The sequence below is a fragment of the Protomyctophum bolini genome (genome assembly GCF_963924005.1).
Source record: "Protomyctophum bolini genome assembly, chromosome: 6".
Taxonomy (NCBI): domain Eukaryota; kingdom Metazoa; phylum Chordata; class Actinopteri; order Myctophiformes; family Myctophidae; genus Protomyctophum; species Protomyctophum bolini.
Genome location: NC_137867.1, coordinates 48,632,175 through 48,690,777, shown reverse-complemented (window position 1 = coordinate 48,690,777; position 58,603 = coordinate 48,632,175). Strand labels below are relative to the sequence as shown.

At 43.4% G+C, this 58,603-nt stretch overlaps 2 protein-coding genes across 4 annotated transcripts; one reads left to right on the top strand and one right to left on the bottom strand.

Annotated features, from left to right (window-relative positions):
• Nucleotides 1-11,552: 11,552 nt before the first annotated feature.
• LOC308317074 (protein disulfide-isomerase A6-like) lies at nucleotides 11,553-12,584 on the bottom strand (the record flags this gene model as incomplete). Its single annotated transcript, XM_080765866.1, has 1 exon — nucleotides 11,553-12,584. The coding sequence occupies one exon, from the start codon at nucleotides 12,582-12,584 to the stop codon at nucleotides 11,553-11,555; it is 1,032 nt and encodes a 343-aa protein (XP_080621992.1).
• A 1,154-nt stretch (nucleotides 12,585-13,738) lies between these two features.
• Nucleotides 13,739-44,068, top strand: cUnh2orf42 (chromosome Un C2orf42 homolog). 3 transcript variants are annotated; one of them, XM_080766389.1, is made up of 14 exons: nucleotides 13,739-13,863; nucleotides 15,751-15,960; nucleotides 16,962-17,167; nucleotides 20,648-20,783; nucleotides 21,166-21,436; nucleotides 22,581-22,862; nucleotides 29,882-30,095; nucleotides 30,952-31,077; nucleotides 34,306-34,491; nucleotides 35,547-35,654; nucleotides 36,428-36,535; nucleotides 38,550-38,650; nucleotides 41,102-41,261; nucleotides 43,733-44,068. In XM_080766389.1, exons 2-14 carry the CDS (start codon nucleotides 15,752-15,754, stop codon nucleotides 44,044-44,046), a joined length of 2,421 nt encoding a protein of 806 aa, XP_080622515.1. In that variant the 5' UTR covers nucleotides 13,739-13,863; nucleotide 15,751; the 3' UTR covers nucleotides 44,047-44,068. The 3 variants fall into 3 exon arrangements, with proteins under 3 accessions (XP_080622515.1, XP_080622514.1, XP_080622516.1); XM_080766388.1 differs by having other exon boundaries at nucleotides 35,544-35,654; XM_080766390.1 differs by having other exon boundaries at nucleotides 35,544-35,654; nucleotides 41,102-41,257; nucleotides 43,733-43,928.
• Nucleotides 44,069-58,603: the final 14,535 nt, after the last annotated feature.

The following is a 58,603-nucleotide window of genomic DNA, read 5'->3' as shown; positions in this document are numbered from 1 at the left end:
ACCTAAACACTGTTTGACGCCACAAAGCCGCCGGCTTTCCGTTTATATAAATTAAACCGGTGAAATGAAAGCGGTTCTTACGGAATAAATGGTTCCGTTTAGAAGTTATACCCTTCTGTGTCGAACTGGAGAAAAAAAAAAGTAAATTTATTATAGGGAGCAGTTCAACCAAATCGACTTGTTTTGTATCGATTACACACACACACACACACACACACACCGCACGACGCCTTGAATTCATGGTGGATTTTTTTATAAATGTTTTCTGTCGCGTTCCTCAGCCAATGATTTGCCTCTGGGGGGGGCGGGGCCGCTGCGCAATATAATGTGGTTTGCAGGTTGTTATTGGCCCGTGTGGCTCCGACCGCCCTCAGCCCCTCCTCTTGTGTTTTCATTCCACCAATCCCCAATGATCGGCCCCGCATGCATGCTGACAGATTCAGTAGCACAGCTACTTGACGACGGGCGAGTCTCCAGTAGGTATAGAGCAGCGAACCATCCAACGATTCGATTGGCTCAGGAATGTGACAAAAAAAAAACGGGAACAAAACATAAGAAAAGTAATGTCCATGAATCCAAGGCTTCATATTAGAGTTACACATAGGCTATAGTTATGGCTTCATAATAGTTGTCTTGTTGGGGGTGAACCCGCACTCCTTTGAGCAAAAGTATCACCTTCTTATATCTGCTGTTTTTCCACAACTTGAGCAGAAACGTTTTAGATAGTTAGAATAGAGTTAAAGATTCATGCGTTCCTGAAGCTAACGGACATTGCTTAAAATACTAGAATTAATAGAGGTGTGGCTTTGACGCAGCAGCATATATTTGCTTTTTTCCCTCTCTCTCTCTCTCTCTCTCTCTCTCTCTCTCTCTCTCTCTCTCTCTCTCGCTGATTTGATCGTGGATATTGTGAAGCTTATCGGTGCCATTGTTGAGTACATTTGCATAGACAAACGTGGAGTTATGTTACCAATAAGATTACAGGCATTTGTTTGCCTTTTTTTTGCGCAAAGTGCATGCAGCTACGTATATAGAGTCACTTGGTCTTTTTTAGTTTTGTTTTGTTTTTTCGTGTCGTGGTGAAAGTCGAGTCCTGGCTTATATTTCCCCATCGCATGGAGCTTTCTGATGAAAGGGTTCCTCGCGTTAGTCGTTGAAGTCGTTGGTGAATTGATTGACCATCCGTGATGATGGTGGACATTGACCTGACCTGCATGTCGTTGGATTCGGCCATTTTGTTGTTGTGTAACATTAGTGTTGCGCTGTGCGTAGTTTGTGGCTCTTTTCCATTACGAAGCGTTCGCACCCAGAACATTCCATAGACTGTTTTTCTTTTGTTCGAGACCCAAAGTAACATTTGATATCTCCCCCGGGCGTAACCAAACTATTGCAGAAAAAAAGTGTAATAGCCCAAAAATGTGTCCCGATCCAAGTCCCCCGCGTAAGTTCTGTGATGTTATTTTTCTTTAAGTTTCCATTAGAAACAAAACCACCTCTGAAGGGGAAGGTATGTCCAAAAAAAAGCACCGTCTACATTATTCGGTTCTGAGATCCGAATCCTGAATAAAGGCCTATTCCAGTTTTAGGTGATAACATGGTGACTTATGTCTGACCACTGAAACGATGGTTGGTAAAAACAGAGAGATGTGTTTGGGGTGAGCGCAGTGAGTCTCTCACCACCGCGGCTCAATGACGTCATGTTGTAGTTTTAGTAAAAACAGAGAGATGTGTTTGGGGTGAGCGCAGTGAGTCTCTCACCACCGCGGCTCAGTGACGTCATGTTGTAGTTTTAGTAAAAACAGAGAGATGTGTTTGGGGTGAGCGCAGTGAGTCTCTCACCACCGCGGCTCAGTGACGTCATGTTGTAGTTTTAGTAAAAACAGAGAGATGTGTTTGGGGTGAGCGCAGTGAGTCTCTTACCACCGCGGCTCAGTGACGTCATGTTGTAGTTTTAGTAAAAAACAGAGAGATGTGTTTGGGGTGAGCGCGGTGAGTCTCTCACCACCGCGGCTCAGTGACGTCATGTTGTAGTTTTAGTAAAAACAGAGAGATGTGTTTGGGGCTGAGCGCGGTGAGTCTCTCACCACCGCGGCTCAGTGACGTCATGTTGTAGTTTTAGTAAAAACAGAGAGGTGTGTTTGGGGTGAGCGCGGTGAGTCTCTCACCACCGCGGCTCAGTGACGTCATGTTGTAGTTTTAGTAAAAACAGAGAGATGTGTTTGGGGTGAGCGCGGTGAGTCTCTTACCACCGTGGCTCAGTGACGTCATGTTGTAGTTTTAGTAAAAACAGAGAGATGTGTTTGGGGTGAGCGCAGTGAGTCTCTCACCACCGCGGCTCAGTGACGTCATGTTGTAGTTTTAGTAAAAACAGAGAGATGTGTTTGGGGTGAGCGCGGTGAGTCTCTTACCACCGTGGCTCAGTGACGTCATGTTGTAGTTTTAGTAAAAACAGAGAGATGTGTTTGGGGTGAGCGCGGTGAGTCTCTCACCACCGCGGCTCAGTGACGTCATGTTGTAGTTTTAGTAAAAACAGAGAGAGGTGTTTGGGGTGAGCGCGGTGAGTCTCTCACCACCGCGGCTCAGTGACGTCATGTTGTAGTTTTAGTAAAAACAGAGAGATGTGTTTGGGGCTGAGCGCGGTGAGTCTCTCACCACCGCGGCTCAGTGACGTCATGTTGTAGTTTTAGTAAAAACAGAGAGGTGTGTTTGAGGTGAGCGCGGTGAGTCTCTCACCACCGCGGCTCAGTGACGTCATGTTGTAGTTTTAGTAAAAACAGAGAGATGTGTTTGGGGTGAGCGCGGTGAGTCTCTTACCACCGTGGCTCAGTGACGTCATGTTGTAGTTTTAGTAAAAACAGAGAGATGTGTTTGGGGTGAGCGCAGTGAGTCTCTCACCACCGCGGCTCAGTGACGTCATGTTGTAGTTTTAGTAAAAACAGAGAGATGTGTTTGGGGTGAGCGCGGTGAGTCTCTTACCACCGTGGCTCAGTGACGTCATGTTGTAGTTTTAGTAAAAACAGAGAGATGTGTTTGGGGTGAGCGCGGTGAGTCTCTCACCACCGCGGCTCAGTGACGTCATGTTGTAGTTTTAGTAAAAACAGAGAGAGGTGTTTGGGGTGAGCGCGGTGAGTCTCTCACCACCGCGGCTCAGTGACGTCATGTTGTAGTTTTAGTAAAAACAGAGAGATGTGTTTGGGGTGAGCGCGGTGAGTCTCTCACCACCGCGGCTCAGTGACGTCATGTTGTAGTTTTAGTAAAAAACAGAGAGATGTGTTTGGGGTGAGCGCGGTGAGTCTCTCACCACCGCGGCTCAGTGACGTCATGTTGTAGTTTTAGTAAAAACAGAGAGATGTGTTTGGGGTGAGCGCGGTGAGTCTCTTACCACCGCGGCTCAGTGACGTCATGTTGTAGTTTTAGTAAAAACAGAGAGATGTGTTTGGGGTGAGCGCGGTGAGTCTCTTACCACCGCGGCTCAGTGACGTCATGTTGTAGTTTTAGTAAAAACAGAGAGATGTGTTTGGGGTGAGCGCGGTGAGTCTCTCACCACCGCGGCTCAGTGACGTCATGTTGTAGTTTTAGTAAAAACAGAGAGATGTGTTTGGGGTGAGCGCGGTGAGTCTCTCACCACCGCGGCTCAGTGACGTCACGTTGTAGTTTCCGGTGGTCACCTTATCACCTGAAACTGAAGTATGAATAGGCCTTTAGTGTGCAGAACCAAAACCAGAGCCTGTGAAATGTTTTGTTGTTTGTTTAGTTCTTGTAGTGGAAAAGAGCCATGGTGTTGCGTACGCGCCGGTTGGTTGGGGTTGTTTTTTAACGGTGGTTCAGTACATCTGTGGAAGATACGGTGGCGTTATCAGGGAGTCAGGGCAGCTCGCCAGTCAAAACCTGAGGCCTGGTTTAAAGCCTGCTCAATCAAGGCCGACTTCTGCCACAAAATGTTGTGTTTTGCGCGTCGCTCAACACAAAGGGACGTATTGGCAACCGGTGTTCATTTCTTCAACTAAAACTGACAAAAAAACTAAGACTTAACATATTGACAATTTGGTCATCAAATAAAAACTATACTAAAATGTTAGCGAGGGACTAGTGGAGAAGAGATCCAGTAGAACTAAATGTTAGCGAGGGACTAGTGGACAAGAGATCCAGTAGAACTAAATGTTAGGGAGGGACTAGTGGAGAAGAGATCCAGTAGAACTAAATGTTAGCGAGGGACTAGTGGACAAGAGATCCAGTAGAACTAAATGTTAGGGAGGGACTAGCGGAGAAGAGATCCAGTAGAACCATATATGTTAGGAAGGGACTAGTGGAGAAGAGATCCAGTATAGAACTTAGTTTAGTTCTACTGAAAATGATCGGGACATCCCTAGTTCCAAGAATCTAGAACAGAACCAGCTCTAGAACCAAAGTTATTTTGGTGGAAAACGGGGCCATTGTGAGCTTATAGATCGCTAGCTATTTCCGGTCCAAAACGCCATGGTATGACCCGGGACATTAATGGACGAGGCCTTGGTAGATGCAGCATGTAAGAATACCGATGTGAGTCCAAATCTGTCTCTTCACTATATGGCAGGTAAATACATTTTTGGGGCATGTGGAGTTTGCTTTCGAGTTGCCCCAAACTGCAAGTGCACATTTGAGTGAGGAGTCTGCTATAAACACAACACCAGATATATAGCTAGATAGCTATAAACACAACAGTAGATATATAGCTAGATAGCTATAAACACAACACGAGATCACAACACTGTATCGGTATTCGTTATCAGCTAACACAGACATTGTGGTTTTGGGATCGAATCGGGAATGAAAAAAGTATATCGGGACACCCCTAGTCCAAATATATATATATATATATATATATATATATATATATACATGCAGATATATACGCAGGAAACACGAGGAAGCTCAAAGCGTGCGTATACGTTGAATACAGATTGAATGGTTTTTTTGTTAATTGCAGAGCGATGCTTATCGCTGCCCTAGATGTGTCTTCTCAGTGGTTGTTGGGGTATTTGCCGAGTACTTTTTGCATTTATCGTGAATTATTTGTCCTTGCATTTGTCCCCGCCCTAACTACTATAGGAGCAGTGGGTGATATTAATAGATTTACATGTCCTAACTATTTGGAAGTTGTACCAATCCGGTGTTAGTGGAGGGGAGGGGGGTATTATATATTCTTTTGTCAAACTGACGTGATGTTTTTTGACCGAAAGGATAGCGGCTTTGCAATCAACTTGCAAAACACGAGTGCAGCACCCAGATTGAGTCGGAGTTTTCTTGCGTTGTTCCCGTGTACCACGTCCACCAGATGTCGCTGTTTCTACTTATACCTAGCATGTTGTGCTAATATTTATCCCGTTTCGGGCGGAGAACCCCTCTTGGTGTTTTAAAGCATTATGTTATACTTTTAGCTATTGAAAAAAATAGCAGATCTACAAGCTCATAGCGCGGCACCGAGTGCCGTGCTACGAGCTTGTAGATCTGCTATTTTTTTGAAAAATCGTAAAAAAAGGGAAATTTTGGAATATATATTCTTTCAGAGTGAACGTTTTAACTCAAATCTTTGCTTCTGGGGGGGGGGGGGGGGGACATATTTTGAGATGGGGGTCGGAGGCCAAATACAGATGACTCTAGGGGTCCTTGGCATGAAATAGAAGAACCACTGACATAGAAAACATAGGGGTTTTTTTTCCCCCCAGAAAACTGTCAGGATTTATAGAAGGCATTTGTATAGAACGGGTTCTAAATGGGGTTATATAATAGGCTGTGTGGTTGAAGTCTCCCTGGCCTGTTCTGAAACCAGTATCTGGGTGACTGTATAATTGAAGCCTCTCTGTGCATGGGAGCCTCCAATTCACACTTTCTGCTTTATGGAAAGATATAATATTATAATGCGTTGGTCTTATATATATATATTCTGTAGGCCTCTGCAGTGGTTCCCAACATTGAGGGTCGTCCGGGCCCCCCGTGGGGGGGGGGGCGCCGGTAGATCCCAGAGAGGGGGTTATATGCGACTGTGGCCCCGGAGGTATAGAGAGCAGGTCGTCCAATGATCCGCGGGCCGGCGGTTCGAATCCTGGCTCCTCCTGTCCACATGTCTTTGAGCAAGACACTGAACCCCCAAATTGCTCCCGATGTGCAGGTTGGTATACCTTGCATGGCTTCCGACCGCAATCGGTGTATGAATGTGTGTGTGAACGGGTGAATGTAATGCACAATCCATGTAAAGCGCCTTGGATAAAGGCGCTATATAAATGCACCATTTATGGGGTAGGGGGCGGGGGGTCCCTTTGGAGCTATATTCTAACATTTTAGACAAATTAATTATTCACTGTTTTGGGCAAATAGTAAATTAACAAAATTAAAAAAAATAAATAATAATATCAAAGTAGCCGATCTACAACCTCAAAGTGTCACACCGTGACCTGTAGTGAGATTTCCTTATGTATTTATTTATTGTGTGTGTGTGTGTGTGTGTGTGTGTGTGTGTGTGTGTGTGTGTGTGTGTGTGTGTGCGTGTGCGTGCGTGCGTTACTTTCGCACACGCATTTGCGTGTGAGCATGCATGTCTGTGTGTGTGTGTGTGTGGTGGGGGGGGGGGGGGAGTACTCAGCTTATTTCACATTAAAATAATTGAACAATCAAATAGGTTGGGAGCCGCTGTTTTAGGCCAAACGTGAACGCATTTATTTCTATTTGTTTGAATAGATACAAGTAATAATATGATAGTTATATACAATTATGTGATACCTCGCACTGCGTCAATTAAACAAAAATAATAGAAGCAGATGCCTATATATATCTATATATATAATATATAGCTATATTCATATAGCAATTTATAAATATGTACATTTTATATCATAAAGGTGGAATATTTAATATATTGACGTTAGCATATACACAACGTCTTATAATGAAGTATTAGTATTATCGAATACCTTATTAATTATATATGTTTATATATTTTTTTCACTTGTTTGCCAGGATGGTTTGAACAGGCCAGTGAACAGTTTGAGCCAGTTTGAACAGGCCAGTGAACAGTTTGAGCCAGTTTGAACAGGCCAGTGAACAGTTTGAGCCAGTTTGAACAGGCCAGTGAACAGTTTGAGCCAGTTTGAACAGGCCAGTGAACAGTTTGAGCCAGTTTGAACAGGCCAGTGAACAGTTTGAGCCAGTTTGAACAGGCCAGTGAACAGTTTGAGCCAGTTTGAACAGGCCAGTGAACAGTTTGAGCCAGTTTGAACAGGCCAGTGAACAGTTTGAGCCAGTTTGGACAGGCCAGTGAACAGTTTGAGCCAGTTTGAACAGGCCAGTGAACAGTTTGAGCCAGTTTGAACAGGCCAGTGAACAGTTTGAGCCAGTTTGAACAGGCCAGTGAACAGTTTGAGCCAGTTTGAACAGGCCAGTGAACAGTTTGAGCCAGTTTGAACAGGCCAGTGAACAGTTTGAGCCAGTTTGAACCAGTTTGAACAGGCCAGTGAACAGTTTGAGCCAGTTTGAACAGGCCAGTGAACAGTTTGAGCCAGTTTGAACAGGCCAGTGAACAGTTTGAGCCAGTTTGAACAGGCCAGTGAACAGTTTGAGCCAGTTTGAACCAGTTTGAACAGGCCAGTGAACAGTTTGAGCCAGTTTGAACAGGCCAGTGAACAGTTTGAGCCAGTTTGAACAGGCCAGTGAACAGTTTGAGCCAGTTTGAACAGGCCAGTGAACAGTTTGAGCCAGTTTGAACCAGTTTGAACAGGCCAGTGAACAGTTTGAGCCAGTTTGAGCCAGTTTGAACAGGCCAGTGCAACCCAGTCGACTGAGACAACCGCCTCAGCTATTTATAGTCAGTGCCATAATTATCAGAATAACGGCGCTTTCTGTCTCGTTTTAGTCACGTTGGTTTTGTTTGACCGACCGACGACCGTGACACCTTGCCTTGAAGGATATTTACATTACATAGTTCATGTTCAACTTGTGTTTATATATATATATATATAGGCCTATATATATATTATATTAACCCACAATGACCTGTTATTGTCTGACGACGAGATTTGTCGCCCATTTTGACGTTTGTTTAAAAAAAGAATGAAGAAAAAGAAAAAAACACGGTGCTTTAATAATTGCTTGTTATTATGGGTCCTCAGAGTTACTACACGTGGGGGGGGGGGGGGTCCTCAGAGTTACTACACGTGGGGGGGGGGGGTCCTCAGAGTTACTACACGTGGGGGGGGGGGTCCTCAGAGTTACTACACGTGGGGGGGGGGGTCCTCAGAGTTACTACACGTGGGGGGGGGAAGGGGGGGTCGCCAAATCTTTGTGCACTTGAACCCTAGCATCCCGTATGTATACTGAGGAAACCTTTTTTTTTGTGGACATGCGGCCTCTTAAGGCCGGTTCGCGCACTTTTGTCGCTTGACAACAACATAGCATGCAGAACTACGAGCTTGCGTTGTGTCGCATAATATTAATAACTCACGTTGTGAGCTTGGTTGGTGCGGAGGATCTACAAGCGACACGGCCGTGCGACAGACATTAGAGAGTCTGTGGTGTTTCTGCAAAGTCACTGACTTAATTCACATGATATGAAATCGACTGAAAAGCGTTCCTATATATGTCGTGAAAATAATTGTCGTACATTAATTGGAAAACGCCACACATGAAATTAGCAGACTTTAATATATATATATATATATATATATATACTTCATGACGTTTTGTATAACCTGGACTATCTATTCTTGTATTGTGCCAAAATGAAACCTTACCTCCGTACAATGCTGATAATATAATGATGTGTGTTGCAAGTTGTAATTTGTACTCCTATGCTAAAAATGTGGTGCCAAATAACTGTAGAGAAATTGGTTTATTGTGTGTGTGTGTGTGTGTGTGTGTGTGTGTGTGTGCGTGAGTGCGTGTGTGTGAGTGAGTAAAGTGTGTGTGTGTGTGTGTGTGTGTGTGTGTGTGTGTGCTCCCGTGTGAGTGTGTACTGTGTTTCTAGTATGTTTACATTAAAGGACCACTTCACCACTTTTCAACCTATCTTCATATAATAGGTCCTCACGAATAATCATGAAAGAATGGTGCAATTTTTTTCTACTCGGTCTGTGTCTCATAGGAGGGCTGTGGGGCAGTTCAGAAACCGTCTTCCAGTGACATCATCGATGGGGAATACAAGCTAATAAAAACTGCAGGCTTTCTTGTCCTGAAAAGTTGCAATGCGAAAATGGAAGCCATCGTTCTCACGATAATGATAATCTAAATATTTTTGTAAAACAATCTTGTTTAAAAAATAAATCTGCCTAATGATGATGTCACTGGAAGACTGTTTCTATGAGACACAGACTGAGTAGAAAATTATCTGAAAATTTGTTCATGATTATTAGTGAGGACATATTATATGAAGATAGGTTGAAAAGTGGTGAAGTGGTCCTTTAACATTTGCTGCATTTCAATGTGATGCATGGGTCACTTTTATTAAAACCATTATGACTAAAGGTACCTACATATGTAAAGGTTTCATGGCATTCATTTTTATTTTTCGTTTTGCTGAACATTGAACTTTGAACATTTCTGTGGTCTGGAGTTTTCTCTGGGGTTTGGAAGCCTTTTTGAGCTGCAATGAAAACAGTGACATCTGATGGCAAATCCCATTGACATGTATGGGATTTGCAGGCTCACAGACGGCAGGATCAAATCAGAGCACTGAGACCACAGAAAATCTACGGAATGTTAAAAGTTCAGAGGATTTGTCCTCATAAGAATAACACATTTAGCACTTCCTGTATACAGCACTGATTTCAGAACCGTTTCGGCCGAGACCCAAAAGAAAAATAGCAGATCTACAAGCACACAACGTGTGACAATGTGACACATTGTGAGCTTGTAGATTTTTGGTTCTTTCATTTCTTTGTCATATTTCTGAAATATATTTGTTTTAAACATTTGAAAAATAACTGTAGGTTCTGATTTGTAATACAAACAATTGTATTATTATTGTTTTTTTTTTTTATTAATTAAAAGTTATATTCACTCCACAAGCCATGACCCGTGGGAAAAAAGGGTTGCGTGTCCCAGAAAAATAAAATGGCGCCCTCTAGTGGCCATTGTTTGGGGAACACCCCTGCTGTACATTGACGTGCCACCGTTGAATTGAATATTAATATTAATGTATATCCGTGCACTTTGTGTGATGGTTCTTTGTCATAACAGGGTATTGTGCTTACATGACATACGTACTGTATATATGTGTACCTGCAGCAGACGGCCATATCATTGCACATGTTCACCCGTGATGTACAGTATACTATGATGTTACAATACAAGGACATGCAGTATATGTATTAAAATGATGTAGGATATTATGATAAGCTTCTTGGATGATTCCTGTTCACTTCTTATTCACCTTTTGACCCGTAGAGGGCAGTGATGGGAGATTAATCGGCAAACACATCGGTATCGGCCGATTTTTTTTTTTTTTTAAACGGGCCAATGAAATAAACTGTAATATAGTGACGGCACACTATCAGCCCCTCCCCTAACCCCTCCCCCTTTATCATACAACTACAGCTGTGAGTGCGGCTTCAGTTCAGGTGGATCACCACCCACCACCAGGCAAACCAGGCATACTTAAAGGGACACTTCACCCTTTTTGCAAAAAAATATATGTTAATGACGTTTAGAAGCTTTAGATCACTTTCCTGGGGGTATTTATGTGTGTAATATGTGGTTTTAGATATTTTAGATTGTAGCAGTGAGCCTGTTGTCTCTGATGTCATGGACACTGGTCTCACTACCTTCCTGGACTACAATTCCCATAATTTTTTGGTGCACTGCTCCTCCTTGTGGATAGGGGGGAGAGCTGTCTTACTGCAGAGACAACATGTAGTCCAGGAAGGAAGTGAGCCCAGTGTCCATGACATCAGAGACAACAGGCTCACTGCTACAATCTAAAATATCTAAAACCACATATTACACACATAAATACCCCCAGGAAAGTGTTCTAAAGCTTCTAAACATCATTAACATATATTTTTTTGCAAAAAGGGTGAAGTGTCCCTTTAATGAACTGGTGGGCGGGCGTGCCCACATAAAAACAAATTGGTGTAAAAGGCGTACACCAAGCAATGGCAGCCTTTTGGCCTTGCAGGAGAAGAAAAAAAGAAACGTCGTATTACGAGTTAAATGTAAAAAGAAAATCACACCCGTGTGAAGTGAGGTGCTCTCTTATCATCGTACTACATCATACATCATCTCATTCGGGCCAATCGGAGATGTGCGTCCTCTCCTTCGTCTTGGGATCTGGGATTTGTTTGTGTTGGGACAAAGTTTGTAGCCTGGTGGAACCACTCCACCAAATCAGATTTTTGCTGCTTCCGGGTTCATCGTTTTCTGCTTGTGAGAGCGAGCCCAGATGCAGGCAGGAGGGGGGAACTGGCGAACTCAATACTGCCACCATCTGGCAGAGTCAAGGTTACAAAGTCTGTGCACGTACACGAAAAGCTGGAGGGGCTATCTCCATCCCCTGTCCCCTCTAAAAAAAACCATCCCTGTTGGTCTCACAGCTCCACGTTGCTCAGGTGGTATTCCTCCACCAGGGGGAGCTGTCCGTCCTTCCCGTCCCAGGCCTCCACCCTGTGGATCTTGGGTACAGTGAATCCTGTGACCGTCATGGCCGCCGCGGATGCCGATCCGCCGCCGCCGCGGCCCGCGGCCGCCAGCTCCGCCAGGAACTCTCCGATGCCGCTCTCGCCGAAGGAGCCGCGCAGCACGGCCGCCCGCGCCTTGCGCGCGTTGACGGCGGCCATGACGGGGTAGCCCAGGCTGCCCACGCCCAGCGCCGCCTCCAGGCCGGGCTGGGCGCCGGCCTCGGCCCACAGCCAGCCCCACGCCGCCCCCCGGTGGCGGCGCTGCTGCTTCGCCGCCGCCTTCGTCACCAGCTCCAGGTAGGCGTTCCGGCCCGCGGCGCCCGAGTCCAGGACGTGCGGGAGGACGGCCACCACGCATAGCTGGCGCTCGCCGCCGCACGCCTCCCCGAAGACGTCCTCGCCCAGGATCTCCCGCAGCGGTGGCTCGGGGGACGACGGCGGCGTCTCCGCGAACAGCTCCGCGGCCTTCGCCGCGATCTCGCCGCGCGACCGGCCGCCCCGGTAGTCCTCCGGCGGCTCGGACGGCTTCCCGCCGGCGTCCGCGCCACGGCGGCGGAAGATCTTGATGGTGGGGAAGCCGCTGATGGCGTAGCGGGCAGCCACGCCCCGGTGGACCGTGGCGTCCACGGCCCCCAGGCGGACCTTGCCCCCCGTCCGCTCCCTGACGGCCGAGGCCGCCGCCGCCCACTCGGGCTCCAGGCTCCGGCAGTGTCCGCACCACGGCGCCACGAACGCCACCATCCACACGTCCACCCCGGCCCCTCCCCCGGCCCCTCCTCCCTGCAGCACCAGCTGGTCAAAGTTGCCGTCGGTGAGCTCCACCACGTCCGACTTCCTGCCGCCGCGTCCGGACGCTCCGCGGGCCGCCGGCGGCGGCAGCAGCACCAGCGCTGCACAGAGCCACGCCCACAGCAACACGCTGCGTCTCATGGTCATTACCATACCAACGGATCTGTTTCTAAATACCAGGAGCTCTTGGAAAACCTGCACGCCAGAGAGAAGCGTGGCATACTGCTAGTTATAAAGTACAGACAGCCTGATGATGATGTCATATAGGCTATGGACTGCCAAATATGGATATTGGGAGGGTGTGGGGCTATAGCGCACCCTCCCATGCACAGATGTGTGCTTCTGTGTATGGAAAAAACTCCTTAGACCGAGACTTAATTAATTATCCCACGATTTTGTAACCCATTTAATTATTTAATTATTCTGCATTTAAGCCACGCGCCATCACTTAAGTATATTTTGTTCTTTTTGTCCACAATGAGAGACAACAGGCTAAACGTTGATCAAAATAAAAATTCTTCTACATTGTCTTATTGTGTAGACTGTTTAACAATAGTTGTAGACTGTTTAACAATAGTTGTAGACTGTTTAACAATAGTTGTAGACTGTTTAACAATAGTTTTACTCCTGAGAGCGTAAACTGAGGGTCCATTTGGTTTCATATATGTATACGCTCTCGAGAGTTTAAAGATCTCTAAAGGGTCCATTTGGTTTCCAACTCTCCAAGCTGGGCACCACGGTCCTAAAACGTCTGGGTTTCCGAGGCTAGGGACCACCTGGAACCCCCTCAAAGACCACTGCAGGTGTACGCGGACCATGGCTGAAAACCAATCAATGGCAGCTGTGCTGCTAAGCACTCAAATATTAGTCTCCCATCCTGGTGAAAACACTGGGCTAGCATACAAATGTAAAAGTCAAAACAATGGTCAGAAATAGTGAAAATACAGCCGATCTACAAGCTCATATAGCATTTGGATCTTTTACTTTATTTTATTATATCTGTTGAATGTTTATTTTTATTTTTTCGTTTTTTTGTTAACAGATTCACTCACTCAATATTGTTGTTGTTTTGTTGTTGTCGTTAATAATGTTGTCATGTTGCATTTGGCTGCTAGTAAATTGGAGTATATTAAAAACAAACACCATTTCCCAGCATTCAGAGCACCCAGAGCCCGCCCCCCCCCCATCCCTCCCTCTTGTCCCACGTGACCGCGACCTCGGCCAATGGCGAGTGTCGTTACAGACGCAGTGCAGCGCCGGGATGTAAGGAGGAATGGCGTCGGTCTAGAGGAGAGAGAGCAGAGCTGCCGTGTTGTGGAACGCGCTGTTACTGGTGACAGTTTGAAGACAGAGGAGGAACACAACACAACACAACACGCGACCAGTTCTTTTGGGATTCTGACGCCTGGCTGGAGGTGGACACGGTCTGAATGTGAGCAGGTGGAAAACATAAGAACTCATTTAGACCCTGGGAATGTCTTCTATTATACATTAAAATCCTGAGAGTTTTCTGAAAAAAACCCCTATGTTTCTAATGTCAGTGGTTCTCAAACTTTTTAATGTCAAGGACCCCCAGAAACTGTCGTGTAGCCTTTATAATTGGCCGCCGACCGAACCACATCTGGGAATATTATGTTGTTCCTTGTTCCAGGGACTCCCCAGAATTGATCTGTATTCGGCTGTGCATGGACTATTGGACTCCCATCTGAAAATATGTTGTTCCAGGGAGAGACCCTCCCCTCCCAGAAGCAAAGATTTGAGTTAAAAACGTTCGCTCTGAAAGAATATATACAATTCAAAGATGTGCACTACATCTTCATGATTTTGTAAAAAGTAGCAGATCTACTATATGAACTTGTAGATATGCTATTTTTCAATAGTTAAAGTATAACATAGCCGCCTAATGCTTAAAACACCAAAAGGGGTTCCCGTCCAAAATGGGATATACCAGTTGATTTCATTTAAACACAACGTAACTGTTGACGGATTATATTATTAGGCTGTGTTTCCCAAACTTTTTCACCTCCAAGGACCCCCAAATTGAGACACTGATGAGCCCCGCGGACCCCCCCCATTTGAAAAGATATGCCAGGGACCCCCATAAGAGAAGATTTTGATGGCTCTAGCAGACCCCCCAGTTTGACATGCATAGTAGTCAGACTACAGACCCCATTTCATGTCATTTCTATCTCTGGGACCCCCGTTTTTTATTGTAAAATGTTACAATGTACAATGTTAATGTAACTCTGAGAGTGTGTACGAATTTACAATTTACGCATTTCCTTAATCCAGAACGACTTACATTAAGCAAGAACAAAAAGGCATGGGAATACATCACGTACATAAAATGCATTTTTCATGGAACATGCATAAGCTAAGAACGTAACTAGAACATTATATAATGACACTATAGAGCGCCGCAGTCCCTCCCCCTTTCAGAAAAACGAGTGGCCCAGGAAATGAAACCCCAATCCATTGGCACTTCTAATATAATTTATTTAAAGGTTAAAGGTTGGCGAAAGGGCCTTTCTGTGTGGAGTTTGCATGTTCTCCCCGTGTCCCCTAGGGTAGATACCCTCACAAAAACATGCCGTAATCCTGGTCTCTAAAACTACCTCCCCCTGGCCAGCCGGGGCGCCTGATGGAGGGGAAAGGAACTGGTCGGAATAACGTGTCCCTTCCACGCGCTACGTCCGGCCGGGGAAATTCCCCTCTGTCAGGTGAAAAGAAGCAGCTTGGACTCCTCATGCATAGAAGGAGGCATGAGGTCAGTCCGCTGCCCCCCCAGGTTGGCAGAGGAAGTGTAGCGCCCAGGATTACATTAGATAATTGGCACTGGGTGAAAAGAAAACTGGGTTACAAAATCGTGGGATAAAAATTAAAAAAAAAAAAATTATTTAAAGACGGTTACGCCACGGACAAAGCCAACTCGGATCGTGACGAATCATGACAATGAACACAATGTTTTGGGGCCGATCAAATCATTAGAAAGAAGAAAATAAAGTCAGGAGACAACACTATTTGTTTTGTCTTTCGTCTTATAAATTATTTGATCGGCCCCAAAACATTGTGTTCATTGTCATGATTCGTCACGATCCGAGTTGGCTTTGTCCGCGGCGTATAACCGTCTTTAAATAAATGATATTAGAAGTGCCGATGGGAGAATGCATTGGGATTTCATTTCCTGGGCCACTCGTTTTTCTGAAAGGGGGCGGGACTGCGGCGCTCTATACATATAAACTATAGTACTATACACTTTGCTATACATATGTACTATGCTGCAGGGTTTAAAACTCCACCCAACATCCCCCCCCCCCAGCATGGCGTCGACGACACCACAGAGCCGAGGCTGTCGAAAACAAGCGCACCCAGCGGCGCCCAGCAGCAGCAGCAGCGGCGGCGGCTTCGTGGCGTCCTCCGCGGCGAACCGGGAGTACAGAAAACCAACGCACCCCGGCGGCGGTAACGCCGCCGCCACGCCCGCCTTCCTGTCCAACCTGGGCAAGGCCACGCTGCGCGGCATCCGCAGGTATAGCAGACGGTGTTGTTTTACGGTAGCAGTGATGTTTTACAGGTAGCAGACGATGTTGTTTTACGGAAAGCACGTTTAGATTTTTGTTTGAGTCATTGGCAGTGTTGTTTTACATCCGCAGGTAGCGGACAGTGTTGTTTTACGGTAGCAGTGATGTTTTACAGGTAGCAGACGATGTTGTTTTACGGAAAGCACGTTTAGATTTTAGTTTGAGTCATTGGCAGTGTTGTTTTACATCCGCAGGTAGCGGACAGTGTTGTTTTACGGTAGCAGTGATGTTTTACAGGTAGCAGACGATGTTGTTTTACGGAAAGCACGTTTAGATTTTAGTTTGAGTCATTGGCAGTGTTGTTTTACATCCGCAGGTAGCGGACAGTGTTGTTTTACGGTAGCAGTGATGTTTTACAGGTAGCAGACGATGTTGTTTTACGGAAAGCACGTTTAGATTTTAGTTTGAGACATTAGCAGTGTTGTTTTACGGTAGCAGACAGTGTTGTTTTACATCCGCAGGTAGCGGACAGTGTTGTTTTACGGTAGCAGTGTTGTTCTACAGGTAGCAGACGATGTTGTTTTACGGAAAGCACGTTTAGATTTTAGTTTGAGTCATTAGCAGTGTTGTTTTTCGTCGACTAAAACTACGACTAAAAATGTTCGTCGACTACCTATTTTCACTGGCGAAAACTAAATGGAAACTAAATGAAAACTGAGCTACGATTATTATTATTTTCCTCACTGTATATGTTTCTTTTCCCTTTTTACTTTCTTTATGATGAATTCCTGTTTTGTTCTTTGACTATATAGAAGTGTCTATTTGTACGTCTCTAAATGTTTTGATGAATTGAACAAGGTGGACCCTGTTGTAAACAAGTGTAATGCTTAATTGGGTCGTCCACTCACAGTTAACAGTCTCTGTATTGAGTTTGTGCTTGAAATGTACTATAATTCTGCAAACTGTTAATACATATTTCAATCAATCAATACTATCCACCCACCACTAGGTGTCCCCAGTGCGGCATCTACAACGGCACCAGAGGGCTGAGCTGTAAGAACAAGGCGTGTGGCGTCGTCCTCAGGGACGGACGCCGCCGCGCGGCGGGAGGGGGCGGGGCCAGCAGGAAGAGCGCCATAGACGTGGTGAAAGTGGTGATCGACGGAGGAGGAGGTGGCGGTGATGGAGGACAGGAGACGGCCCACAGCGGCTCCGGTAAGCCTGGTCAACCTATTATGTTTTAATAATTTTTATCCCACGATTTTTCTAACCCATTTTTCACCCCTGTGTCAATCATCTAATGTGATCCTGGGCTCTACACACCCTCCACCAACCTAGTCCCCATATATGGGGGACAAGGGGAGACCAACCTAGTCCCCATATATGGGGGACAAGGGGAGAGCAACGGACTTGAACTCATGCTTCCTTCATGCCTGAGTGTCCAAGTTGCTCCTTTACACCTGACAGGGGGGAGTTTCCCTGGTTGGACGTAGCGCGTGGAAGGAACACGTTATTCCAACCAGTTCCTTTCCCCTCCATCAGGCGCCCCGGTTGGCCAGGGGGAGGCAGTTTAGAGACCAGGATTACTGCATGTTTTTTGTGAGGGTACCTACCCTAGGGGACACGGGGAGAACATGCAAACTCCACACAGAAAGGCCCTTGTTTAACCTAAACTCTGTGGCGCGCTATGAGCTTGTAGATTTTTCAATAGCTAAAGCATAACATGATGCTAACACCAAAAGGGGTTCGACCTGAGATCAGATTCTACAAAATGTCTTTCTAAATCATGACAGTTTGAAAAGTCTGAAAAGGTTCGGGTTTTCAGACTACGACGGAAGATTGGGACGGTAGTGAGTGTGTTCTGTGTGGTTCAGTGACATGTTGTGTTGGTGACCACAGACAGGTCCAGGTGGGCTGCAGGTGGTCTGTGTGGTTCAGTGACAGACAGGTCCAGGTGGGCTGCAGGTGGTCTGTGTGGTTCAGTGACAGACAGGTCCAGGTGGGCTGCAGGTGGTCTGTGTGGTTCAGTGACAGACAGGTCCAGGTGGGCTGCAGGTGTTCTGTGTGGTTCAGTGACAGACAGGTCCAGGTGGGCTGCAGGTGTTCTGTGTGGTTCAGTGACAGACAGGTCCAGGTGGGCTGCAGGTGGTCTGTGTGGTTCAGTGACAGACAGGTCCAGGTGGGCTGCAGGTGTTCTGTGTGGTTCAGTGACAGACAGGTCCAGGTGGGCTGCAGGTGGTCTGTGTGGTTCAGTGACAGACAGGTCCAGGTGGGCTGCAGGTGGTCTGTGTGGTTCAGTGACAGACAGGTCCAGGGGGGCTGCAGGTGTTCTGTGTGGTTCAGTGACAGACAGGTCCAGGTGGGCTGCAGGTGGTCTGTGTGGTTCAGTGACAGACAGGTCCAGGTGGGCTGCAGGTGTTCTGTGTGGTTCAGTGACAGACAGGTCCAGGTGGGCTGCAGGTGGTCTGTGTGGTTCAGTGACAGACAGGTCCAGGTGGGCTGCAGGTGTTCTGTGTGGTTCAGTGACAGACAGGTCCAGGTGGGCTGCAGGTGGTCTGTGTGGTTCAGTGACAGACAGGTCCAGGTGGTCTGTGTGGTTCAGTGACAGACAGGTCCAGGTGGGCTGCAGGTGGTCTGTGTGGTTCAGTGACAGACAGGTCCAGGTGGTCTGTGTGGTTCAGTGACAGACAGGTCCAGGTGGGCTGCAGGTGGTCTGTGTGGTTCAGTGACAGACAGGTCCAGGTGGGCTGCAGGTGTTCTGTGTGGTTTAGGGACGCCACAAAGTGACCATCAGCCAAATGGAATAGTCGACAGCTCTGCCGATTTAATAATCGATTGGTTGAACCCACCCCATCAATGTCAGATAAAACTTTTAAGATTTTATATTATGCACATGCCATGGTCACATAGCCTATGTTGTTGAGTGCTTGCTTTGACGGTTACAGTTTTATAATCAGTTTTGATGCGTAAACCTTTGTGGAGATCTTCTCAGTTCTCATGCTAGTTACTGCCATTCAGGATGGAAAATGAAATCCATTTGGCTTTGGGGAGAAGTAGTTTCATAAGGAGCTGGTATGAAGTACTTGATTTAAAGAGAACATGTTGTTTCACAAGGGGCTGGTATGAAGTACTTGATATAAAGAGAACATGTTCAGTTCACTAGTCTACACTCTACTCTACACCTGCCTTCATTTCATCTGATTGTCTGTCTGGCAGGCACTTAACAAGCGATCGTTAACTGTGTCTGTTAGAGAGAGGGGCAGAGAAGAGTGGCTTTGCTCAACTTGATTTATACTTATATTCTCCACTCTGATGAAGGTACATGTTCTGACAAATCATGCAGCCTTACTTATTAGCCTATATTTTGGCTATTAAAAAAAAAAAAAAAAAATATATATATATATATATATATATATATATATATATATATATATATATATTAAAATCGATTTCGGAGACTCCGACGATTAATCGGAAAACATGTTGTGTTGTCGGTGACGACAGACGGGTCCAGGCGGGCTGCAGGTGGCAGTGTTGTTTTTGGCAGCAAGTTCAGTTTTAGTCATAACAGTTTCAATTCAGTCACATTTTAGTCACCTGGAATGTTTTCGTGTTAGTCTAGTTTTAGTCGACTAACACTTCAGTTGATTTAGTCGAACAAACTGTATTTTGGCGGGCCCTGATGCTTTCGTAACTCGTAATGACTGTTTTCACTTGCTGAAAATAGCCGATGTACAAGCTGCGACGTGTTGTGAGCTTGTACATCGACTATTTTCAGCATGCAACCCAAGTGTAAAATGACTTATACTGGATCTCTTGTCCACTAGTCCCTTCCTAACATTTAGTCTAGTTTATATTTGTTGACGAAATTGTCAGTAGTTTTTTTTTTCTCGTCATCATAGCTTAGTTTTCATTTAGTTTCCATTTACTTTTCGTCAGTGGAAAAAGGTAGTCGACGAACATTTTTCGCCTTAGTTTTAGTCGACGAAATTTCAACACTGCTTCTGTGTGGTTCAGTGACATGTTGTGTTGGTGACCACAGACAGGTCCAGGCGGGCTGCAGGTGGTCTGTGTGGTTCAGTGACATGTTGTGTTGTCGGTGACCACAGACAGGTCCAGGCGGGCTGCAGGTGGTCTGTGTGGTTCAGTGACATGTTGTCGGTGACCACAGACAGGTCCAGGCGGGCTGCAGGTGGTCTGTGTGGTTCAGTGACATGTTGTGTTGTCGGTGACCACAGACAGTTCCAGGCGGGCTGCAGGTGGTCTGTGTGGTTCAGTGACATGTTGTGTTGTCGGTGACCACAGACAGGTCCAGGCGGGCTGCAGGTGTTTTGTGTGGTTCAGTGACATGTTGTGTTGGTGACCACAGACAGGTCCAGGCGGGCTGCAGGTGGTCTGTGTGGTTCAGTGACATGTTGTGTTGTCGGTGACCACAGACAGGTCCAGGCGGGCTGCAGGTGGTCTGTGTGGTTCAGTGACATGTTGTGTTGGTGACCACAGACAGGTCCAGGCGGGCTGCAGGTGTTCTGTGTGGTTCAGTGACATGTTGTGTTGTCGGTGACCACAGACAGGTCCAGGCGGGCTGCAGGTGGTCTGTGTGGTTCAGTGACATGTTGTGTTGGTGACCACAGACAGGTCCAGGCGGGCTGCAGGTGGTCTGTGTGGTTCAGTGACATGTTGTGTTGGTGACCACAGGTCCAGGCGGGGTCCAGGTGTACTCCGTGGTCCAGGCGGGGGGCAGAGGGTCTTCTGGCCCCCAGATGGGTTTCGTGGAGCTGGTTCCTACTGACACCGCCATCGCCACTGGGGACGGAGCCACACTGTTGACCAGGTATTAATACTCCTAGTGCTCATACTGTTGACCAGGTATTAATACTCCTAGTGCTCATACTGTTGACCAGGTATAGTCCTAGTGCTCATACTGTTGACCAGGTATAGTCCTAGTGCTCATACTGTTGACCAGGTATAGTCCTAGTGCTCATACTAGCCCCGTGAAGACCTAGTCGGTCGAAACGTTGCATTTTTTGTTGCCTTAAAATAATCACCATAATCCTCTACGAATGTTTTTTATCACAGAGGATAACTATTGGTGGAGAGCTTTGTACTCTAACCCATGTTATGCTTGTAGCTGTGATTGGACCATATAGCAGTTCAGGGGAGGGGCCTCAGGTGTTTAAAAAAACCCGCCACCCATGTGACCCCGTGCGTTGCAGGATCAACCTGGGCCGCTGCTTCCTGCCGTCGTGCCGACAGGGTCAGAACTCGGCGCAGCGTGGGCGGAGCCACGCCTCCTCCACCCCGCCCACCACCGCCGCCGCCGCGCGGAGACACGCCGCCCCCTCGCGGCCGCCGCGTGGCCACGCCCCCCCCTCGCCGCCGGACGACGACGGCGGCGGCGTCTGCGCGCACATCAGACGCGCCACGGAGTGCCAGAGCCACGCCGCGCCGCTGAGCGTCAAGAGCTCCGTGCTGGACGCCCTGCAGGTGAGTTAACCCATTCTGACCTGAGATCAGATTCATACGAGGTTTCCACTGGACACACACTGGTCTGATTAACCCATTCTGACCCATCAGATTCTAAAAATGTCAGTCGTTCCCTCGATTTTTCAAAAATAGCAGACCTACAAGCTGTCATAGCGCGCCACTCGGTGGCGCGCTATGAGCTTGTAGATCTGCTATTTTTCAATAGCTAAAGCATGACATGATGCTAACACCAAAAGGGGTTCCCGTTCAGAATGGGTTAAGCCCATCACACACCGTCTGCGTCCGCCGCGCGGCGGACATGGCCGCCTCCATTATTTTCAATGAACCTATCGCACAACCGGCTCCGTCCGTCCGTAGTCTCTTGAATGGGTCTATTTTAGTTTCTAAAATGGGTAGTCCCAATACTTCATCCTGATTGGCTGGTTGCCGTCACGTGACCGGTGTAAATTTAATTCCACCGATAACCCACTCCTTCAGTCACTTTGTATCATCCTGCAGCCTTGTAGCTGAACCGGGGGAAGGGGAGCGCTTGATTGCTAATTGGGTGAAGGTGTTGTTTTCTCTCCAGGTGTCTGTGTTCTAATTGGGTGAAGGTGTTGTTGTCTCTCCAGGTGTCTGTGGAGACGCGTGCGGAGCTGTGGTCTAATTGGGTGAAGGTGTTGTTGTCTCTCCAGGTGTCTGTGGAGACGCGTGCGGAGCTGTGTTCTAATTGGGTGAAGGTGTTGTTGTCTCTCCAGGTGTCTGTGGAGACGCGTGCGGAGCTGTGGTCTAATTGGGTGAAGGTGTTGTTGTCTCTCCAGGTGTCTGTGTTCTAATTGGGTGAAGGTGTTGTTGTCTCTCCAGGTGTCTGTGTTCTAATTGGGTCAAGGTGTTGTTGTCTCTCCAGGTGTCTGTGTTCTAATTGGGTGAAGGTGTTGTTGTCTCTCCAGGTGTCTGTGTTCTAATTGGGTGAAGGTGTTGTTGTCTCTCCAGGTGTCTGTGTTCTAATTGGGTGAAGGTGTTGTTGTCTCTCCAGGTGTCTGTGTTCTAATTGGGTGAAGGTGTTGTTGTCTCTCCAGGTGTCTGTGTTCTAATTGGGTGAAGGTGTTGTTGTCTCTCCAGGTGTCTGTGTTCTAATTGGGTGAAGGTGTTGTTGTCTCTCCAGGTGTCTGTGGAGACGCGTGCGGAGCTGTGGAGACTGGCCACCGGGTCGTCGGGACCGCTGGTCCAGCGGGTCCACAAGGACACGCTGGTGGTGAAGTGCCACGCCGACTCGGACCACCCGCTGGGCCTCCTGCACGTCACCACGGGGGGAGGGGGGGGCCGCGGCGCCCAGACGCCCCCCGAGGAGGAGCAGGAGGAGGAGGAGGAGGAGGGGGTCGACGACAACAACAAGGGCCCAGAGCTGAGGCGCGTTCAGCAGGCCGGCTTCCACTGCACCTGTCAGGTATATCCTTCCACTGCACCTGTCAGGTATATCCTTCCACTGCACCTGTCAGGTATATCCTTCCACTGCACCTGTCAGGTATATCCTTCCACTGCACCTGTCAGGTATATCCTTCCACTGCACCTGTCAGGTATATCCTTCCACTGCACCTGTCAGGTATATCCTTCCACTGCACCTGTCAGGTATACCGTTTACAAATGGCTCTGATGCTCTTATAATCCAGAGTGACATTCGTGTATTATTATTCGTGTATAATATACGCGTATTATTGGCGTATTATTCGGGGTATATTATTCGCTTATTATTGATTCGCATATTATTCGCGTCGTTGTGGGGCCGGGGGGGGCATTCTGCCAATAATAGCAGATCTACAAATCAGGTCGTGTATTTGGTGTACACAAACAGAAAGCACCCCCCCCCCCCCCCAGGTTGTAACACAAAGGGTTAATCAGGTGCTGTACTTAACTAATACACGTCACCATTATTAAATTAAATCCACGCGCAAACCAGTGTTGATTTTCTTCGACTAAAAATAAGACAAATCTTTTTCGTCGACTACATTTTTCCACTGACGAAAACTAAATGATGACCAAAAAACTAAGACCAAATATACTGACAATTTTGTCAACAAATAAAAACTAAACTAGACTAAAATGTTAGGAAGGGACTATAGTGGACAAGAGATCCAGTGTAAGTCATTTTACAATTAGTTTCATGCTGAAAATAGACGATCTACAAGCTCACTTGTGGGCTTGTAGATCTGCTATTTTCAGCAAGTGAAGTGAGTCATTACGACGGCATCAAGGCCCGCCGAAATACATTTTGTTCGACTAAATCAACTGTAGATTTAGTCGACTAAAATCTTATGATATTTAGTCGAATAATCCTAGACTAAACACTAAAACATTCCGGGTGACTAAAATGTGACTAAAACTAAATGAAAACTATTCAAGAGACTATGACTAAAACTAAAACTAAAATAATTTCTGTCAAAAACAACACAAAAACAACACTTTAAATTACTAAGTAAGTACCGTAAGTACCGTAAGTAAGTAAGTAAGTAATTAAGAAAGTAAGTAAGTAATTAAGCACCTTTCAAAATAAAGTTAGGAGGTGCTGAACATTGAGCACAGAACAATCAACAAGTTAAAACAAACGGGAAAACAGAAACACAATAAAGTAAAAATACAATATTTATAATATATATATTTTATAAACAAGGCAAACATCTTTGAGAATCTTTGAGAGTTATCAGTGAGGACCTATTATTATATGAAGATAGGTTGCAAAGTGGTGAAGTGGTCCTTTAACAAACTTGATTTGGACCAAACCCAGTTTCCTCACAAACACTTTATTGATCTATCGGTCTGTGGTGTTGAAATGAAACAGATGGCTGTTATTCATTGATTACATGTGACATTACATATGAATAATGGAAATATGAATTATCCTCTTGAACCCCAGCATGACAATTATGGGGGGAATATTTCCCAAAATAGCAGATCTACAAGCTCATTGTCTATTTGGTGTACTCAGAAAAAAAGACCCCCCCCCGCCCCCCTAACGGGTGGTAGCTCCATGCACCACAAAGGGTTAATCAGGTGCTGCACATACACATAACTATTACTAGTTAATGCATAACTCTAGAAAACTATTTCACAAATCCAATTGCGTGTCCACCCACATGGAATGTCGAACCATTCTCCATAAGAGGTAACACAGTCTGATCCTCCAACGTCATCAGGCTGACCACGCCCCCAGTACCTGTAGAAGTAGACACATTAATACATTACAATAACTTCACAACAAGGATTTGATCTGAATGTTTATAGTTTTTCTTTTTAATCATGACTTCAAATTATATTACATTATAACCTAAACATTCAGATAAAATATATATAACCAGTAAGACGCGCAAACGCGGGAAGCGAACGCAGCTGAGACCCTGCAGATCATGTCTGTCTGTCTGTGTGTGTGTGTGTCTGTCCCGCTGTTACTGTATATGTGGACCTGGCCCCTTTTGTGCCCATATATGGAGCTGAGTGATTGCTGATGCAACACACTCCATATTTGGATAGCGGGACAGACACACAGACACACAGACATGATCTGCGTTCGCAATGATTATATATTTACGTACAAATTAACTGGACAATGAAATAGACAACGGATACAGAGTAACTGTTGAATTATAGCCTTTGATTCCATTTAGAAATAAATATGAAGAGGAAATAATGTGAAATGTAGTTTGCTGAAAATAAATGTAGTTAAAATGTTTTCTTTAACCCATTTTGGGCGGGAACCCCTTTTTGGGTTCTGTAATAATAATAATAATAATAAACTTTATTTGTATAGCACCTTTCATACATAAATGTAGCTCAAAGTGCTTCACAGGGCAAAAATAGAATACAATAAAACATAAGTAGTTAAAATGATAAAACAATGGCAAAGAACAAAATTTAATATAAGAACATAAAATAAATAAAAATAAATAAAAACAAATAAAAACAAATAAAATAATAATAAAAACACCACATGCAGCAAATCAGTCAGGGCACGGTGGGAACGTGCAAATTAAAACTCAATTAAAAGCAATGTTGTAGAAGTGGGTCTTGAGCTGAGCTTTATAAATGTCTACAGAGGCTGCCTGTCGAAGGTACAGTGGGAGTTTGTTAAACTACAGAGGCTGCCTGTCGAAGGTACAGTGGGAGTTTGTTAAACTACAGAGGCTGCCTGACGAAGGTACAGTGGGAGCTTGTTCCATGCCGACGGCCCGTAGAAGCAAAAAGCTGCTTCCCCGTATTTTTTAGTTGCCATTTTTTTTGGCAACGCGAACAGTATGTACAGTATTAAAAAATGTGATGCTGCTATATAAATATTTGTTTTTCAGAAAACTTAGGTCAGTATTTAGAATGGGCCTCAGTAGAATAATGAAGGTAAAGTCTTACGGTGGTGTGGTCAGTGGTGTTCCATCCACCCACTTCCACACTCCTTCTGTCTCTCTGTCGGTCAATCCAAGCCACACAGTCTTGATGTACCCGCCACCGAGTCTGGATCGGCCAAAGAGTCTGACAACAAAGTCCTGGACAGACAATCAGCTGGTTACTGAAGTACAACCTGTACAATACTAGATGTGTGTCTCAACTAGATGGAGTAGGTTACAACATGCACACACACACACACACACACACGCACGCGCACGCGCACACATACACACACACACACACACACACACACACACACACACACACACACACACACTGCACCTGCTTCTCTCTGCTCTTTATGATCATCAGGTCAGATTGTCTGGCTGTACAGAATGCTCTGCTGTCCTCCCAGGTCTTCGTCTCAGTAGAGATGTAGTAACACACACCATCACCAAATGTAAATCCATGTGATTCTAACAACAAAATATAATGTTAGACACTGTTTTTAATGTGATTAATGACAAAAAGGTGAACAACATGATATAAGAATGTATAAACACAGTGACGTCTCACTGACCACAAAGAATCCTCTTCAGTTCAGTCATGTTGTTAAGTCTGGTCAGTAACTGGCCTCTCTGTTCGGTCAGGTTGTTGGTCTTCCACTGGCCTCTCTGTTCAGTCATGTTAAGTCTGGTCAGTAACTGGCCTCTCTGTTCGGTCAGGTTGTTGGTCTTCCACTGGCCTCTCTGTTCAGTCATGTTGTTAAGTCTGGTCTTCCACTGGCCTCTCTGTTCAGTCATGTTGTTAAGTCTGGTCAGTAACTGGCCTCTCTGTTCGGTCAGGTTGTTAAGTCTGGTCTTCCACTGGCCTCTCTGTTCGGTCAGGTTGTTAAGTCTGGTCAGTAACTGGCCTCTCTGTTCGGTCAGGTTGTCATGTCTGGTCTGGAACTCATCAAAACTGGTCTTCCACCAGTCTCTCTGTTTAGTCAGGTCCAAATCTGCAAGAAGGATAATCAACAAACTGATTAGTATTACATCCAGCTTTATTGTGATCGTAAGTCTGCATTTGACAATGAGACAAAGAGAGGTGTCTGGTTGCTACAGGGGTTGAAGTTCTAGGAGTCTGAATCTGCCAATGTAGTGTTTGTCATTGTAAAGTATCTAAGTAGTAGTAAGGTTGAAATCTCTTTTTTGAAAGTAGAAATATATCCAGGTCTTGCAGGGTTAAGTCCACTAGTGTCCACAGGGACAGACAGTCATTCTGTTATGTAGCGTTTGTCATTGTAAATCCATTAAGTCCACTATGTGTCCACATGGACAGACAGTTAGCAGACAGGACCAGGTCCTAAAGGTCCACACTGCAGTCATTTATTTTGGTGTTGGTGGATACCTGTTCATGACAAAATGTCTATAATGTTGGCTGTATATGCTCTGCATGCGTCAATGCACTCCTATTGTGACTTATTGCATAGACACACTTTGTGGCAAGCCCAGCGCTGTCACAGACCGGCCGCACATTCACTCTCACACACACACACACACACACACACACACACACACACATTCATCCACGAACACACACGCACGCACGCACCCACATACACACACGCACCAAAAATGATTTTTTTTTCTACTCGGTCTGTGTCTCATAGGAGGGCTGTGGGCAGTTCAGAAACCGTCTACCAGTGACATAATCGATGGGGAATACAAGCTAATAGAAACTGCAGGCTTTCTAGCCCTGAAAAGTTGCAATGCGAAAATGGAAGCCATCGTTCTCACGATAATGAAAATCTAAAAAATATGTTTAAAAAATAATCTGCCTAATGATGATGTCACTGGAAGACGGTTTCTAAACTGCCCACAGCCCTCCTATGAGACACAGACTGAGTAGAAAAAAATGGTGCCATTTTATCATGATTATTAGTGAGGATTATTTCATGATGTGAAAGAAAGGCACTAAGACAATTTATTGGACTGTAGGCTGTTGGGGTCATGTCTAGGACTCTAGGTCAAGCTCGGGGTCAAGCTCGGGGTCAAGGTTGTTTGTATAAGTGGTGACCCTCTGAAGCACAGCTCTGCAGCAGATAGAACCCTTCAGAAAGGCCTGGTTGAACTGAAAGGGTCAGTTTATACTTTATAGTGTCTTGTGTGAGAGAGAGAGAGAGAGAGAGAATAGAGAAGTTGGCATTGTGGCATTGTTGAGAAAGAGTCTTACTGTCAGAATCAAGGGAGAGACGGGAACCCACAGGGGAGATGTGTGTGTGTGTGTGTGTGTGTGTGTGTGTGTGTGTGTGTGTGTGTGTGTGTGTGTGTGTGTGTGTGTGTGTGTGTGTGTGTGTGTGTGTGTGTGTGCGTGTGCGCGCGCGCGCGCTTTTTACTGGCCGCTTTAGGTGTTGCAGCATGGACACACACACACACACACACACGTCATGACAACATCTCCCCTGTGGGTTGCCGTCTCTCCCTTGATTCTGACAGTAAGACTCCTTCTCAACAATGCCACAATGCCAACTTCTCTATTCTACTTCTCAACAATGTACACACACACACACACACACACAGGCAGGGAGGGAGGAGTACAGTACAGTACAGTACAGTACAGTACAGTACAGTACAGTACAGTACAGTACAGTACAGTACAGTACAGTACAGTACAGTACAGTACAGTACGTTAGTTAGTTACTTACTTTATTGACACAAATGTATAAAACATTGGGTCCAAACAAAAATAAAAAGCCCATGAATCAAAAACTTTAAAAAGGTACAATACATTAAAATATACAATACACAGAAACCCTTTACAACAGGAGCTTTCTATTGCTCCACAAGTGACAGGCAGGCATGTAGCATAATGATATTATGCAAAGTCTCTCTGTTAGTGCCCACAAAGAGTGAGCTCAAATCAATACCCTCATGTCCATATTTCTCTCTGATATCTTGTGTGAGGTTAGAGGACACCAGTATGTGCTGTTCGTTTTGTATACCAGTCTCACGTTGGCAAAACCGCTGTTCAGGTGGTATGCGGCTCCATCTTCCCATTTCCACACGCAGTCTATGAGCGGACAACCGAAACCGTGTAAAGGTTATCCTCAAATAGTCCTCAATGTAAGGTGTACTGCTGGTGCTGGTATAGAGTGGGTGAACAGATAGAACAGTACAGTACAGTACAGTACAGTACAGTGCAGTGCAGTGCAGTGCAGTGCAGTGCAGTACCACTCACTTCAGACCGGTCTGAATAGAATATGCGGACAAAATGCCTCATAAGCGGACAACACCTCCTGGCCTGCCCTGGAGACCTCCTCCTCCTCCTCCTCCTCCTCTTCCTCCTCGCGCTATGAGCTTGTAGATCTGCTATTTTTCAATAGCTAAATTATAACATAATGTTTAAAACACCAAAAGGGGTTGTTATTATTTTTTTTTAATGTTTTCTCCTCTCCTCAACAGTAAAGGTCCCTGTCAGCACACTGGACGCGTTTTCGGATTTTTTAGCTGTCGTTTTTCTGTCGTTTTTCCCCGAAAAGACGTGTCCAGTGTGCGACTACCTTTAGTCTCAGTGCCACCATGACTGTCTCAGTGTCTCTGTAATATCAAAAATAGTCATATATATCATATATATATATATATATATATATATATATATATATATATATATATATATATATATATATATATATATGATATAAATTGAAAACGAAGTTCACTCTTTGTTTTACTGCTCTAAATACGATGACTTAAGGGATATTTTGGTTAATAAGATTTCTTCTATATATGTGGGGATTTCCTAGATTTAAATGACTGTGTAAAAATGCAGATATGTTTTGCCCAAAGGGACTTTCGTTGTAGCAGATTGTATTTGTCAAGCTTGGGAAAGAAGACAAGAGTATACTCTGTATACATCTGAGGTGTAATATGATTAATTATGCAACGTAAACGTGCTGTAAAATGCATAAATTATGTAATGTTAAAACTAGGCTGTAATTTGCAAATGTGAAACGGTGTCTTATAAACCCATGAGGGTTGAGCACAAGGTGTGCATGACACGAATCAATCAATCAATCAATCATATATATTTTTGTTTTTTCCACTCCGGAAGGTCGACACCAGAAGAGGCAAACCTTCTCCAGATGATGGGACCGGTCAGCCTGCCGTGTCCTCCAGGAGACGTACTGCCGGTTCCAATCCTACTCCTGGCGGCGCAAGCCTTGCTCCAGAGCCTTGCCTCCACTTCTATGCGTGCGTGTGTGCCTTCGCCAGCGAAGACAAGCTGGACTTCGACTGTTCCGGTCTGATAAACTACAACTTCAACGGTACTAGTAATGTTCCGGTCTGATAAACTACAACTTCAACGGTACTAGTATAATGTTCCGGTCTGATAAACTACAACTTCAACGGTACTAGTAATGTTCCGGTCTGATAAACTACAACTTCAACGGTACTAGTAATGTTCCGGTCTGATAAACTACAACTTCAACGGTACTAGTATAATGTTCCGGTCTGATAAACTACAACTTCAACGGTACTAGTAATGTTCCGGTCTGATAAACTACAACTTCAACGGTACTAGTAATGTTCCGGTCTGATAAACTACAACTTCAACGGTACTAGTAATGTTCCGGTCTGATAAACTACAACTTCAACGGTACTAGTAATGTGTGAACACTGGGACAAATATAGACAATTTACAATTTAGGCATTTAGCAGACGCTCTTGATCCAGAGCGACTTACATTAAGCAAGAACAAAAAGCATGTCATACATCACATCACAAAGTAGTTATCATGAATCATGTATAAACTAAGAACATAGCAGTGGAGTATCTATGTCAACTATACATACTATACTATATTATATATTATACAATATACATACATGTGTACTATAAAGTGCTATGACTACATAAAATGCAATTCTAGTGCCGTCTACGTAACGTGACTGTCTACGTAATTGATTAATGCTGCGGATCCATATTTATTAAACAATAACTCCTACTATTGCTGAGAGTGCAGATTTGATTCCCTTCCTATACGTACTCTCTGAATCTGCACCCAGCACACACGCCTGAACCCTCTCAGACTGTCGACTTGAGTTGAGTGTCCCCTCGAAGTGAGTTTGGTATGAAAAACACCACGTTGTTCATCCTGGGTGTCTTCATGTGTCTCTACAGACGTTCATCAAAGCAGTGGGTCCAGACTCCTCTCGGCTCCTGACAAGACCCAGCACCATCTCTCTGGACTATCAGAGGACCTTCAGCACCACTCAAAGAGATACTGCATGGAGCACTCTGTCACTGGTACGAACCATCCACTATCACAACACTATGTCACTGGTACGAACCATCCACTATCACAACACTATGTCACTGGTACAACCATTCACTATCACAACACTATGTCACTGGTACGAACCATCCACTATCACAACACTATGTCACTGGTACAACCATTCACTATCAACACCACTCTGTCACTGGTACAACCATCCACTATCACACCACTCTGTCACTGGTAACAACCATCCACTAATCACACCACTCTGTCACTGGTACAACCATCCACTAATCACACCACTCTGTCACTGGTAACAACCATCCACTAATCACACCACTCTGTCACTGGTACAACCATCCACTAATCACACCTCTCTGTCACTGGTACAACCATCCACTAATCACACCACTCTGTCACTGGTAACAACCATCCACTAATCACACCTCTCTGTCACTGGTACAACCATCCACTAATCACACCACTCTGTCACTGGTACAACCATCCACTATCAACACCACTCTGTCACTGGTACAACCATCCACTAATCACACCACTCTGTCACTGGTAACAACCATCCACTAACACACCACTCTGTCACTGGTACAACCATGCACCAACACACCACTCTGTCACTGGTAACAACCATCCACTAACACACCACTCTGTCACTGGTACAACCATCCACTAACACACCACTCTGTCACTGGTAACAACCATCCACTAATCACACCACTCTGTCACTGGTACAACCATCCACTAATCACACCACTCTGTCACTGGTACAACCATCCACTATCACACCACTCTGTCACTGGTACAACCATTCACTAATCACACCACTCTGTCACTGGTACAACCATCCACTAATCACACCTCTCTGTCACTGGTACAACCATTCACTAATCACACCTCTCTGTCACTGGTACAACCATCCACTATCACACCACTCTGTCACTGGTACAACCATCCACTATCACACCACTCTGTCACTGGTAACAACCATCCACTAATCACACCACTCTGTCACTGGTACAACCATCCACTATCACACCACTCTGTCACTGGTAACAACCATCCACTATCACACCACTCTGTCACTGGTAACAACCATCCACTATCACACCACTCTGTCACTGGTACAACCATCCACTAATCACACCACTCTGTCACTGGTACAACCATCCACTAATCACACCACTCTGTCACTGGTACAACCATCCACTAATCACACCACTCTGTCACTGGTACAACCATCCACTAATCACACCACTCTGTCACTGGTAACAACCATCCACTATCACACCACTCTGTCACTGGTACAACCATCCACTATCACACCACTCTGTCACTGGTAACAACCATCCACTATCACACCACTCTGTCACTGGTAACAACCATCCACTATCACACCTCTCTGTCACTGGTACAACCATGCACCAACACACCACTCTGTCACTGGTACAACCATTCACTAATCACACCACTCTGTCACTGGTAACAACCATCCACTAATCACACCACTCTGTCACTGGTACAACCATCCACTAATCACACCACTCTGTCACTGGTACAACCATCCACTAACACACCACTCTGTCACTGGTACAACCATCCACTAATCACACCACTCTGTCACTGGTACAACCATCCACTATCAACACCACTCTGTCACTGGTACAACCATCCACTAATCACACCACTCTGTCACTGGTACAACCATCCACTAATCACACCGACAAGACGAGTAACTGTAGCAGTGGTTACAAGACTTTTTTATTTATTTCAAGGATCCCCGGTTTAATATGTAATTGGCCGCCGGACCCTGGCCAGCCGGGGCGCCTGATGGAGGGGAAATTAACTGGTTGGAATTACGTGTGGCTGGAAAGGGCCTTTCTGTGTGGAGTTTGCATGTTCTCCCCGTGTCCCCTAGGGTAGGTACCCTCACATGTTCTCCCCGTGTCCCCTAGGGTTGGTACCCTCACAAAAACATGCAGTAATCCTGGTCACTAAACTGCCTCCCCCTGGCCAGCTGGGGCGCCTGATGGAGGGGAAAGGAACTGGTTGGAATAACATGTTCCTTTCACGCGCTACGACGTCCAACCAGGGAAACTCCCCCCCTGTCAGGTGTAAAGGAGCAACTTGGACACTCAGGCATGAAGGAAGCATGAGTTCAAGTCTGTTGCTCTCCCCTTGTCCCCCATATATGGGGACTAGGTTGGCGGAGAGTGTGTATAGCCCAGGATCACATTAGATGATTGACACAGGGGTGAAAAATGGGTTACAAAATCGTGGGATAAAAAAATATATATATATAGGAATTAGGTGTTCCTTCCATGCGCTACGTCCGTCCGTCAGGTGCACTCCTCATGCATTGAATAGTTACAGAGTGCGTAGCATGGTTCTCTAGCATGAGAGAAGACATACATTGACCTTGATCTAAGCGTTTGTTGTGTGTCCATCCATCCATCCATCCATCTTCAACCGCTTATCCGTAGTCGGGTCGCGGGGGCAACAGCTCCACCAGAGAGCTCCAGACTTCCCTCTCCAGAGCAACATTAGTGACTTCCTCCTGGGGGATCCTGAGACGTTCCAAGGCCAGTGAGTCGATGTATTTCCTCCAACTGCGCCTTGGTCTGCCCCGGGGGGGGGGGGGGGGGGGGGGTCTCCTCCCAGTGGGACGTGGTCCTTGGTCTGCCCCGGGGTCTCCTCCCAGTGGGATGTGGTCCTTGGTCTGCCCCGGGGGTCTCCTCCCAGTGGGACGTGGTCCTTGGTCTGCCCCGGGGTCTCCTCCCAGTGGGACGTTCGTCGAGGACCTCCCTATAGGGAGACACCCGAGAGGCATCCTAACCAGATGCCCCGAACCACCTCAGCTGGCTCGAGGCATCCTAACCAGATGCCCCGAACCACCTCAGCTGGCTCCTTTCCAGGCGAAGGAGCAGCGGTTCTACTCCGAGTCTCTCTCTCGTGTGACTGAACTTCTCACCCTATATCTCTAAGGGAGATGCCAGCCACCCGTCAAAACTAATTTCTTATTCTTTGGGTCATGACCCACACTTCATGACCATATAAGGTGAGAGTAGGAACGAAGATTGCTCGGTAGACGGAAAGCTTTGCCTTCTGGCTCAGCTCTCTTTTCGTCACAACAGTGCGGTGCATTTGTTGTGTGTGTTGCCTACATTTTGTAGTTTAACTTTTTTTTTTTTTTCTCCCTCGTGTGTGCATCCTCTTCTTCTGTCGTTCTATACCTCCAGCCTCCTCGGCGGCGGTGCTTCCTGTCGGCGTGGCGGCGGAAGTGACATCACTTCCTGTCGGCTTGGGGTCGGAGGTGATGTCGCTCCCTGTCGGCTTTGGGTCAGAGGTCACGTCGCCCCCCGGTCTGAGGAAAGCGGTTCAGAGGAGAGCGCCTCATCCTCACCCCTTGGTGATGAAGAGTCCAGGTAATGTCTCGCCCTCCGCCTCAAGGGGACTCCGTCTTTGGGCGTGGCGCCCAGGTGGCGCCTAGAACCCCACATTTACCGCCACAAAGGCAATGCCTAAACCTAACCATGACCTCAATGGGCCACATGGTTATTAATGCGTTCATTATCTGAAGGTTAAAAGGCATTTCTCCTATTTCATTTGTATATTTTCCAAATTGCATTTTCATTTTAATATTGTCCACTAATTAGCAGGCCATTGTAACGGGGACGGACTCCATCTCCCAGGGGTCTCTAGGGCAGGTGTTCCCAAACTTTTTTGGACCAGGTACCCCTTTTGGGGTAGATATTTTTCCAGTTACCCCTTCATCCTCGCAACACGGATAACAATATATTTACAACCACGAGCAGTGTTTCCTGCAGGAAAAAGTTTTGGCATGGTGCTGGGCACAGGCCGCAATTTTGATTAATTAATGAATTTAAATGTAGACGTCTAAATGTTGACGTCTAAATGTTGACGTCTAAATGTTGACGTCTAAATGTAGACGTCTAAATGTAGACGTCTAAATGTAGACGTCTAAATGTAGACGTCTAAATGTAGACGTCTAAATGTGTACGTCTAAATGTGTACGTCTAAATGTAGACGTCTAAATGTAGACGTCTAAATGTGTACGTCTAAATGTAGACGTCTAAATGTAGACGTCTAAATGTAGACGTTTAAATGTGTACGTCTAAATGTAGACGTCTAAATGTAGACGTCTAAATGTGTACGTCTTCTCTTATGGGGGTCCCTGGCATATCTTTTCAAATGGGGGTCCACGGGCTAAGTAGTGTCAATTTGGGGGTCCTTGACATGAAAAGGTTTGGGAACCACTGCTTTAAACACTTTAGCACTTTATGAACATGAACAAAATAGATGGGTCCCCCCTGGAACTCCCTCAGGTACCCCTGGGGGTCCCCGGACCCCACTTTGGGAACCACTGCTCTAGGGCATTGTAACGGGGACAGACTCCATCTCCCAGGGGTCTCTAGGGCATTGTAACGGCGACCTACGTCTTCTGTGTGGTTTCCAGCAGGGGGCAGCGGTCAGCCAGTAGAGGAGCACAGCGTGTCCATGGGCTTCCTGCAGTGGCTGGCCAGCGTGACGGAGAGAATCCACCACACCATGAACTACCAGTTTGATGGTAAGTTCACCCGTTCTGACCTTTTGGCCAAAAAGTACCGTTTATACGTGTGGTGGGTGGGTGGGGGGGGTGGGGGGGGGGCTCAGAGTGCTTCCACTAAGGAAAGTAGGCTTTCTAATGACACAACTCGCCTTTGTTTTGGTGAGTAGCAAAAAACGTTCTTTTTATTTACGCCAAAGAGGAGAGGCTGGTCTGCATTCATGCGGGCGGCGGAAGTTGAGAGTAACATAGCTCTAATGCGCGCATTAGAGCTATGGACCAGAGCTAAGATCCCGTGATCTTTGGTGGCCAGATGTAATTTCCTGGGGTCTAGTAAAGTTATTTGAAATGTATTAAAAGTTATTAAAAGTTATTAGAGTCATTCACCGTTATTAGAATGTATTATAAGTTATTCAAGTAGTATTTGTGCATTATTATTACCCATGGTCACCTCACCACCGATAAATCAGACTATGAATAACGCTTCAATGGGGCGACTGTGGCTCAAAAGGTAGAGAGCAGGTCGTCCAATGATCCGTGGGTCGGCGGTTCGAATCCCGGCTCCTCCTCCTCCTCCTGTCTACATGTCGAAGTGTCCTTGGGCAAGAAGACACTGAACCCCCAAATTGCTCCCGATGTGCTGGTTGGTGCCTTGCATGGCTTCCGCCGCAATCGGTGTATGAATGAATGAATGTGTGTGTGAATGGGTGAACGTAATGCACAATCCATGTAAAGCCCCTTGGAAATAAAGGCTCTATATAAATGCACCGTTTGCCATGTTTTTGCTGCTCCAGGGAAGCCGGAAGCGTTGGTGTACCACGTCCCCCAGGAGTTCTTCAACGCCCTGCAGCAGCGTCTGTCCCTGGGCTCCAGGAAGAGACGCCTGCCCAACACAACCACTGGTGGTTACAACGAACGCTTCCTCTCTCCTCTCTCTCTCTCTCTCGTCTCACGCAGTGTTGTTTTTGTCGACTAAAACTAAGACGAAAAATGTTCGTCGACGACCTTTTTCCACTGACAAAAAACGAATGGAAACTAAATGAAAACTAAGCTACGGTGACTAAAACTAAGACTGAATATACTGACAATTTCGTCGACAAATAAAAACTAGACTAAAATGTTAGGTAGGGACTATAGTGGACAAGAGATCCAGTATGAGTCATTTTACACTTTGGTTGCATGCTGAAAATAGCCGATCTACAAGCTCACAACGCGTCGCGACGCGTTGTGAGCTTGTAGATCGGCTATTTTCAGCACGTGTAAAAACACTCATTACGAAAAATTACGAAAAATCTTATATTTAGTCGACTAAAACTAGACTAAACACTAAGACATTCCAGGTGACTAAAATGTGACTAAAACTAAATGAAGTTTCAGTCCAAAGACTATGACTAAACTAAAATAGAAATTTGCTGCCAAAAACAACACTGGTCTCATAATGTCGATGCAGCCAGCGTCCTGCACACCACGACGCATGCAGTGAAGACGCAAGATTGAAAATGAAGCGCTTCAGCGCTTCAGAGCTTCAGTGCTTCAGCTGAAGCGCTTCAGTGCTTCAGAGCTTCAGCGCTTCAGCGCTTCAGCGCTTCAGCGCTTCAGAGCTTCAGTGCTTCAGCGCTTCAGCGCTTCAGCGCTTCAGAGCTTCAGCGCTTCAGCGCTTCAGCGCTTCAGAGCTTCAGCGCTTCAGCGCTTCAGCGCTTCAGCGCTTCAGCGCTTCAGAGCTTCAGTGCTTCAGCGCTTCAGCGCTTCAGCGCTTCAGAGCTTCAGCGCTTCAGAGCTTCAGCGCTTCAGAGCTTCAGAGCTTCAGCGCTTCAGTGCTTCAGCGCTTCAGCGCTTCAGCGCTTCAGCGCTTCAGAGCTTCAGTGCTTCAGCGCTTCAGCGCTTCAGCGCTTCAGTGCTTCAGCGCTTCAGAGCTTCAGTGCTTCAGCGCTTCAGCGCTTCAGTGCCATAAAGGCACGGCGTGTGTCTCTGTCTCTAGACCCCTCCACAACTAACTCCACGCAGAGAGATAGCTCCGCCTCTGCAAGCCACAAGCCCCACAAAAAAATCTACAAAAAAAATCTACGAAGAAATCTACAAAAAAAATCTACAAAATAAAAAAGTCTACAAAAAAAATCTACAAAAAAGAAAATCTACAAAAAAAATCTATAAAAAAAAATCTACAAAAAGAAATCTACAAAATAAAATCTACAAAAAGAAATCTACAAAAAAAATCTACAAAAAAAACCGGGTCCAGAGGTTCGAGACCCACCCCTCGGTGAAAAGCTGGAGGCCCCTCAGTCAAATCTAGGTCACAATTGTGTAAAATGATTCTACATTCTCTAATTGTGTTAGACTTCTTGTAAATTAAATAGTACAGATCTGGTCCATTTGGTTACCAACTCTCCATCATTTAGCTGTATGGGGACCACCCTGGAACCTCCTCAAGGACCCCTGGTTAACCCATTCTGACCTGAGATCAGATTCATACGAGGTTTCCACTAGGACACACACTGGTCTGATTAACCCATTCTGACCTGAGATCAGATTCTAAAAGTGTCAGTCGTTCTTCGATTTTTCAAAAATAGCAGACCTACAAGCTCGTAGCGCGCCACTCGGTGGCGCGCTATGAGCTTGTAGGTCTGCTATTTTTCAATAGCTAAAGCATGACATGATGCGAACACCTAAACGGGTTCCCGGTCAGAATGGGTTAAGAACCACTGTTTTAGGGGGTTCTAAATTGCCCCTTAAAAAGTCGGTAACTCTGAGACCAAGAGTTAGACTTACACAAAAAAAAGGCCATTAAAATGTTGACATAATGTATTATTACTTATAGCAGCTTTAAATGGAATGTATTGTTGGCTAATAATAATAATTATTTGTCTGTGTCCTCTCTCTCTCTCTCTCTCTCTCTCTCTCTCTCTCTGCTCATGTCAGCATTCGTAAGGAATGACTCTCTACCTCTGGGCTCGTTCTCCAAATATACCTGGAACATCACCAACCTGATGCAGGTCAAACGCATCCTGGACACCCCACAGGTCAGTTGGCCACGAGAGGGCATATGCAACTATGCACATAAAAGGAAAGGTACCATGTTTACCCTGCAGGGTAACTGGACTAAGGAAAGGAAAGGTACTATGTTTACCCAGGGTAACTGGACTAAGGAAAGGAAAGGTACTATGTTTACCCAGGGTAACTGGACTAAGGAAAGGAAAAGGTACTATGTTTACCCAGGGTAACTGGACTAAGGAAAGGAAAGGTACTATGTTTACCCAGGGTAACTGGACTAAGGAAAGGAAAGGTACTATGTTTACCCTGCAGGGTAACTGGACTAAGGAAAGGAAAGGTACTATGTTTACCCTGCAGGGTAACTGGACTAAGCTCAAGAACTTGTTTACAGCCAGGCCCTGCTCATAGAACATTTCATGGTAGAGGTTCAATGCCTTGTCCATAAAGGGCACTTCAGCGGTGGTATAATTTTAACGTGCCGGTCCGGGGATACGAACTATAGCGACCTTCCGATATCAAGACCGCTCCGCAAACCGTTCGTCCACCGCTGCCTCGCATGCATGAAGTCAAAAGAGGGTATGCGCGTGACATCATCATCAAACCCGGAAGTTATTCGGGAACGCCCACTGAGTGGCAAAAAACTACTCTCTGGCCTTGACACTAGCCCAGACATCCAAACAGAAAAGTCCTATCTGATTGCATTAAACAATGTAAAACTCACTTTGCCTGTTGCTTTGCCACTCGATTTGCCACTTTATTTAGCACGTAGTACAAAAAATAGACAATAACATATCAAAGAACAAAACTACAATGCAAGGAAGGGAAGAAGCCAGCTGGCTTATTTGGAATCCTTTCCTGTAGGAAGAGGTCATTGGTTTAAACAGATTAAAAGTTCATAAAGAACAGTACATAAGTCTACACGTTGGCAAAGGGGGGCAGCTGTGCAGTAAAGAAATAAAAACACAGACTGCACAAAAAACGGAAATAAACAATACAACAACAAACACACAAAAGAAAATATAACGCATCAAAATAAAGCATGTAATCTACAGAGAGGAAGAAATAAGATATTTCTTTAGATGTTTTTTTTTAATATTGGCAAGGATAATGAGGATTTAAGTGAAGCATCTATAGGGAGTTCCATAGATGAGGGCCTCTAAATTAGATGAAAGATTGTTTTTTGGACGTGCGACAATATGGTAATTCAAAATGATCTCTTTGCCTTGTGGGGCAGGAGTGAATGTCAGAAATAACACGGAAGAAATTGTGAAAAGAAGACGGAAGGTCTTGTATGCATTTTTTTTTAAATTGAAACATAAATAAACAGGTCTGAAAAACGTTTACTTTGTCAATGGGTAATAGTGAATATTTAATGAAGGGCAAGGCCGACGGCTCATACCGATCTGAATGTGAAATCATTCTCAGAAACCCTTTTTTGAATGATCAGTAATTGAGTGAGATGTGTTGAATATGTAGCAGCCCAGACAATATTTACAGTAATTAATATGAGGGAAAATTAAGCTATAATAGAGTTGAAGGAAAAACAAAAGGGCAGATTTTTCTCAATATACCAAAGCATCTTCATAGACTTCATACACACACGGTATCAATATGTTGTTTCCAATTTTAAATGTTCGTCTATAATGACACCCACGAATTTAGTACGTGGAACCTGGCAAGTTTCAGAGCCATCGATTACAATTCTAGCGCGGCACCGAGTGCCTCGCTACGAACTCGTGGCGTCTACTATTTTTGAAAAAGATCGTGAAAATGCGGCGCAAATATATTTCTTCTTACGTCCATTCATTGTCAGACCTGAGAAAAGATTCTACAAATGTCTTCTAAATCCCGAGTTTTCTTGGAAAAACCCCCATGTTTCTATGCGAGGCGTTCTCAAAACTGGACCCCCAAAACTATAGCCTATATAATTGGCCGACCCCCCATCTGGAAATATGTTGTTCCAGGCGACCCCCCCCCCCCCCTCCCCTCCCAGAGGCAAAGATTTGAGTTAAAAGGGTTCGCTCTGAAAGAATACATATATTCAAAGATTTGCGCCGCATTTTCACGATTTTTTTCAAAAATAGCAGACCTACAACGAGTGCAGCGCTACGAGCTTGTAGGTCTGCTATTTTTTCAATAGCTACAATTTACAATTTAGGCATTTAGCAGACGCTCTTAATTCAGAGCGACTTACGTTAAGCAAGAACAAAAAAGCATGGGAATACATCACATAAAAACATTTATCATGAAACGTGCGTAAGATAAGAAAGTAACAGTGTATATAATATCTATAATGAAACTATACATATAAGCTATACATCTATACTACTATGCTATACATATACACTATGACGTGCTATGACTACATACAATGCACTTATGCTGTCTACATAACATGCTATAAGTCTGTATCAAATGCTATCTAAGTCTAAGCTAAAGTATGACGTGATGCCTGAAACACGTGTTGGTGTCCTTACCAGATGCCTCTGGAGCTGAGCCAGAGCTTTGTGAGGAACGTGGACGGCTCCTACTCCCCGTTCCTCCGTCCAGAGTGTCCCCCCGACGCACTGCCGGGCGGCGCCACTACGGACCGACCTCTGGCCATCAGACCCGTGGAGCTGCGCACCTTCCTCAGAGTGGGTGAGTGTGTGTACTGTACTGTCCAGTATACCGGGCTCTGGGTTCTTAGTGTACTGTCCAGTACCGGGCTTTGGGTTCTTAGTGTACTGTCCAGTATACCGGGCTTTGGGTTCTTAGTGTACTGTCCAGTATACCGGGCTCTGGGTTCTTGGTGTACTGTCCAGTATACCGGGCTCTGGGTTCTTAGTGTACTGTCCAGTATACCGGGCTTTGGGTTCTTAGTGTACTGTCCAGTATACCGGGCTCTGGGTTCTTAGTGTACTGTGCAGTACCGGGCTTTGGGTTCTGAGTGTACTGTCCAGTACCGGGCTTTGGGTTCTGAGTGTACTGTCCAGTACCGGGCTCTGGGTTCTTAGTGTACTGTCCAGTATACCGGGCTCTGGGTTCTTAGTGTACTGTGCAGTACCGGGCTTTGGGTTCTGAGTGTACTGTCCAGTACCGGGCTTTGGGTTCTGAGTGTACTGTCCAGTACCGGGCTCTGGGTTCTTAGTGTACTGTCCAGTACCCGGCTTTGGGTTCTTGTCAGGGGGGCAGTGTTGATTTCGTTGACTAAAACTATTAACCCATTCTGATCTGAGATCAGATTTTAAAAACGTCTTCTACTTCCTGACAGTTTTCCATTCTGACCTGAGATCAGATTAAAAAAATGTCTTCTACGTCAGTCGTTCTTCGATTTTTCAAAAATAGCAGACCTACACAAGCTCGTAGCGCGCCACTCTGTGCTGTTTGAGACCTACAGGACACAACTCAGTGTGCCGTTATCTTGTAGATCTATACTAGGCTATTTCATTTAATTTATGTATTTATTCCGAACATGTTCAAATATAAATGAGAAAAGACAAAGGGAATACAAGGACAATTAGATTATTTAAAAACAAAAGAGAAGTGCCCGAACATAATAATATTAATGATCTTTCATAATCCTGAACTTGAATATGTATGGTAGAGTATGTTAACCCATTTAGGCCTGACCTAAACATTTTTTTAAAATCCTCCAGTTTTCAGAAAAAAAATTTTTTCACACTTTTTCAAAAATAGCAGACCTACAAGCACGTAGCGCGCCACTCGGTGAGCTTGTAGATCTGCTATTTTTCAATAGCTAAAGCATGACATAATGCTAACACCAAAAGGGGTTCCCGCCCCAAAATGGGAAAACTAAATGGAAATGAATTGAAAACTATAAGCTAGGACGACTAAACACTAAGACTGAATATACTGACAATCTTTCGTCAACAAATAAAAACTAGACTCAAATGTTAGGAAGGGTACGACGCTGTGACGCGTTGTGAGCTTGTAGATCTGCTAGATTTTCAGCATGCAACTAATTGTAAAATGTCTTACACTGGATCTCTTGTCCACTATATCCCTTCCTGACATTTTAGTCTGTAGTTTTTTATCTGTTGGCGAAATTGTCAACACATTTAGTCTAAAGGTCATTACACACTGGCGAATTGGCGACGCGACGCGAATAAGCGATCTGAAAATGCGAAATATTGCATGTTGCAGTTCGCCTGCGAATCTCTGCAAAATATACGACACCAGAGCGAACAAATAAAGAGTGAAAACGGTCGCATTTTCGCACATTCGCCGCTGATGTGGAAGCTTGCATGGACTTCAATTGTTTTTTGTTTTTTTTAAATGCGAATTATTCGCACGAATATATCGCGTCGCCAATTCGCCAGTGTGTGTAATGACCTTTAGGTTATCGTTTTCATTTAGTTTCCATTTGGTATTCGTCATTGATAAAAGGTGGTCGACCGACGAACATTTTCCGTCTTAGTTTTTTTTTTAAGTCTACAAAAACAACAAAAACAACAACAACAACAACGACGAAGCGGAATCTACGAATGACGCTGCCCAGATACACTAAATTAAAAACAAAAAAATATAGATATTCTAAATAAATTAAAAAACCCATATCACAGTGAAAAGTAATTATGTAATTACCCCCAAGGCACTCTCAAGGCAAACAATACTATACAATATATTACTATTATTATTATTATTATTATTTTTTTTGTAAATTTCATTTATTTTACTTGTACACTTAAAGGTATATTCAGTGATTTCACTTAATTCAAATATCACTTATTTTTTTGTTTTGTTGTGATAATCCTCTCTACTATAGAGTGTGCTGACCATATAAGGAGTTCCTCCCTGTCCCCAGTTAACCCCTGGGGGGGGTCAAAAAACCTTAGGTTTCGTTTTTGGTTCTCTATCCTGATTGGATGAAAGCTTGGGTCCCAAGGCAAAAACGAAACCTAAGGGTTTTTGAGTGAAATAACTGAATATACCTTTAAAAAAACGTAGAGAAAAGGAAATGTTCTGTAATATGAAATGAAATTGCTTGTAAATGATTCTATAATGGCAATAAACAGGTTAAAAAAACAACAAACAACGCTGTTATATCCATTGATCTGTTATTGATTGATCTGTTATTGATCTGTTATCCATTGATCTCTGTGAACCAGGAACGTCGGCCACCGGAGGAACCGCCGCGGACCAGAAGCTGGAAGCCACTCCCTTTGTGATCGAGTGGATCCCGGACGTGCTGCCGCGCTCGCGGCTCGGAGAGCTGCGGATCCGCTTTGAGTTCGGCCACGAGCAGAGCGGCGGTGGACCACCGGTGGAGCACGGCGGCGGCGGCGGCAACGCCACCGCGGCATCGAACCGGAGGAGGACGAACGGAGGAGCAGCGAGCAGCGACACGAAGACCCCGCCGGGGGTTTCCTCCGTCCAGCCTCCACTCTCACAGCCTGTAGAGGTTCTGCAGGTTGTGCTCTAAGGCAAGGGGTTCCAGTCCATGGGGGTTCCAGTCCATGGGGGTTCTAGTCCAGGGGTTCTAGTCCATGGGGGTTCTAGTCCAGGGGTTCTAGTCCATGGGGGTTCTAGTCCAGGGGTTCTAGTCCATGGGGGTTCTAGTCCAGGGGTTCTAGTCCATGGGGGTTCTAGTCCAGGGGTTCTAGTCCAGGGGTTCTAGTCCATGGGGGTTCTAGTCCATGGGGGTTCTAGTCCATGGGGGTTCTAGTCCAGGGGTTCTAGTCCATGGGGGTTCTAGTCCATTGGGGTTCCAGTCCATGGGGGTTCTAGACCATGGGGGTTCTAGACCATGGGGGTTCTAGTCCATGGGGGTTCCAGTCCATGGGGGTTCCAGTCCATGGGGGTTCCAGTCCATGGGGGTTCTAGTCCATGGGGGTTCCAGTCCATGGGGGTTCCAGTCCATGGGGGTTCCAGTCCATGGGGGTTCTAGTCCATGGGGGTTCTAGTCCATGGGGGTTCTAGTCCATGGGGGTTCCAGTCCATGGGGGTTCTAGTCCATGGGGGTTCTAGTCCAGGGGGGTTCTAGTCCAGGGGTTCTAGTCCATGGGGGTTCTAGTCCATGGGGGTTCTAGTCCATGGGGGTTCCAGTCCATGGGGGTTCCAGTCCATGGGTGTTCCAGTCCATGGGGGTTCTAGTCCATGGGGGTTCCAGTCCATGGGGGTTCTAGTCCATGGGGGTTCTAGACCAGGGGTTCTCAACGTTTTGGGCCCGGGGACCGCTTTGGCCCCCGCTCCGCCACCCCCCCCCCCCCCCCCTCTCCCCACCCCCAATAGAGCGTCGCAGTCCCTCCCCCTTTCAGAACAACGAGTGGCCCAGGAAATAAATCTCAATGCATTTTTCTCCATAGGCTTTTATTTAAGTATTTATTTAAAGACGGTCACGCCGCGGACAAAGCCAACTCGGATCGTGACGAATCATGACAATGAACACAATGTTTTGGGGCCGATCAAATCATTAGAAAGAAGAAAATAAAGGCAGGAGACAAACAACACTATTTGTTTTGTTTTTCTTCTTATAAATTATTTGATCGGCCCCAAAACATTGTGTTCATTGTCATGATTCGTCACGATCCGAGTTGGCTTTGTCCGCGGCGTAACCGTCTTTAAATAAATACTTTAAGAAAAGCCTATGGGAGAAATGCATTGAGATTTATTTCCTGGGCCACTCGTCGTTCTGAAAGGGGGAGGGACTGCGACGCTCTGTACAGCCTGACTGCAAAAATAACCTTAATAATGGAGAGAATGGGCTGTATTTTGCGTGTCTTATAAGTACCAGATCTTATTCCCTATATAACTTGAGGAAACTCTTGCTCTTTGGCCACTCAGAATAGCCAAATGGCATTGACCACGCCTCCAGGTCTTTAGTTTACTCAAGTTAGGGAATAATAATAATATTAATACTAGACCTGGTACTTAAAGGACAACTTTAGTTTTTTTCAACCAAGGTTCATGTTTTAGATTGTGATGGTAGCCTACTGGGGGAAGGCTTATACTGTGTGTAGGCTCAATATGTCAGTTTGTCACATTCAATAGATCCCGTGATCTTTTGTGGCCAGATGTAATTTCCTGGCGTTTATTAGGACTATAGTAAACTATAAAAAAATAAATCGCCATAAAATTGTGTTAAAAAATACATATTTAGCCCCATGCTCAAATGCCTCCGCCCCCCTGTCAAAAACTGCTAAAATCCCTAAAACGAAAGAAAGCAGCAAATGAAAGAAAATGAACACTCACCTTTTAGTTTCTCTAATAACCTAAAACATGAACCTTGGTTGAAAAAAAACTAAAGTTGTCCTTTAAGACACGCAAAATACAGCCCAATATATCATGAATGAATACTGAAACCAGATATAAACATTGAGGAAAGTTCACGCATGTACTGTGTGTTATGTGAACGATGTAAACTCTTCATTTCCATTTTCCAGCCATTCAGTTGCACAAAAAAAAATTGGGGACCCCCCAAAATAATTTGGCGACCCCCCCTGAGGGGTCGCGACCCACGGGTTGAGAACCCCCTGCTCTAGTCTAGCCCATTAACCCATTCAGACCTGAGGACGATTCTACAAATTGTCTTCTAAATCCTGACAGTTTTCTTGAAAAACCTCACGTTTCTATATGTCAGTGGTTCTCAAACCTTTTCATGTCAAGGACCCCCAACATTATCTGTATTTGGCTGCGGACCCCCGTCTGTAAATATATTGTTCCATTAACATATTCTATCATACATGTATACATGTATTAACATACGACTACCATACATATTATAAGTTCAGGATTATGAAAGATTATTACAAGTAAGACGCGGGAAGCGAACGCAGCTCGTACATATTTAGGGTTTTTAAGATTTCTTTTTTTAAGTTAAGGTGTGTGTGTGTGTGTGTGTGTGTGTGTGTGTGATACAGCTGCGCCCTCTGGTGGCGGGCAGGTGGTGTAACAGCGGGACAGACAGACAGACACACAGACAGACAGACAGACATGATCTGCTAGGTCTCATAGTTAGTGCTCATTGCGTTCGCAATCACTGCGTTCGCAATTTTCTTTTTTGGGCACTTATTTTTTGTTTTTATATAATCTAATTGTCCTTGTATTTCCTTTGTCTTTTCTTATTTATATTTGAACATGTTCGGAATAAATACATAAATTAAATGAAATAGCCTAGTATAGATCTACAAGATAACGGCACACTGAGTTGTGTCCTGTAGGTCTCAAACATCATATCTTCTTTGTGTTCTTTTAACGGACGATTCTACAAATGTCTTCTAAATCCTGACAGTCTTCTGAAAAACCTATGTTTCTATGTCAGTGGTGCTCAATATTTATATCAAGGACTCCCAGAATGATCTGTATTTGGCTGCGGACCCCCGTCTGAAAATATGTTGTTTCAGGGACACCCCCCCCCCCCCCCCCCCCCCCAGAAGCTAAGATTTGACTTAAAAATGTTTACTCTGAAAGAATATTTATTAAGAGTTTGACTGGTTTAAACGCGTAACCCGCATTTTAATCAACCCCCCTTCACTGCCGAGATTGTTGTATTACCTTTAGAGCATACGCTGAATTATTTGGGCTTTTTATCCGCGAAAATCCAGCGAAAAAAGGTATAATAACCTAAAACATGAACCTTGGTTGAAAAAAAACTAAAGTTGTCCTTTAAGACACGCAAAATACAGCCCAATATATCATGAATGAATACTGAAACCAGATATAAACATTGAGGAAAGTTCACGCATGTACTATGTGTTATGTGAACGATGTAAACTCGGGAATCGAACCCAGGACCTTCTAGCTGTGAGGCGACAGCACTACCAACTGTGCCCCCTCAGCGTTTTTTTTTTTTTAAACAAACGTTGAACTAAAAACAAACATGAAGTGCAAGATACGGCCCCTAGTGTAACGCCTAATTGCTCGTGTCTGTTATCTTATTAGTTTGATTCATATCCATGTATGACTGAAGTCAAAGAATAGATATACAGTAATGGCCATCGGTGCTATATATTATACTCTATGGTTGAGTTTGAGTTACATTTTTTTTGGATGTAATGGCTTTAAATTGTTTCGGGTTTTTTTTCATTATTAAATGGGTTTTGACCTTGTGAAATTTGTCACACAAAATAAACATAAAAGATTAAAAAAAAATATCTACAACTGAACTGACTACTGAATTCAGAGTCACTATTGCTGATTGTAAAGGAGGGGGAGAGAGAGAGGGAGAGGGATGTGTTTATTAGTGTTTATCGTTTATGAGGTCTTAAGGGGTCTTGTCGAAAACATAAAATACTTACAGTAACCATTTAAATGCTACAGCCGGCACGACTTACTTTATGATTCCACAACCGGTGGTGACTGAGAATGGTGACTGTTAATAAAGTATTTACTCTAAATGATGTGCATAGTATGTTTTTAGTTTTTTTCATGTGTACCGTGCGGGATAAATATTTAAATTTCACTTTTCGTTCCCCTCAATGTTTGAGTGGTGCAACCACTCCCTTACGGAGCTATGTGTGTGGCTGGCTGGCTGCCTGGGTGCCTGGGTATGAGCACGGAAATAGCATGGTTGTTTTTCACCACCTGTGCACAACACAACACACACACACACACACACAAACACACACACACACACACACACACACACACACACACACACATATTAACTGTATATATGATGATTTTGGGTGTGCCAGTACAGTACACTACAGTACCTACAGTAGAGGTTACAGTAGAGGGACCCCCATACGGTAACTCTGTCATTTCTCAACCGTTTTGGACATAGGGCGGCTTGCCGCAATCTCACCCGGCCCCCTCGGTGCGTTCCTGGGTGTCTGGATGTTCCAGGGACTCCCCGGAGACCCCCACGTGGTAACTGTCATTTCTCTACCGTTTCGGACGTGGGGTGAACCAGGACCCAATGGTGTAAAGTCTTAAAAATGTCAGAAACTTTACTACCATTGGGTTCTACTTGTGGGGCTAGGCTGCCCCTAGAAGCAACACTATAGGCCTAAGCCTTGATGAGACGGCAAGACTGAAGTGCTACACTTGTCTGTCTGTCTGTCTATTTATTTATTACTAAAGCAAAATGAGAATAGATGGAATTCCTATATACTTTACAACAGAGTATAATATAGGCTATGTTTATATTGTCACCTGTGGACAATAACTGTTAAAATGTAATGAATGATATACACAGACAATATATGGACTTGAACTGAAATACATGTTAAGCAATGGGTATTTTGGAATATTCTATTTTATTGCTTACCTTTCTGAAAATGTATATGTGAACATTATATTGTGTGTTTATTTGGGTACATGCATGGTGAGATAGCGCCTTCTACTGTGCTCTGTATTTGTGTGTCTGTTTGTCTGTTTCATGGGCAGGTTGAATTATAGGCTCACCTAAGCAGCTATCACCTCATTTCAATCACCTGTTGGGTCTTGGGCATGTCAGAGCAGAACAAACAGAGCAGAGGGGAAGAGAGAGAGTCTGACGTGACAAAGACAAGAAAGAAAATAATATAAAAAACTGAACTCCTAAAAGTCTGTGCAGAAGGCGCATACATACGGTATGTTCCCCGTTGTTTTGTTTGTGTCTGTAAAAGTCATATTGCCATTGTATCGTTTAATTGTTTGTGTACATTTCATTGTGTTGTTTATATAACACGGACATCAGGATTGACACCAAGGATGCATTCATATTTCATGTTTCATTGTGCTTTGAAAGAATATGGTTTCTTTTCAGTTTTTCACGTTGTGTCGCTTGGGATAAATAGTGGTTTAGGAGCAGTTACAGTGGTGTTATATTCAACTTCGCTCACTGTCCCTGATCGACGAGCCATATTATATATCCTCCTTCCCAGCCTCCCCGTCGCCGCAGGACAGCGTTGGATCGCCGGCCGCATATCGCTGATCGCCCCGCCGTCTCCTCGAGGACCGCCGATGCAGTAACCTGATTCTGCCAGCTGGGGGCGGTATTGGGTAACCATGTTCCCCAACACAGCTGTGAAACAATTTTGTGTAGCAAGCTTCTTGGATCTGGCAGCGTCAGGTTACCGATGCAGATGGTCTACTCTACTGCTATATGCCGGTCTACTCCTCGGCCTAAAAGGGACGGTCAATCCGAGTCTCCACTTTGTGTGAGTGTGACGCTATACGTTGTTTCCTACCACCATCGCTTACAGAGTCTGTTTCCTCCTCCCCAGTTTGACTGTGGGTCTGGAAGTTCCGGCCGGGGACCCAAACCCCCGGGACGGGGACCCCCACACGGAGTTGCACCACTTACTTCACACAGGTTTGATTTTCATGATTTGAGGATTTTTTTAAAAGTCTAAAATATGGTTTCTACTACTATAGTCTACTATAGTCCATGGTTTTGGACCGCATGCCGTTTTTTCATGATTTGAGAAATAATGGACGTGTAAATTACAAGAAATGTGGTACTCCTGGTTTACCAGAACGGGGTTCGAGTCCCTGCAGTACCACTGGTGTGGTACTCCTGGTTTACCAGAACGGGGTTCGAGTCCCTGCAGTGCTCTGCTCAATTTGTTTGTATTTACATGGTTTATTTAAATTAATTGTGTTGCCTTTTCATAGATGATAACCCCCACTTTCTCTACTGTTAGTACTCCCTACAGTTAGGTTACCAAGTCTATTTATTACATATGATTTCTGTTCACTATAGACCCAGACCACATATGAGAGCATCTGTCTTATTTTAGTTTGAGAAAGTTCTCGCACGTATATTTCTTCTGCAAAAATTTGTGATGACGTGATTATTTTTTTAAGACCAACTGACTCTTACATTATCACCACTGTACACACCACTATAGACGTCTATCATTTTTGAATTTTTGAATTTTTTTTAATCCTCGTTTCTCATCATTTTGGACCGTGGGCTATAGCCCATATCGTACGACATACTATGGCACGCCGTTTTTCATCATTTTTGAGGATTTGAAAAAAATGAAAAAAACGATGGGTTATAGCCCATGTTTTTTGAAATTTTGAAAAAAAAAGTTAGCCTCGTTTCTCATCATTTTGGACCGTGGGCTATAGCCCATATCGTACGGCATACTATAGCACGCCGTTTTTCATCATTTTTGAGGATTTGAAAAAATGGAAAAAAAACGATGGGTTATAGCCCATGTTTTTTGAAATTTTGAAAAAAAAAGTTAGCCTCGTTTCTCATCATTTTGGACCGTGGGCTATAGCCCATATCGTACGGCATACTATGGCACGCCGTTTTTCATCATTTTTGAGGATTTGAAAAAAATGAAAAAAAACGATGGGTTATAGCCCATGTTTTTTGAAATTTTGGAAAAAGAAGTTAGCCTCGTTTCTCATCATTTTAGACCGTGGGCTATAGCCCAATATCATACGGCATACTATGGCACGCCGTTTTTCATCCTTTTTGAAGATTTGAAAAAAATGAAAAAATGAAAAAAACGATGGGTTATAGCCCATGTTTTTTGAAATTTTGAAAAAGAAAGTTAGCCTCGTTTCTCATCATTTTGGACCGTGGGCTATAGCCCATATCGTACGGCATACTATGGCACGCCGTTTTTCATCATTTTTAAGGATTTGAAAAAAATGAAAAAATGACAAAAAAACGATGGGTTATAGCCCATGTTTTTTGAAATTTTGAAAAAAAAAAGTTAGCCTCGTTTCTCATCATTTTGGACCGTGGGCTATAGCCCATATCGTACGGCATACTATGGCACGCCGTTTTTCATCATTTTTGAGGATTTGAAAAAAATGAAAAAAAAGACGATGGGTTATATCCCATGTTTTTTGAAATTTTGTAAAAAAAGGTTAGCCTCGTTTCTCATCATTTTGGACCGTGGGCTATAGCCCATATCGTACGGCATACTATGGCACGCCGTTTTTCATCATTTTTGAGGATTTGAAAAAAATAAAAAAATAAAAAAAAACGATGGGTTATAGCCCATGTTTTTTGAAATTTTGGAAAAAAAAGTTAGCCTCGTTTCTCATCATTTTGGACCGTGGGCTATAGCCCATATCGTACGGCATACTATGGCACGCCGTTTTTCATCATTTTTGAGGATTTGAAGAAAATTCAAAATTTCAAAAAACATGGGTTATAGCCCATCGTTTTTTTATTTTTGAAAAAAATGTTATCCTCATTTTTCATCATTTTTGAACATGGGCTATAGCCCCTACCGTACGGCATACTATAGCACGCCGTTTTTCATCATTTTTGAGGATTTGAAGAAAATTCAAAATTTCAAAAAACATGGGTTATAGCCCATCGTTTTTTTATTTTTGAAAAAAATGTTATCCTCATTTTTCATCATTTTTGAACATGGGCTATAGCCCCTACTGTACGGCATACTATAGCACGCCGTTTTTCATCATTTTTGAGGATTTGAAGAAAATTCAAAATTTCAAAAAACATGGGTTATAGCCCATCGTTTTTTGAATTTTTGAAAAAAATGTTATCCTCATTTTTCATCATTTTTGAACATGGGCTATAGCCCCTACCGTACGGCATACTATAGCACGCCGTTTTTCATCATTTTTGAGGATTTGAAGAAAATTCAAAATTTCAAAAAACATGGGTTATAGCCCATCGTTTTATGAATTTTTGAAAAAAATGTTATCCTCATTTTTCATCATTTTTGAACATGGGCTATAGCCCGTACCGTACGGCATACTATAGCACGCCGTTTTTCATCATTTTTGAGGATTTGAAGAAAATTCAAAATTTCAAAAAACATGGGTTATAGCCCATCGTTTTTTTATTTTTGAAAAAAATGTTATCCTCATTTTTCATCATTTTTGAACATGGGCTATAGCCCCTACCGTACGGCATACTATAGCACGCCGTTTTTCATCATTTTTGAGGATTTGAAGAAAATTCAAAATTTCAAAAAACATGGGTTATAGCCCATCGTTTTTTGAAAAAAATGTTATCCTCATTTTTCATCATTTTTGAACATGGGCTATAGCCCCTACCATACGGCATACTATAGCACGCCGTTTTTCATCATTTTTGAGGATTTGAAGAAAATTCAAAATTTCAAAAAACATGGGTTATAGCCCATCGTTTTTTGAATTTTTGAAAAAAATGTTATCCTCATTTTTCATCATTTTTGAACATGGGCTATAGCCCCTACCGTACGGCATACTATAGCACGCCGTTTTTCATCATTTTTGAGGATTTGAAGAAAATTCAAAATTTCAAAAAACATGGGTTATAGCCCATTGTTTTTTTATTTTTGAAAAAAATGTTATCCTCATTTTTCATCATTTTTGAACATGGGCTATAGCCCGTACCGTACGGCATACTATAGCACGCCGTTTTTCATCATTTTTGAGGATTTGAAGAAAATTCAAAATTTCAAAAAACATGGGTTATAGCCCATCGTTTTTTTATTTTTGAAAAAAATGTTATCCTCATTTTTCATCATTTTTGAACATGGGCTATAGCCCCTACCGTACGGCATACTATAGCACGCCGTTTTTCATCATTTTTGAGGATTTGAAGAAAATTCAAAATTTCAAAAAACATGGGTTATAGCCCATCGTTTTTTGAATTTTTGAAAAAAATGTTATCCTCATTTTTCATCATTTTTGAACATGGGATATAGCCCCTACCGTACGGCATACTATAGCACGCCGTTTTTCATCATTTTTGAGGATTTGAACAAAATTCAAAATTTCAAAAAACATGGGTTATAGCCCATCGTTTTTTGAAAAAAATGTTATCCTCATTTTTCATCATTTTTGAACATGGGCTATAGCCCCTACCATACGGCATACTATAGCACGCCGTTTTTCATCATTTTTGAGGATTTGAAGAAAATTCAAAATTTCAAAAAACATGGGTTATAGCCCATCGTTTTTTGAATTTTTGAAAAAAATGTTATCCTCATTTTTCATCATTTTTGAACATGGGCTATAGCCCCTACCGTACGGCATACTATAGCACGCCGTTTTTCATCATTTTTGAGGATTTGAAGAAAATTCAAAATTTCAAAAAACATGGGTTATAGCCCATCGTTTTTTTATTTTTGAAAAAAATGTTATCCTCATTTTTCATCATTTTGAACATGGGCTATAGCCCGTACCGTACGGCATACTATAGCACGCCGTTTTTCATCATTTTTGAGGATTTGAAGAAAATTCAAAATTTCAAAAAACATGGGTTATAGCCCATCGTTTTTTTTTTTTTGAAATAAATGTTATCCTAATTTTTCATCATTTTTGAACATGGGCTATAGCCCCTACCGTACGGCATACTATAGCACGCCGTTTTTCATCATTTTTGAGGATTTGAAGAAAAATTCAAAATTAAAAAAAACATGGGTTATAGCCCATCGTTTTTTGAATTTTTGAAAAAAATGTTATCCTCATTTTTCATCATTTTTGAACATGGGCTATAGCCCGTACCGTACGGCATACTATAGCACGCCGTTTTTCATCATTTTTGAGGATTTGAAGAAAATTCAAAATTTCAAAAAACATGGGTTATAGCCCATCGTTTTTTTATTTTTGAAAAAAATGTTATCCTCATTTTTCATCATTTTTGAACATGGGCTATAGCCCCTACCGTACGGCATACTATAGCACGCCGTTTTTCATCATTTTTGAGGATTTGAAGAAAATTCAAAATTTCAAAAAACATGGGTTATAGCCCATCGTTTTTTGAATTTTGGAAAAAAATGTTATCCTCATTTTTCATCATTTTTGAAATTGGGCTATAGCCCGTACCGTACGGCATACTATAGCACGCCGTTTTTCATCATTTTTGAGGATTTGAAGAAAATTCTAAATTAAAAAAAACATGGGTTATAGCCCATCGTTTTTTGAATTTTTGAAAAAAATGTTATCCTCATTTTTCATCATTTTTGAACATGGGCTATAGCCCCTACCGTACGGCATACTATAGCACGCCGGTTTTCATCATTTTTGAGGATTTGAAGAAAATTCAAAATTTAAAAAAACATGGGTTATAGCCCATCGTTTTTTGAATTTTTGAAAAAAATGTTATCCTCATTTTTCATCATTTTTGAACATGGGCTATAGCCCGTACCGTACGGCATACTATAGCACGCCGTTTTTCATCATTTTTGAGGATTTTAAGAAAATTCAAAATTTCAAAAAACATGGGTTATAGCCCATCGTTTTTTGAATTTTTGAAAAAAATGTTATCCTCATTTTTCATCATTTTTGAACATGGGCTATAGCCCCTACCGTACGGCATACTATAGCACGCCGTTTTTCATCATTTTTGAGGATTTGAAGAAATTTCAAAATTTCAAAAAACATGGGTTATAGCCCATCGTTTTTTGAATTTTTGAAAAAAATGTTAACCTCATTTTTCATCATTTTTGAACATGGGCTATAGCCCGTACCGTACGGCATACTATAGCACGCCGTTTTTCATCATTTTTGAGGATTTGAAGAAAATTCAAAATTTAAAAAAACATGGGTTATAGCCCATCGTTTATTTATTTTTGAAAAAAATGTTATCCTCATTTTTCATCATTTTTGAACATGGGCTATAGCCCCTACCGTACGGCATACTATAGCACGCCGTTTTTCATCATTTTTGAGGATTTGAAGAAAATTCAAAATTTCAAAAAACATGGGTTATAGCCCATCGTTTTTTGAATTTTGGAAAAAAATGTTATCCTCATTTTTCATCATTTTTGAACATGGGCTATAGCCCGTACCGTACGGCATACTATAGCACGCCGTTTTTCATCATTTTTGAGGATTTGAAGAAAATTCAAAATTTAAAAAAACATGGGTTATAGCCCATCGTTTATTTATTTTTGAAAAAAATGTTATCCTCATTTTTCATCATTTTTGAACATGGGCTATAGCCCCTACCGTACGGCATACTATAGCACGCCGTTTTTCATCATTTTTGAGGATTTGAAGAAAATTCAAAATTTCAAAAAACATGGGTTATAGCCCATCGTTTTTTGAATTTTGGAAAAAATTGTTATCCTCATTTTTCATCATTTTTGAACATGGGCTATAGCCCGTACCGTACGGCATACTATAGCACGCCTTTTTTCATCATTTTTGAGGATTTGAAGAAAATTAAAAATTAAAAAAAACATGGGTTATAGCCCATCGTTTATTTATTTTTGAAAAAAATGTTATCCTCATTTTTCATCATTTTTGAACATGGGCTATAGCCCCTACCGTACGGCATACTATAGCACGCCGTTTTTCATCATTTTTGAGGATTTGAAGAAAATTCAAAATTTCAAAAAACATGGGTTATAGCCCATCGTTTTTTTATTTTTGAAAAAAAATGTTATCCTCATAATTATTTCATCATTTTTGAACATGGGCTATAGCCCCTACCGTACGGCATACTATAGCACGCCGTTTTTCATCATTTTTGAGGATTTGAAGAAAATTCAAAATTTCAAAAAACATGGGTTATACCCCATCGTTTTTTGAATTTTTGAAAAAAATGTTATCCTCATTTTTCATCATTTTTGAACATGGGCTATAGCCCCTACCGTACGGCATACTATAGCACGCCGTTTTTCATCATTTTTGAGGATTTGAAGAAAATTCAAAATTTCAAAAAACATGGGTTATAGCCCATCGTTTTTTGAATTTTGGAAAAAAATGTTATCCTCATTTTTCATCATTTTTGAACATGGGCTATAGCCCGTACCGTACGGCATACTATAGCACGCCGTTTTTCATCATTTTTGAGGATTTGAAGAAAATTCAAAATTTAAAAAAACATGGGTTATAGCCCATCGTTTATTTATTTTTGAAAAAAATGTTATCCTCATTTTTCATCATTTTTGAACATGGGCTATAGCCCCTACCGTACGGCATACTATAGCACGCCGTTTTTCATCATTTTTGAGGATTTGAAGAAAATTCAAAATTTCAAAAAACATGGGTTATAGCCCATCGTTTTTTGAATTTTGGAAAAAAATGTTATCCTCATTTTTCATCATTTTTGAACATGGGCTATAGCCCGTACCGTACGGCATACTATAGCACGCCTTTTTTCATCATTTTTGAGGATTTGAAGAAAATTAAAAATTAAAAAAAACATGGGTTATAGCCCATCGTTTATTTATTTTTGAAAAAAATGTTATCCTCATTTTTCATCATTTTTGAACATGGGCTATAGCCCCTACCGTACGGCATACTATAGCACGCCGTTTTTCATCATTTTTGAGGATTTGAAGAAAATTCAAAATTTCAAAAAACATGGGTTATAGCCCATCGTTTTTTTATTTTTGAAAAAAAATGTTATCCTCATAATTATTTCATCATTTTTGAACATGGGCTATAGCCCCTACCGTACGGCATACTATAGCACGCCGTTTTTCATCATTTTTGAGGATTTGAAGAAAATTCAAAATTTCAAAAAACATGGGTTATACCCCATCGTTTTTTGAATTTTTGAAAAAAATGTTATCCTCATTTTTCATCATTTTTGAACATGGGCTATAGCCCCTACCGTACGGCATACTATAGCACGCCGTTTTTCATCATTTTTGAGGATTTGAAGAAAATTCAAAATTTCAAAAAACATGGGTTATAGCCCATCGTTTTTTGAATTTTTGAAAAAAATGTTATCCTCATTTTTCATCATTTTTGAACATGGGCTATAGCCCGTACCGTACGGCATACTATAGCACGCCGTTTTTCATCATTTTTGAGGATTTGAAGAAAATTCAAAATTTCAAAAAACATGGGTTATAGCCCATCGTTTTTTGAATTTTTGAAAAAAATGTTATCCTCATTTTTCATCATTTTTGAACATGGGCTATAGCCCGTACCGTACGGCATACTATAGCACGCCGTTTTTCATCATTTTTGAGGATTTGAAGAAAATTCAAAATTTAAAAAAACATGGGTTATAGCCCATCGTTTTTTTATTTTTGAAAAAAATGTTATCCTCATTTTTCATCATTTTTGAACATGGGCTATAGCCCCTACCGTACGGCATACTATAGCACGCCGTTTTTCATCATTTTTGAGGATTTGAAGAAATTTCAAAATTTCAAAAAACATGGGTTATAGCCCATCGTTTTTTGAATTTTGGAAAAAAATGTTATCCTCATTTTCCATCATTTTTGAACATGGGCTATAGCCCGTACCGTACGGCATACTATAGCACGCCGTTTTTCATCATTTTTGAGGATTTGAAGAAAATTCAAAATTTAAAAAAACATGGGTTATAGCCCATCGTTTATTTATTTTTGAAAAAAATGTTATCCTCATTTTTCATCATTTTTGAACATGGGCTATAGCCCCTACCGTACGGCATACTATAGCACGCCGTTTTTCATCATTTTTGAGGATTTGAAGAAAATTCAAAATTTCAAAAAACATGGGTTATAGCCCATCGTTTTTTGAATTTTGGAAAAAAATGTTATCCTAATTTTTCATCATTTTTGAACATGGGCTATAGCCCCTACCGTACGGCATACTATAGCACGCCGTTTTTCATCATTTTTGAGGATTTGAAGAAAATTCAAAATTTCAAAAAACATGGGTTATAGCCCATCGTTTTTTTATTTTTGAAAAAAATGTTATCCTAATTTTTCATCATTTTTGAACATGGGCTATAGCCCCTACCGTACGGCATACTATAGCACGCCGTTTTTCATCATTTTTGAGGATTTGAAGAAAATTCAAAATTTCAAAAAACATGGGTTATAGCCCATCGTTTTTTGAATTTAAAAAAAAAATGTTATCCTCATTTTTCATCATTTTTGAACATGGGCTATAGACCCTACCGTACGGCATACTATAGCACGCCGTTTTTCATCATTTTTGAGGATTTTAAGAAAATTCAAAATTTCAAAAAACATGGGTTATAGCCCATCGTTTTTTGAATTAAAAAAAAAATGTTATCCTCATTTTTCATCATTTTTGAACATGGGCTATAGCCCCTACCGTACGGCATACTATAGCACGCCGTTTTTCATCATTTTTGAGGATTTTAAGAAAATTCAAAATTTAAAAAAACATGGGTTATAGCCCATCGTTTTTTGAATTTTTGAAAAAAA

What these genes read in the sequence shown, in the direction of transcription:
- cUnh2orf42 (XM_080766388.1), top strand. Translation starts at nt 15,752, where the DNA reads ATGGCGTCGACGACACCACAGAGCCGAGGCTGTCGAAAACAAGCGCAC. An exon ending in GGAGCCACACTGTTGACCAG is followed by an intron (nt 20,784 to 21,165) that starts GTATTAATACTC and finishes CGTGCGTTGCAG; the next exon opens with GATCAACCTGGGCCGCTGCT. An exon ending in CCGTGCTGGACGCCCTGCAG is followed by an intron (nt 21,437 to 22,580) that starts GTGAGTTAACCC and finishes TTGTCTCTCCAG; the next exon opens with GTGTCTGTGGAGACGCGTGC.